The sequence below is a fragment of the Asparagus officinalis genome, chromosome 4 (assembly GCF_001876935.1).
Source record: "Asparagus officinalis chromosome 4, Aspof.V1, whole genome shotgun sequence".
NCBI classification, from domain to species: Eukaryota; Viridiplantae; Streptophyta; class Magnoliopsida; order Asparagales; family Asparagaceae; genus Asparagus; species Asparagus officinalis.
In genome coordinates this window covers 45,443,882-45,509,967 of record NC_033797.1, presented here as the reverse complement: position 1 = coordinate 45,509,967, position 66,086 = coordinate 45,443,882, and the positions used below count along the sequence as shown (strand labels likewise).

Sequence of the window (66,086 nt, the reverse complement as noted above, 5' to 3'; positions counted from 1 at the left end):
TTGAGTGCATTTGAGTTGTTGGTTATGAACTTAAAACAGCTAATTGAGGAAGATTGATTAGGGCAATCATATGGTCTTCACTTTTATCTTTCTTATGTATTGCCGCATATCGATTCATTCATGTGCTCCAAAAGCATGTGGCACCTTCTCTTCGAAGTATCATTCAGAGATAGGATACCTTTTAGAATACTATTAATTCTTTGGCTTTTATGACCACTAGTAAAAAAGAGGGCATTGACGATAGGGAAATCAGTCACCAATGCCCCAAAAACCGTCATCAATACACATTGGTGACAGTACAGGATTCGTCGCTAATAAATCCAAAAGTTATCTAGCAGTTCTCCCTCCTCATCCATTACTTCCTTCCTTCCCGGATAACTTGGTCATCGTTTTTTATTAACAAGCGAGACAAAAAGAGTCTTCAATGATGGCCCAGCATGCCGAGATATTGAGAGAACTATTTTTTTGATGGAAGGGGTTTTACGCATGCCTTCAATCTTGCTTATATCGCGTGGGCTAAGAATAAAGATGTCGTCATCCACTTCCATTGAATCCAAGTCCACTTGATCATTACCCATCCTCACCATTATCTTTATCTACATTCAATGTATCAACATCTTCACCAACCTCTGTTAGACCCTAGGGGGGAGGGGGTGATTAGGGTCTTATGCTAATCTAATCCGATTTTATACCATTTAAAACTAATTAACAAGTTATTCTAGCAATTATAAAATACAATAAGATATATGAGTTAGGATAATTGATATACATAAGGGTAAACAAAATAAACAAGATAGTGGATGATATAAATAATGAGCAATGGACAATGACGATAAGAAATATAAACATAAGAGAAGTGCGCCAAAGCAAACTCAAATACTCGATATGATCACGGAGTTCGGATCTTCCGTCCTACGTCTCTGCTCCCCACTCTCGGGAAAAAATCCACTATCATAACCTGGTTTTTTACGCTCACCCGAATAACATTTACACCTCACAATGTCGGTTTTCAACGTTCACCGATCAACGTTCACAATTACTCACAATGTCGGTTTTCAACGCTTACCGATCAGCGTTCACACCCCACACTCGCTTTTCTAGTTCACCGAAAACTTCACAATTCACACTCTCACAATGTCGGTTTTTAACGCTCACCGATCAACATCTACACCTCACACTCGGTTGTCTAGCTCACCAAAAACTTTATAATCTCACAATATAACAAATGATTATTCTCAAACATGGATGAGAACACAATGAAGCTCACTCTCAATTGTTACCACTCCCCACAACCCAATTATACAATGTATGCAAATACAATAAACTCAATGGTTGTGTGCGTAAGCAAAGAGATAAACAAATCTAAACTCAATATAAAACTAACTTTAATAAAATGATAATCAAACAAATAGATATAAAGCTAGAAAAGGAGTTTAGAAAACTTCTCAATAGATCAAGAGATCGAGGGAGAATAGTTGGATGCTCAAACACCAATTGACGATCTCCTCAAGCTCTTGTGAAATTGATTTCACAAACTCAAGCTCTTAAATGCTTAAAAGCTTCTTAAATAAACTTAAACAATACTTAAACCCTTGTTAAAACTTTGTTAAAACATTTCTTTGATTGTTTTTGGTAGAAGGGATTTGAGGGGTTTATATAGGAAGAGAAACCAATAGCAAAAACCCCAAACAAAAGATCAAAAAACCCCAAAAATCAGAAATCTGATTCTGTACCCAATATAGTCGTTGGGTAATCGGCGGTCGACCATGGCAAACTCGTGGTCGACCGCGAGCCAAACACATACGGTCGATCGTGACGGTCGACCGTGAAATTCTTTGGACTGCATACGGTTGACCGCGAGCAAAAAAAAATATTCTAAGTCACTTGACTCAAGGCAGTCGATCGTGGCGGTTGACCGCAAACTGATATAAGAAATTCCAGGTTTGAAAACAGTTTTCTGATTTTAAAATCCTGTTTAAAAATATCAAATAAATTTCAAAAAATATAAAAGTTTGGAAAATGATTGTAGACATGATAATACATATACTACAAAAATTGATTTTTAGAAAAGACCTCCCAAATAAAAAATATCATCATTTTTTAAAATAGTCCAAAACATAAAAATGTAAACATATGAGTTTTGACATTTTAGCTTAACCATGTTTTAAAATATTACAAAATGATTATATTGACTTAATAAAAGATGTACATAATTGTTATTAAGTCTATAAACCAAGAAAATAATATTTTCACAAAATTACATATTTTGCAAACATTTTAAAAGTAAACATGATTTCATTGAACTAAATAAAATTAATATTGATGAAATCATATATATGCATGTAAGTATGAAAATATATATATATATAACCAAAACGTGTATGCGTGTATATGATTGAGCTTAAAGTACTAACACACATAATATAAAATCTAAAGTAAATTACCCAAACATTCTTGATCTTCAATAAGCTTGACTTGGTACACTTTGCATATGAAGCTTGAACTTGGATCTTCAACTTGAATTGCAAGGCTTCATACCATAATTCCGCTAATCTCCATTGGATATGATCGTAAATGCGCAATTCCATCCAATCTCTAACATATTGTTTGTCTAGAATAAATATAAAACATAAACACTAGACAAATAATATTAGGTATAAATTGTTTGTAAGTCAACATCAAAACAAGAAGGCCAACAACATCCTCTTCCCCGCTGACATCCTCATTTATATCTCCACCATTCCCTTCCTCATCCTCCTCATTCCCGCCATCAACTCTCCCCTCATCTTCCTCATTCCCCTCATCAGCCCCCTCCACATCCTCCTCATCCTCCTCGTCCCCCTCATTATTTCCCTCCTCATCCTCCTCATTCCCCCCATCATCCCCCTCCTCGTTCCCCTCATCCTCATCACCGCCATCACTATCATCCTCATCATCCTCATCTCCTCCATCACTATCAACAACTTCTTCTTCCTCACCAGATTTTTCCCTCCTTATCTTCAAGAGAAGGTCTAATTCTACCTTTTTTCATGTTTGAGCTGATCCAACTCAGCTTTGGTGATTACCTAAACATAAATAACCCAAGTAACTCTAATTCAGGGATGAACATTAAACAAAAATCATTCCGTAAAAGGATGGGGAGAAATTAACTAATATGGAATAAAAATAAAAATATATACACCTCTCTGTCTCTCTTCAATCTTGTAGGGGCAGCTTTTCTCTTTTCAAATTCGAAGCCCTCGAGTCAATCACATGCTTCCTAAAATTATTCGGGTCTCAAATCAAATCTTACATTACACTCTCCGTAGAGACCCTGGACCCTTGTAGAAGCTTAGGATGGGTGGTAGAGATTCTGCTCCTACGCGAAGGCGTAATTTTCCCACGAACTCATAAAACCAAATCTGTGAGAAAATAAAAATTTTAGCTCAACAATAAACATGACTAAATAAAATAAATATATACAATGGAGAATGACATAAAAATATAGTAAAGGTTAACTTACCACCAGAACCGAGGCAAAACCCCCCATATAACCGCCTCTAGGTTGATTTCCCTCAACCCTCTTAATGATGGTTTTCTTAGCCTTATCCATCTCGGTACGCAACACATTATATACTAATTCAGCCCAATTATACTCCTTAAGAGTGTCCAACTTTTCAGCATATCTAAATACAAACAAGAGATAACTCATACTAGCTTGAGGGTATAATATAAAGCCTATAATGAAAGCCACGAGTATCTGTGGGAAAAGAGGATCTCTACGCTCGGCCATTTGCTTGATAAGTTCACTCATCCTATCTCTTCTAGCACACACAATCTTCTTTTTACCTTCGTCACTTTTATTCTTTCCGCTTCTAGTCCTACGCTTCATATCTTCTTCAATTTCAGCCATAGTACTATATGAAAGCACAAGCTTGTAGATTATACTGTGGTCACTTCTATGAAACCACGTGTCTACTATTGATCCTCCCATCGGAAGACCCGTTATTCTCCCCACTTCTTCAACACCGAAGGAGGTCAATTTTCCTTCAATTTTGAAACCACTTTTTTCAACATTGAATACTCCCAACAAACAATCCACAATAACTGGATGCATTGGAAAATCTGGAATATCTAAATACCCATATAAAGGAGTACCACGTAGGGCAGTTCGTTGATCTTCCGATAAATAAACAGAAATTTGATTTAGAAGGTCCCGAAAGTACCCAATGTTCGATGGAATTCGCACTAAAGCCATGATATATAATTTTCTGCAACCATAAAACATAAGGTTATGAAATTAATCTACAACAACATTTTCATGCAGTCAATTTCCATGTAGTCAATTTCCATGCAGTCAATTTTAAATTAATCTATAGTAACATTTTCTTCATTTTATTTCCTTTTGACATCATAAAGTCATGAGATTGAGTCAGTCCAATACTATAGCTAACAATGTCCATTTCTCAATCTATAAAATTTATAAATTTCTAAAAAACGTTTGAAAACCAATTTCATTCCTCAATTATAATAGCCTTGAATTCAAAAAAAAAAGATTCAACTAATCAGTACCTCAAACGGGGAAGTCGACGGCAACGATGACTAGGGCGTCGATGATTGGGGCTTCGACGATTGATGATTGACGATTGGGGGAGTCGACGATTACAGCAACAACGATTGGGGCATCGATGATTGGGGGCGTCGACGACTGGGACGACGACGGCTAGAAACAATAGAAACGCGGCGACATGATTGGGGCAGGTGACGATTGGGACGAAAACACCGCAGTGATAGGTGTCAACCTGGAGACATGCGACAGTTGAGAGGGCGTCGACGTGGATCCGCGCGGCTAGGCAGGATCGGTGGCTGGAGCGAGTGACGGCTAGCAAGCGGGTATGGCTGGAGCGACGGCTAGAGACGGTGCGGCTGGAGTGGCGTCACGCTGGAGATGGCACAGATAGAGAGGGGCGTCACGTTGGAGATGGGTGATTGCTACGAGCAGGACGTCGACGGCTGGAGCGGATGACGGCTTGGAGCGATGCTGGAACGGCGCGTCGACCGGCTGGAGACTTGTCGCGGTGAAATGGGGATCTCGTTTTTTCAATTTAGGGCTGAGGTGAAATGAGGAAGATGAGAGAGAGATATTGGGTTTTATGTGGCCAATCAAAGGGGTATTTTAGGGTTTTTACATTTATTTTGTAAAAATACAAGTAGTAAAAGTTTTGTATTTTAGAATTGGGTTTAAAGGCAAATACCAAAAGTGAATTGGGCTTAAAGATAAAACTAATAATACTTGGGTTTAAAGATAAAGCTCGATAAACAAATGGGCCTAAAGATAAAAACCCCTAATAAAAAAACTAAAAACTAGAAATAAGTGAAGACTAAAAACCTTTTAAGGAGGTGAAAGATGTCGACGATGGTTGGAGTTGAGGATGGAGGCGTTCAAATAATTAATCTGCAATTTAGTATAATCAAAGTCTAAAAATTTTAATTAGTTAGGTAAAGAATAAAAATTATCTTAAAACTATAAATTGAAAAAAATAAAAAAGTTTACTGCAAGGACAGACAATGATGGTCGTCGGTCGCTGGTGGGACGAAGAGCGAGTAGGGGCGACGTACGACGATCAGGCACAGAAGTAAGGGGGCGTGGGCTAATGGCTGTTTGCGACGTGGACGGGTGGACGCACAGGCGGCTGGTTGCGGGCGGGCGCGTAGGCTGCCGATGGGTCGAGGTAAGCGAGCGGGCGAGTTAGGGCTTGGAGAATGAGGGGAAAGAGAGAGAGAGAGAGACTGAGAATGAGAAATGGGTGGAGGCTAGGGTTTGGTTTGAGATAAGGTTTGGGATATTTTAATTTTAGCCCCTCAAAGCTTTAATATTTTGAAATTAGGACCCTAAATCATAGAAATTGCTATTGCAACCCTCAAATCTGACTATTATTACTGATTTTCCTTTTACATCATTGAGTTCAGAGTTAATTTTTGAATTATTTCAATATTAGTCCCTCAAATCTTCAATATTTCAAAGTTAGTCCTTCAAATCTTCAATATTTTAAAATTGCTCACTCAAATCATGGAAATTTCTATTACATCCCTCAAATCATCGCAATATTTACAATTAGGTCCCCTAGTTAACACCGGTTAGATTTAAAGAAATATTCCTTTAAATCTAACTATTATTACCATTTTCCCTTGACTTTTAATTATAAGAAACTGTACCCATTAAAAATCCAACCCGTTTGGACCTAGTTGACCCGTTAAAACGTAAAAACTCAAATCCATTAAAAACCTTTTTTCTCCAACAGATATCATCTTCGCTCTAACTTAATTTCGACGGCTCCTTCTCCTCTTAACGTTATAAAAACTCCAAGTGAACTTTATCTAAACTATTTTCATCCTTTTCTTTAGTGATTAAATCTCATTTAACTCATCTCAAATTCATTAATGATGTTTGTAGTCTCAAGTTCATCCGTAAATGAAGCCAATTGGAGGTCATCGAATCTACTAGCATAAAGAATAAAAGAAAAATAAATTTTAAATTAACATAGAATTCCTAATTAATTGAATATGACTATGATAATGTAAAACCCCGAAAATTTTGAAAATATTATTATAAATGATAATAAATAAGTTTTATTATGATTTATGATCATTCTGGAATGAACTGATCAGATTGGAATCGATTTGAGATCGATTCGCAGTTTCAGCCTCGGTATTGCGAGTCTACTGAAAACTGATACTGTTTTATTTTTAGAAATTTTTCTATTGATCAGATGGGCACGAGATTTACGCCATTGATCTTAGAATATCAATAACGTGTTGTGGGTAAAGTTTTATTGAGTATTGACGACAGAGACTGAAACACTATTTTGAGACAGTATCGCGTCTACTGTCATCCATTATATTTGTATTTTTAATAATTTTTATATTGATCATATGGATATGAGGTTTACACCATTGATTTTAGAATGACGAGACGGTGCTATGGGTAAATTTTCATTTCTTTCTGAGAATGAAGTCTGAAATCCTATTTTTAAAATAATATAAAATATTATATATATATATATATATATTTTTTCTCTCTCTTTCCTATTTCACCTACCCTGCCTAACTTCTCACCTACCCCTCTCCTCTCATCTCCTATAAAAGCATCTCCCCTCCCTCTCTTCTGAGCACGCAGAAAAGAGAAAGAAGAGAGAGAAAGAGAAGGGGAGAGAGAGGGAGAGAGAGAGAGAAAGAAGGAGAGAGAGAGAGAGAAGGAAAAGACAGAGAGGAAGAAAAGAGGGGAAAAGATAGAGGGGCCTTTGGCTATTCGGAGAAAAGGAACGGATAGGGAGTCCAATTTCAGAGATCAATAAAGGCAAGTTCATCTCTTTCCAAACCCATCCCCAGTAAATTTTGATCTTGATGAATATACATGATATTGATGAATATACATGATATTGATGAAAAGACATGATATTGATGAATATACATGATATTGATGAAAAGACATGATATTGATGAATATACATGATATTGATGAAAAGACATGATATTGATAAAAATTGATGAATATACATGATATTGAAGAAAAGACTTGATATTGATGAAAATTGATGAATAGAATATAAGACCAAATTTCTAAAGACATGATATTGCTAGCTAGAACTATACGTACATGTCTACCGCTAGAAACACTGTTACTATTTTATACGTATGGTACTATTCATAAATACGATACTATTCATATGTACGGCACTATTCATGGTTACTATTCATATGTACGGTACTATTCATAAATACCGTACTGTTCATACGTACGCCACTATTCATGGGTACTCTTCATATGTACGGTACTATTCATAAATACCTTACTGTTCATACGTACGACACTATTCATGGGTACTATTCATAAATACTATGGTACTATTTACAAATAACGTACTGTTCATACGTACGATACTATTCATAAGTACTATTACTATTCATGCATACTGGGGGTACTATTCATATGTACTGTTATTGTTCATACATACGACACTATTCATAAGTACTGATACTATTCATACATATGGGTACTATTTATACATACCGTTACTATTCATGCATACGGTACTATTCATATGTACTGTTACTATTCATGAGTACGGATACTAGTCGTAAAGTACTGTTGCTATTATTAAGTACTGATACTATTCACAATTAGTTAATACCACAGATAGTCGGGGTTGGAAATCCTGATCATTTACTGGACAGTTTGGCCTAGTTTTATTTTCTGGAGTTTGTTTGCGCCATTTTTAACGCGATCACGGAGTTTGAGCCGCTTGATGTTATACTTACAGTCATGAATATGACGAAATACGCATTTGAGTATCCCACGGGGATTATGACGAATTGAGATCTATTTACTTATGAGTTAGTACACCGCAAATGAGACTGCGATGATACCTATTTGTCGATCCGCACGGGGATGCGATGATACCTATTTGTCGATCCGCACTATGATGCGATGATACCTATTTATCGATCCGCACTATGATGCGATGATACCTATTTATCGATCCGCACTATGATGCGATGATACCTATTTATCGATCCGCACTATGATGCGATGATACCTATTTATCGATCCGCACTATGATGCGATGATACATACGGTATATACATGAGGGTTTCCTTGTTTGGATTATTTCGCTCGACGTACTACGTCTCAAGTTGTAAGTTTCTAAATATTAATTCCATTAGATACAGGGAAAATGATCTAGGTAGACTATGCTTAATAGATAGAGCCTCCACTTCATCATCTAGTAGCTCTTCCCCTGGGGGCGGATGGAGGTGAACTTGCTGTAGCGCTCTGACGCTCTTGTTGTTGTTCTTTTTCTTTTATTTTATTTCTCATTTCAGGTGGCTCAGAGCATCGGAGAGTCGCAAGGTGACAGAGTTCTTGCATAGTCGCCGTCGCGTAGTTTTACTAGTATGGACTCCACAGTGATCTTATGTTTCCATTTAGTCATTTGAGTTTGTACTCATATTGTTAAGGCAATATGCCTTAGTACGATTTCTAATCGATTCATGTTGAGACATATCATGTTATTTTAGACTCCAGATGTATATCAGTTGTATTCCAGTTTAGTTTATTTGGGACATGATTTCATTTATGAGATATATCTTTCTGTATCATGTCTATAGTATTTATTTCCCTTATTTGCCTGTTTTGTACCTTCATTTATATTGGTTTCCACTAGAGGATATTACTGTGATTGGTGAAACATGTTGTTGCACAGTGGAGGTGCATGACATGTTTGACATCTCTGGGTTCACCTTGGATTGCAGCCAAGTGTGAAAACAGGGGCGTCACAGTTGGTATCAGAGCTCTAGTTCCAGTATCCTTAGGATCATCTTGTGTTGAGTCGTGGAGGTAGAATAGAGTTTCCTAGGATTCATGTATAGAGTCCGATAAGAATTTCTTAGAATGAGTGAGGACGATATATGCGTATATCTCAAAATTTTGGAATTTTTTTTACTACCTTACTTTGATTTAAAAGTATTTTCATGAATAATTTATTACTAAATATGTTTTCGCCTGAGATCTCAATACTGTGTCTTATAAACCATCTGCCTGAACTTTAGATGGCGGGACAAGGACGCGGACGTGGTATACTGTGTCTTATAAACCATCTGCCTGAACTTTAGATGGCGGGACAAGGACGCGGACGTGGTAGGCCTCATACAAGGAGAGATGAGCAAGAGGAGCCAGAGCCGCAGCAGGCTCCAACCGCGCAGCAGCAGGCCCCGCTAGAGCCGCAGTAGGCTCCGCAGTACCTTATAGACCTCATGGCACCTATAACAACCATGTTAACAGCACTTAAGGAGCAGATGACGAATCATGTTCAGCCAGTTACACCACCACCGGTGATTCCAGTCATTCCCATCTCGGAGGAGACCCCAGAGATCACACCAGGGATTACACCACTAGCAGTTGTAGGGCAAGCAGCAGAGCAGGAGGCTTGGCTCCGTTTAGTAGAGCGGTATCAGAAGATGAGGGTACCAGAGTTTCAGGGGTCATCAGATTCACTTGCAGCTCATAAATGGAAGGAGGATGTAAGTAACATACTAGACTTACTTGGTGTAAATTCAGTGCAAAGGCAAAGGCTAGCAGCTTACAGTCTTAAGGGTGATGCCGGAGGATGGTATCGACTTCAGTTTACCCCAGAGCACCGGATGACTCTCACTTGGGAGGATTTTGTATACTTCTTTGATGAGCAATACATCTCTTTCGCAGCACGGGCCGGGAAGGAACTTGAGCTGTCCAGATTAACGCAGGGAGACATGACCGTAGCTGATTACGAAAGCAAGTTTATGAGTCTGCTTCACTTTACGGGCATGTGGCAGACGGGAGAACGCCAAGCACAGATGTTTCTAGCGGGGCTACATCCTAGCCTTCATCGCTACCTCGTTTCCAGGAGGTTTCACTCAGTTCGAGAGGTAGCTAATGCCGCCATTTCTCAGGAGACCGAGACGACTATGTTCCAGAAAGACAAGGAAGGAAATGCTAAAGCAGAACAGACCAGGGATAAGGGCAAGGGTAAGAGACCTTTTGCCGGACCTGGAGGACCCCAGCAACATGGTAAGGATTTTCAGCATCAGCAGCAAGGACAGTTCAAGGGAAGACCACCGCAGGATCAGAGGAGGCAGCAGCAACACAAATTTCAGGGGACATGCCACAACTGTCAGAAATTTGGACACAGAGCAGCAGAGTGCCGTAGCGCACCAAGAGGAGGCCAGCAGCAAAGTCGAGGACACGGTCAGCAGCAGAATAATGGTCAGGCCCAGCAACAGCAGCAGGGCCGCGCCTACGGTCAGCAGCAGGGAAGGATCGAGGCACCACCTGTCATTCCGAGGATTGAGGGGCCAACAGGCCAAATACGTGCTATCCAAGAGATTCCCGAGGCACAGATGGCCCCGTATGCTCCACCACCACCAGTTCAACAGTTACCAGCCACCGGCAGGGTTTATGCAGTCATACCACATGATCAGGGTGCGAGCGGAGCCATAGTGGAAGGTATCTTTCTTGTGAATTCCTTTCCGAGCCATAGTGGAAGGTATCTTTCTTGTGAATTCCTTTCCGGCTCGGATCTTATTCGATTCTGGAGCTTCACATCCTTTTATTTCTCATACCTTCATGGATAGGCTTCAGTTAGTTGCACATCCTTTAAACGTACCACTATCCATCTCTACTCCTCTAGGGGAGATATCCATATTAGAGAGTATCTGCAGGAGTTGTGTCATCAGTTTAGATGAGTCCGAGTTTCTCATAGATATGATCGTGTTGCGGATGTCGAAGTTCGAGGTCATTCTCGGTATGGATTGGCTTTCATCCTACCATGTTAGTATCGACTGTTTCGCTAAGACAGTCAACTAATCTCTAAGATACGATTGTGGAATTTCGAGGACGAAATTCTTTTAAGGAGGGAAGAATGTAAAACCCCAAAAATTTTGAAAATATTATTATAAATAATAATAAATGAGTTTTATTATGATTTATGATCATTCTGGAATGAATTGATCAGATTGGAATCGATTTGAGTACCATGTTAGTATCGACTGTTTCGCTAAGACAGTCAACTTGCGAGCGTCCGATGGGTCTGAGTTGATCATAGCGACTTCACAGGGCAACCAGTTTGCGGAGTCTCTTCTGGCATACATCGAGGAGGTAATGCTGAGGGACCAGAGTGCTGATTTGTGTAAGACTAGAGTTGTCTCTGATTATCAGGATGTCTTTCAGGATATACCCGGATTACCTCCTATGAGAGAGGTTGAGTTCTGCATCGAGTTGCAGCCGGGCACAGCACCGATATCCCGAGCACCCTATCGTATGACACCTGCTGAGATGAGGGAGCTACAGACCCAGTTGGATGAGTTGTTATCTCAGGGCTTTATTCGTCGGAGTCATTCTCCATGGGGAGCACCAGTCCTTTTCGTGAAGAAGAAGGACGGTAGTATGCGATTATGTATCGATTATCGTGAGTTGAACAAGGTCACCATCCGGAATAGGTACCCATTACCGAGGATTGATGACTTGTTCGACCAGCTACAAGGAGCGCATTATTTCTCTAAGATTGATCTTCGTTCTGGCTATCACCAGTTACGAGTCCGGGAGATGGATATTCCCAAGACCGCCTTTCTGACTCGATATGGGTCCTTTGAATTTCTCGTCATGCCATTTGGGCTGACCAATGCACCCGCAGTATTCATGGATTTGATGAACCGGGTTTTCCGTCCATACTTGGACCAGTTTGTGATTGTATTTATCGACGATATCCTTATCTATTCGAGATCGGAGGCAGAGCACGAGCAGCATCTACGATTGACATTACAGACCTTGCAGGAGCATCAGTTATACGCCAAGTTCAGCAAGTGCGAATTCTGGCTATCGGATGTTAGATTTTTAGGCCACGTCATCAGTAGAGAGGGCATTGCAGTAGATCCGGTGAAGGTTGAGGCAGTACTAGAATGGGAGCCGCCAAAGACCGTCACAGAGATTCGTAGCTTCTTGGGTTTAGCCGGCTATTACAGGAAATTCATTCAGGACTTCTCGAAGATTGCGACGCCACTTACACGCCTTACGAAAAAGGGTGTACAGTTCATTTGGGACACAGAGTGCCAGAAGGCTTTTAAGACATTAAAGACAAAGTTAACTACAGCACCAGTTTTGACTATTCCGAGCAGTGATAGGACATTTGTTGTCTACACAGATACGTCATTAGCAGGCCTAGGAGCCGTACATGTTGCGGGCTTGCATTTTAGACTTCCAGGGCAGCTGGGAGGACCACATACCTTTGATCGAGTTCGATTATAATAACAGTTATCAAGTGACGATTGGTATGGCTCCGTATGAGGCATTGTACGGGAGGCCCTGTAGATCCCCGATTTGTTGGGCAGAGCCGAGGTCAAAGAAAGGGAACGATTCCGTTTGGGTGATAGTTGATCGGTTGACAAAGTCAGCACATTTTTATACCAGTGAGAACTACCTACACCGCCGAGACTTATGCGAGAATCTTCATTTGGGAGATAGTTCGACTACATGGAGTTCCAGAGATGATCGTGTCGGATCGAGGCTCGGTTTTCACTTCGCATTTTTGGAGGAGCTTTCAGGATTCGTTTGGCAGCAGATTATCATACAGCAGTGTATTTCACCCGCAGACAGATGGGCAGACGGAGAGAGTAAACCAAGTCTTGGAAGACATGTTGCGGGCTTGCATTTTAGACTTCCAGGGCAGGTGATAGGACCACATACCCTTGATCCAGTTCACTTATAACAATAGTTATCAAGCAATAGATCCCCGATTTGTTGGGCAGAGCCGGAGGATAGCTTATTGCTTGGGCCAGAGCTTGTGAGGCAGACTGCTGAGAAGGTAGCATTGATTAGAGAGCGTATTCTTGCCGCTCAGAGTCGGCAGAAGAGCTACGCAGATCAAAGACGACGACCTTTGGAGTTTCAGGTTGGAGATTTTGTTATGTTAAAAGTATCACCAATGAAGGGCGTTAAGCGATTTGGAAGACGAGGTAAACTTGCCCCGAGATATGTTGGACCATTTCGGATTACCAAGCGTGTTGGAGCGGTTTCATATAGACTAGATCTTCCAGCATCGATGTCAAGTGTGCACGATGTATTTCATGTGTCGATGCTTAAGAAGTACCTACGCGATGAGGAGCAGCAGAGGGTGATTGATACATCTGAGATCGAGATTCAGACAGATTTGTCCACCATTGAGGTGCCAGTTTGCATCCTTGCTAGAGAGGACAAGAGACTAAGAAATAAGGTGATTCCTTTAGTTAAAGTTCAATGGAACTGGAAAGGAGCTGAGGAGGCTTCTTGGGAGCGCGAAGAGGATATGCATCGCGACTACCCACACCTGTTTGAGCAGGTAAAATTAATTGATTATGACTTGTTTGTGTTTATGATTATTTATATGGTCATATTTATATTTAATGCTAGAATAAGGGTATTAACACTTAGCTCCTAATCATTCGGAACACATGGTATATATATGGGGGGTTCCTTGTTTGGATTTTTCACCCGACGTACTAGTTTCGCTTAATTAGGGGTTAAGTGAGAGTATTTGCATTCTAGATTGTTAAGTGTAGAAATTTTTTGTTTCATATCTAGAGATTAATGGTACGAGATGTATATGTGAGGGTTTCCTTGTCTGGATTATTCCCTCAATGTACTTTTCTCATATTATTAATCTCTAAGATGCGATTGCGGAATTTCGAGGACGAAATTCTTTTAAGGGGGGAAGAATGTAAAACCCCAAAAATTTTGAAAATATTATTATAAATGATAATAAATGAGTTTTATTATAAGTTGTGATCATTCTGGGATGAATGGATTAGATTGGAATCATTTGAGATCGATTCGCAGTTTCAGCCTCGGTATCACGAGTCTACTGAAACCTGATACTATTTTATTTTTAGTAATTTTTCTATTAATCAGATGAGCACAAAATTTGCGCCATTGATTTTAAAATGTCAAGGCCGTGTTGTGATTAAAGTTTCGTTGTGTTTTGACAACGGAGACTGAAATACTATTTTGAGACGGTATCAGAAATTTGCGCCATTGATCTTAGAATGTCAAGACCATGTTGTGGGTAAAGTTTCATTGAGTTCTGACGACGGAGACTGAAACACTATTTTGAGACAGTATCGCGTCTACTGACATCTATCGTATTTGTATTTTTAATAATTTTTATATTGATCATATGGACATGAGGTTTACACCATTGATCTTAGAATGATGAGACGGTGCTATGGGTAAATTTTTGATGATTTCTGAGAATAGAGTCTGAAATCCTATTTTTAAAAATAATATAAAATATTATATATATATTTTTTCTCTCTTTTTCCTGTGCCACCAACTCCTCACACTGTGCCACCTACCCCCTACCCTCATCTCTCTATAAAAAGGGACAGAGCCCCCTCACTCTCTGCACACACTCAACGAGAGAGAAAGAAGAGAGAGAGAGAGAGAGAGAGAGAGAGAGGAAGAAAAGAAAGGGAAAGAAGAAGGGGATTTTGGCAATTCGAAAAGTAGGAACGGATAGGGATTTCAATTTCAGAGTTCAATAAAGGCAAGTTCATCTCTTTCCAAACCCATCCCCAGTAAATTTTGATCTTGATGAATATACATGATATTGATGAATATACATGATATTGATGAAAAGACATGATATTGATGAATATACATGATATTGATGAAAAGACATGATATTGATAAAAATTGATGAATATACATGATATTGAAGAAAAGACTTGATATTGATGAAAATTGATGAATAGAATATAAGACCAAATTCCTAAAGACATGATATTGCCAGCTAGAACTATACGTACATGTCTACCGCTGGAAATACTGTTACTATTTTTTTATACGTATGGTACTATTCATATATACGGTACTATTCATACGTACGACACTATTCATAACATGGGTACTATTCATATGTACGGTACTATTCATAAATACCGTATTGTTTATACGTACGACACTATTCATGGGTACTATTCATAAATACTGTGGTACTATTTATAAATACCGTACTGTTCATACGTACGATACTATTCATGGGTACTATTCATAAATACTATGGTACTATTTATAAATACCGTACTGTTCATACGTACGGCACTAGTCATGGGTACTATTCATACATACTGTGGTACTATTTATAAATACCGTACTGTTCATACGTACGGCACTATTCATAAGTACTATTACTATTCATGCATACTGGGGGTACTATTCATACGTACTGTTATTGTTCATACATACGACACTATTCATAAGTACTGACATTATTCATACGTATGGGTACTATTTATACATACCGTTACTATTCATGCATACGGTACTATTCATATGTACTGTTACTATTCATGAGTACGGATACTAGTCGTAAAGTACTGTTGCTATTATTAAGTACTGATACTATTCACAATTAGTTAATACCGCAGATAGTCGGGGTTGGAAATCCTGATCATTTACTAGACAGTTTGGCCTAGTTTTATTTTCTGGAGTTTGTTTGCGCCGTTTGTGACGCGATCGCGGAGTTTGAGCCGCTTGATGTTATACTTACAGTCATGAATATGACGAAATACGCATTTGAGTATCCCACGGGGATTATGACGAATTGAGATCTATTTACTTGTGAGTTAGTACACCGCAAATGAGACTGCGATGATACCTATTTGTCGATCCGCACGGTGATGCGATGATACATATATGTCGATCCGCACTATGATGCGATGATACATATTTGTCGATCCGCACTATGATGCGATGATACCTATTTGTCGATCTGCACTATGATGCGATGATACCTATTTGTCGATCCGCGTGATGATGCGATGAGTTGGAAGAAGTTCATAATAATAATATTATAAACTATTTACATGAGTATTTGGCGGATGCCAAAAGTGTTTCTACTCATTGTTGAGATACTTTGCTATACGAGTACACGAGATACATATGCTGATGTCTATTATGATGCTTTACTTTCCAATTATATTTTGATTGCTTAGTTCAGGGTTAATATTTAGTTATTTACTATCTGAGACATACGGTATATACATGAGGGTTTCCTTGTTTGGATTATTTCGCTCGACGTACTACGTCTCAAGTTGTAAGTTTCTAAATATTAATTTCATTAGATACAGAGAAAATGATCTAGGTAGACTATGCTTAATAGATAGAGCCTCCACTTCATCATCTAGCAGCCCTTCCCCTGGGGGCGGATGGAGGTGAACTTGCTGTAGCGCTCTGACGCTCTTGTTGTTGTTCTTTTTCTTTTATTTTATTTCTCATTTCAGGCGGCTCAGAGCATCGGAGAGTCGCAGGGTGACAGAGTTTTTGCATAGTCGTCGTCGCGTATTTTTACTAGTATGGACTCCACAGTGATCTTATGTTTCCATTTAGTCATTTGAGTTTGTACTCATATTGTTAAGGCAATATGCCTTAGTACTATTTCTAATCGATTCATGTTGAGACATATCATGTTATTTTAGACTCCAGATGTATATCAGTTGTATTCCAGTTTAGTTTATTTGAGACATGATTTCATTTATGAGATATATCTTTCCGTATCATGTCTATAGTATTTATTTCCCTTATTTGCCTGTTTTGTACCTTCATTTATATTGGTTTCCACTAGAGGATATTACTGTGATTGGTGAAACATGTTGTTGCACAGTGGAGGTGCATGACAGGTTTGACATCTCTGGGTTCACCTTGGACTGCAGCCAAGTGTGAAAACAGGGGCGTCACAGATAAGTTCTGGTATATCATTAGCAAGATCAATATGGTTACATGCTCATAACACGTGTAACTAAAAATGATATCCTCATTAGTCTCTCACCATATTCCCATCTTTTTATTTTTCTCATCATTTTCTCTAAACTAATTGAAGTCGAAGCTAAAAACTCATGAATACTTATCGATCGAATATCAAAGTATATTTATTCCGCTAAAGAATTAATTTTCAAGTAGTATTAAAATTTATAAATAAAAATTATTCCTTTATGATATATGATGTGTATATATTTAAATCAAAATTTAATTAGAAAATAGATTTAAGATTATTTAATTCTTAAAACCAGTATATAAAACTTAAGTAGAAATGATAAGTGATTAAAAGTACGACATCATATATGCAATAATACAAATAGTAACTTGTGATCAATTTAAATGAATATTTAATAGACAAATGAATTGATTATACATCTGGTCAAATTCTAATCGTTAGCAAACTCGAATACTAAAAAATATTTGTTTATGTTAAATGGACTATTGAATCGAATATGATTGAATAGTTATTTGATAATTATCGAACTATTTGTTAATTATTTGGTTCATTTCCACCTCTAGATGTGTTAACAATTTCCATAATTTGGGGGATTACTTTTGAAATATTGAAGATTTGAGGGACTAATATTAAAATAACCCTTAATTTTTGTAGGGGTCACTCATTGGCAACGGGATAACCAGTCACTAATACGCATTGGCGACGGCCAACACCTGTCTCCAATGCAAACATTGGCGACGAGGTATTGGCGGCGGGACTGTTTCCGTCGCCAATGTTCTTATTGACGACGGATTTGATATCCCCTGCTAATACCTCGTCGCCAATTTCCTTATTTTTGCTAGTGTGGACTTTGGAGATAAGAAAAGCTAGATAATAAACAATAGATAGGGGGTGGGGGGTGCGGGGCTAGCGAGGGACTTTTTCTCATTTTCCCTTGTCTTCTAAAAAGTCAAGGCCCAAAAACCCCTTAGACCATAAATTTTTCGTTCCGAGCTCGATCTCTACAAAAAAAATTTGTGAATTTTTCTTTTTTTTGTGTGCATAATCAATATTTCCTAACAAAATTTGGTTCGGACGAGATGGATTTAAAAGGCCTGGTCAGAAAATACTGGTGAATGGCTAGTTACTATTGTACACTAGAATGGGGAAAATCCATTTCACTGGGCCATAAGGCCCAAAAGGAACCAAAATTACATGGCCCGAACTACCCAAACCTAATTGTAGTTAAGTACATAAAAAGGGATATAATGACGGAAAACTCCCCTGACCTTTCGGCTTGTTGCATTAAACCCCCTAACTTTTTAATTACAGTAAACTCCCTCGACTTAGAGGCTATTGCATATAAATCCCCTGAACTTTTATAGTTCATTTAATTTCACCAAAAGATTATCATTTAATCCAACAAATTATCCAATCTAGCACTGTCAACACTAGCATGTCAAGTCGCAGAACGTGACAAAAAAGAAATAAATAATCCTTATTAGACACAAAAAATAATCTTTTAGTAAAAAGACAAAATGTTTTTTTTCTGGCGGGGCAGTGGCGGGATTTCTGTGTGTGGGTGGGGTGAGTCTGATGGGTCGTGCGTGGGTGGATGGGTGGGTGGCGGGTGAGGTAATCTCCGTCTTTTAGCGTGCTCTCCTTATGACTTGTTCAAAATGACGGTGCTAATTTTTGGAATTAGATGAGAAGTTTCCAAGTAGAATATATTGGTGTAATAAAGAAGTCTAGGGGGGGGGTCACATGCAACAACCCCTAAAGTTTAAGGGTTTTAGTGGAATAACAACTGTTCAAGGGAATTCTGGTTTCTGCTTCCTCACGATTAGTGATCGGAGATGCGATGCTACCAAACATCTAACGTACAAGTGACGACAAGGTTCTCCATTGTTCACAAATATGGATTGATTGTTGTTGTCGTACCTATTTTATGTTTAACAACAACAGAAGTTCAAGAGGGTTTTAGTGCAACACCCCCAAAGTTAAAGGGGTTTTCTGAAATTAACCCAATAGGATGGCACTCTGGTTGTGGGAGCGCGTGGTGGAAAATATTTACAAAATGCACAATACTTAACTTTATGCTGAACAAATAACACTATTAAAGATTATTACACCGAACAAAATTTTCGGAATACATACGTTGAATTTGTGATTTTCTTTTTGGCTGAGATATCTTTGCTATGGGGTAGCAACCTGTGCGGATGGGAGGAGGATTATCTCTTAATTTGCGGTTTAATTTAATTTTGTGCACCAAGCCTTATAATTAGCGATGTTTACGTTAGAATACTTGGACCGGCTTAGTCAAAGCCCAATCTTTTTTAATTATAGGATTATTTATTAGTAAGGAGCACTATCCTCCTTTTTCTGTCCCTTTTATTATTAGTTAGTTTTTCCTTAGATTGAAGACAGACACAAATTAAAAAATGGTTCGTCATCCACCTACCTTTTTTTTTTAAATTTTGCCTTTCACAATAGTTTTTGTAAGGTTTTACTCTTCTACTTCAATGTGGTAATAGTTCATTCATTTTGAATGCCTATGTAATTAGTGGATCCATGAAGCTTTTAACCGGTAGTTTCTTCATTAATTTTTTATAGCATATATATGTACTCTTAATTTCTCATGAGAATATCGTTGTTCCCTGCAAACTTTGGGATCGATATCTCCTATATTTATATATTTATTATTTTACTTTGTTTTCTCATTGTTTCAGATTCATTTCATACTTCTAATTAATCGACAAGGCAAAGTGAGATTGACAAAATGGTACTCTTCATATTCACAGAAGGAAAGGTCCAAAGTATGCAGTTGACTTTTTTTTTTACCGCCTTATCTTACTTGGGTTTTTAACTTTTTACCACGTTGTACATCTTTTATGATTCGTTGTACGTTGTATACATTTTAAATTCAATTTCTATCCTTCGGAAGGTCATTCGCGAACTAAGCAATGATATTCTTCGACGAGCTCCAAAGCTCTGCAATTTCGTCGAGTGGAGAGGTTTCAAAGTAGTATACAGGAGGTAATGCAGATGTGCATGGTATTGTGCGAGTGTACATAATCTTGCTTGGATTGCAAATATCTCAAATTCTCGTAAAATTGTTCTTATTTGCAGATATGCTTCCCTATATTTCTGTATGTGTATCGATGCGGATGACAATGAGTTGGAGGTCCTCGAACTCATTCATCATTTTCTTGTGATCTTGGACGAGTACTTTGGCAATGTGATCATACAGTATTCCAATTATCATCTACAGTTTATTATAGATATCATTTTTATAGGAATACGATAGAATCTAACTTTATCTTGTATTATTGAGTTTCAGGTGTGCGAGCTGGATTTGATCTTTAACTTCCACAAGGTATTTATTTTCTGTGGTTTTTCGCAATGCATTTTTTATCCCTTTTTTTTACCTCTAGCATTCAAAAAATAAATAAATACTTTGAATTTTGCAGGCTTATTATATACTGGATGAAGTTTTGCTTGCTGGTAACCTTCAGGAGACAAGCAGGAGAGTTGTTAGAAGGCTTATATATGCACAGGTAGTTTTATGCCATTATTGACCAACTTTTGGATGGAATTGTCAATTAGCGATGATAGTTTGCTTTTCTTTTGACAATAACTGAAAGGATTCATTCTAAGGACAAACTAAAATTGTACAAAATGTCAGTTCAGAAAGACTTTATCCTAAAACCTTCTTAAGTTCCGTTAAAACAACATTTTTTTGCCAAGTTAGCCACGGTTGTATCCTTAGTTCTATTAGACACGTACCCTCTATTATTATTTTTAATTCTTTTTTTTTCACCAATTATAATCTTAATACTTTGCTTGAATTGAGACACACATTAGCCTCTATCTAAACCCATCTCAATTAATCCCCTCCATTTTACAGGAGCTACCTTGCTCACGATAATTTTTTTTTATCATATTCTCTACTTTATTTTCACTATTCCATTCCAGCTTTCTAATTTATACTAAATACAGTTTTTACATGTGGAAAGAAACCAGACATTGTATGATCAAAAGATGTATTTTCCTTTTTCAGGATTCCTTGGTGGAGAGTGCAAAAGAGGAGGCCAACTCCATAAGAAATGTTATTGGACTAGGTCACAGGTAGATTTTGCATGTCCTCTGCTGGTTTCAATGATTATTGCTTGAGAGCCGCCCGTCCACGCGGTGGGCATAGTGCGGGCATGGCGGCGAGAAATACAGGCAGGAACCTTCCTCCCGTTCTCACCCATAGGAAACACCATGTGCATGCGCCATTTTCTACGCAGAGTGCGCCCCTATTGCGTCCGGTGCGGGTGTCGGGTCCTGTCCCCCCCCCCCCCCCACCCCACCCTTTTTCTTTTTCAGATCTTGTATGGGCAATGACCAGCTATTCTTCCTCTCTATGATACTAGTGTTGTCATTGATTCAAATGCGCTCATATATTCATGAATACATTTCTGTATTTTTCTTCAATTTTGGTTTGGGATCTCCAAGATTCATCAAATTGGATGTACTAGCCCAAAAGTTGGTTTTTAACAATAAGGGATCATCCCTGCTGGCAAAACCAGATGCGGGTGCATTGGTCAATCTCCAAGTGTCCACAAACAAGGGTGGAAACAAACCAAATATCTAACAAATAGTTCAATATTCATTCGGTCATATTTGATTCATTAGTGTATTTAATAATAAACGAATATCTTTTATTATTCAGTTAATAAACGAATAGAATTTAACGATAGATATATTTAATTCGTTTGTTTAATGAACTATTAGTTTATACAGTTTATTCCTTAAAATATGGATAAATAGTTTTTATTTGTGAATGTTACTTATCATTAGGTTGCATATTCATCAAGTATATCATGTTTCGCTCTTTTACGAGACTAGGATAACAAATGGCCGAATATCTACTGAATAATTTACAAAGACTACCCAAACACTCTTAATGAATGTTCACGAATAATTATTGAATAGTCGGATACTACCCGAATCGAATTCGAATGCTAGTTTGCTATTCGAAAGAATGCTAGTTTGCTATTTGTTTCGAATTCGAATTGTCACATACAAACCTAATATGAATCATAGCCACATTCGAACCAAATATTAATCCTAGCATATTCAAATCGAATTTGGTTCGCTTCCACCCCCATCCACAAGTGATGTACTGTGACAGTGTACTGTTGTTGTTACAGTGTAATTCAAGTGATGTACTGTCAGTGTACTACTGCTGTTACATCGTAATTCACTCCATGGAACATTTCAGGCTTATTTATCACATAGTGATGCAAGAAGTTTATGTGAACTCGAAAAGAGTTTGCGAAATTTGACACGAACACTTGCACCCTGCTGCAAAAAATCCTCATGCCTCGAATAACCTTTAAGATAGGCATGGCTTTTCAGATACATAGTTCAAACTCTGCCTATTTAAACTCCTTTTTAAACCACTTGGCAATAACGACGAACAATATCAAAAAGTTATTAGTTGGAAGTAGCAAGATACAGCAACAAGTTCAGGATGGCATAGAGCGTAATAATCTACGTAAGGCATCTTCAAAGGAGATCAGCTGTTAGATCCTCACAAGGTCGTGACCTCCTTCACAGGGTTCAGCATGTTCTACAACAGGAGTAAGCCTCTTGATATTTTTGACCGTCTCTCTCCTTGAGGTTTCTATGCTTTCTGGAACATTAATCAACAAGCATAGATGAGATATATAAATTGACAGATACAGAGAAAATAATTAAGCAACTGAAGAAGTTACCTGTGTAGGAAGATAGAGCTTAAATTCTGGTGGAAGCTCTTCTTCAGAGTAAAGGCGGTCAGAGAAGTAAATCCTCCTCAGTCTGCAATTTGCGTGGACTTGGACTCGAAGGGTCTCCACATAATTTGTGCCATATGCTCTCCTTGTGAAATCAGCAAGATTTAACTGAATATTATTCCACCCATCGTCCAATTTTAGGGGCATGGTGCAGATAAATGGCTTCACCCTCGTTACAGCCTGCAAACAGAGAAGTATAAGCTTTTCCTCATCCAAATCGATTATTGTATGTGAAGGCCTGTTTGAACCTTATCAGATTTACTTTAAGTGACGTGTGTTACAAGCTCTAAGAAAAACTATTTAATATGTAGTATCAGTCCAGATTACCAGAAAGCATGACAATTTAAAGTGAACATTATGGTTTCTGCTGATAAATAATTCGTAAGTCAAGTTAATGCATTTATCATTACGTGATGTTCATCTTTAACAGAATGTCAGTATAAGTGTATAACACTGCAAGGATCAGAGAGAAGAATCTGAATATAAACCTCAGGCGTTAGAATACAATAATTCATCTACCAAGTGTATAACACTGCAAGGATCAGAGAGAAGAATCTGAATATAAACCTCAGGCGTTAGAATACAATAATTCATCTACCTGTCCAGTTTCTACCAAAAAAAAAGGCTAGTATTTCTACCACAGAAGCAATGATTAGCTATGCAAAAGGCAAGTACTAAAGTCAATGTCATGACTAGCGATTGCAACCAACCATTAGTTACTACTAGTACACAGTAGTATACAGAACCAAAAGTATGTTCCATTTTGTGACTTGAGCATGCAACAAAGATGTTTTATTAGAGGTATGGTCAACATAAAACAAATTACAACGCATAGAAGGGAAAGCATTAGTGATGTAGGACAACTTTTCTTCTAGGAAATCACAAATGGAAAGATCAAATACGGAAACAAAGAACTGAATTGTTTTAATATTACACTTTTGAATTTACTAGAACTTTTCTTGTAGACTAGCCTTATCTATAAATGGCAAAATATTAGATAGTGATTCTAATTGACATCAGAAAATCTTTTATTTCAGTATGATTGAAAATCCTCCTCGTTAGGAATCAGTTTCTTAGTGATTAAGTTTTATAAGTATATAAAAGTCTATAATATACTATCACTGATTTTCTTCAGTAAAATATGTCGCAAATGTTGAGAAAAAATTATTGGTACAGGTTGTGTGATGCAGTCTTTAGTATGAGGCACTAGTCAGGAACAACTCTAGGATTGTTTGGTTGGGGAGGCTCAGTTTAATGGATGACGACATAAACTCAAGCATGTTATCAATTAAATCCTCCTCCTTTTTGTCGATTTCAAATAGCTTGCCCTGAATAAATTTGATGACACAAAGGTAGGGGTGCTAAATATCCAAGGCAATATCCGTAAACGTATCTATTAGGCTATAGATATGGTTACACAAATCTATAACTGATAGGATATGGTTAGGGATATGGTTTTGCAGTGAAAAGTCCGGATCTATATCCGAAATATACGAATACATATTAATCATATTATTACAATAGTTTTAATTCTTAGATTATGGATTTGATGTTAATTTTGATGATCAAAATAAGTAATCTTAGCTTTTCAAATATAATGAACATATTAATGAACTCGTTTATATCACATGAACTATATTTTTTTTTAAGATTATCTAGTTTTCTCACATCGGTTTTGTATCCGTATATTCGCATGTATATCTATATCTGTATCCAAATTTAGCGGATATGGATATAAATTTTCCTCACCGAGGTATCCATATCTGTGATGGGTAAGCGAATATGGGTATGGTATCATATATGAGCCGTATCTGGATCAGATACACCCCCTACACAATGGTGCCAGTGTAACTCAATTCAATTATCCTAACAAGTCAAAGAACATTTGTCCTTCACACTTAGAAACTAGAACAATAACTTAATATACACTCTGAAATTACAAATAGAATAGTACAACATGCTTAATAATCATCGATACATGTCCAAACTTGGAAGAAATTAAAGAAAATGTGATTGCAAAAGCTAAACCTAACTTATAGCAAAGACGACGAGATTAAGAATATGCAATGATAAAGGTCGCCTTTTAGGATCCCATTTCACAATAAATAGGCCTCTATGCTAAAACATTTTCAGTTATCATTGACTTTCTATCTTTAAAAAATGTGAAAATGGGGTAGAGATTGGGATTTCCATCAGGAATATAGGGTACTTTTCTTTTTTATTTTCCTTTATTCCTAAAGCTCCACCCCCATATGACGTGAATAAACAATTACTGAATGTTACACTATTTTATCTTTATATTTGCTTGTAAGGAATGCAGCCGCCTTGTTCCTTTACACAACAGCCATGTACTTCACTCATTGTTTATATCTTGAACTCTCTTCTATATATATTAAATTAAAAATTAAGAGGGGCCACCGCCCGTGCCGGCCCCACCACTCTTGAGCTCGTCTCTGACACTAGTGTGCCTAGGTGTGCAACCGTAATTGGTTTCATTCAAGTGCGAGTGAGGCCATTTATCAAGGTGGGAGGCTATAATTTTTTTTTCTTCACTTTCATGTTTTTTCCCCTCTGTTCCCCATCAATGACACTGTTGACTACTGTCAACATTAGAGTGATCTATATTACCAACTATATAATACTGGATCACTGCATAAAGTTTCTTACTTCTATGCATACTTGTCTATTCAAATGAAATGCTCTTAGCCTTTTCCCACTAAATGAATTGGCCATGGACAACAACTCAACGTCAAGCATCTCCACAAAAAAATTGGCAGGCCCATAATGAAAGATGCAACAAACAAAAAAAGTATAAAGTCACCAACACACCCAAAACATCATCTACACTTCGTACTGAATCATTGAAAGAAACTAACACCCTGTATGAATCATCACTTTTCAAACAAAATACAATATTGATTGATGTGACACAGATAATTCACAAAAATGACTTAAATTTCTTTATATTTAATTCATATATGCATGTAGAACTCAATGACTATAGAGGCGGTCTTAAAAATTCAACCATACATAATAATCAAATAAGAACCTGCGCATTTTGAAAATTTGACATGTTCAGCAATCGATACATGCATCATACTATCATGATAACTTGTTGAAATACTTTGTGAAATGCAAATTACCGCTATTTATGCAAGTGTAGATTCCACTCGTTATGTTATAGTGCAAAAAAAAAGCACGCAAATAGAGTTCAATAACAATAAAACAACTGGGAAAAGTTACGCACTTGAAAATTTGATGCCCTGAAGCGCCGGCGGACATTCTTATCATCCAGAATTTGGATCTCAAAGGTGAAGTATTTCTTTAAGTTCTTCACAACCATGATGAAAAATGGAAGCTTTATGCCAAGTGTTGCAGCAGGATCAGCAGGGCATGTAATGTATGTAGACTGCACATTTGATCCAACGATTTCAAGTACGTTAGAATGGATATCTTCATCCTGCGGACGTTTAATTTGCCCATTGACAACTGCAGGTATACCAAGTTGTTGCGTGTTTAGTTGAAAATACTCCACAAGCAAACAGATATACAAGTCACTGCCACAAACTCACAAAGAAGAATAACGAACTGGAAAAGGTTATAAATAACGAACTGGAAAAGGTTATATCTACAAGATTAGGAGAGCATGAATGCTACATCAAAATTTCAAAGGACATGAACGGTTTAGAACTTCACAAACAGATATCATATGAAATAGTATGTTTTTTTAACATTCTAAAATAGAAATTTGGGTTTTACAATCTTGCAATCATACTTGGGGAGAGCTCTAGCACATAAAAAGCTATACGAGACGTGCTGCTCCCAATTTAATTGCATAGAAAGATGTGGTGAATGAAATCTTTGCGCAGTTCACCAGTTCCAACAGAGGTCCCCTATCGATCACAACTAATTCAAAAGTCGTTACCAAAGGAGAAAATAAGTACACAAACCTTCTTTGTCCCATATTTGCAATGGTTTACTCCTGTTGAAAGAACAAATAAAGATTAAAATCCATAAGAAAATTCCCAAATCAAAAGTAACGCTCAACCATATAAAAAAAAGGCAAAAAACCCTAAAATAAAAACACATACCCAAGGCTATATAAAATAGATAAGAAACCCGATTGAAATGTGTTCTTGAACATTATTCCAAACAATTTGCCTGCAACCACAGCCACAAAAGAAATAATCGCAGAAAATTCAAATCTTTCATGTTCACTATAAGTAATTAAATGCCCAAAAAAAATTGAAATACAATTGGATCAAATAATATCAAAGTTGAGCATTAATTCTTCACATATTGTTCAAAATTGCTTGTCTATTGAACAACCACGCAAATTCCTAGGATTTGGTACCCAGGGGCTTTGGGTTTTGCAATGAATTTGAATTTTTGTCATCGAATCCCCTAACCTAAATTTGATTATAGCCCCTTTATATTTAAAGCCGAAAATCAAATGAAAGGGGAGAGCCCAAACCTGAAAGGGAACCGGCGATCAGAGCAAAATCTTCGGTCGAAGCAGAGGAACGAAATGGGGATGAGCTTTGAGATTCGTGCGCCCCCTGACGAAGACCATGGTTCTGATCATTGGGGTCGTATAAATGGGCCTCCTTTGGATGTTTCCACTTTGGCTTAATTGCACTTAAATACCCTATGGTCCCCTACTTTGCACATCTGTACCGTTATTTGTTTTCGGCAGCGCTTATGTATCCTAAACTTTCTGAACTTTGCATTTAAATACTCCCGTGTTTGTCAAGCAGAAATTAAATAGAAAATTTTAAAAAAAAAGAGAGTACTTTATCAAAAAGGCACTTTCTTATTTCTTTATATTTCTCAAAATTTTGTTTGGATGATAGAAGAGTAAAAAGAGAGAAATCTAAGGTGGCGAATGATATTGCATCTACTTTCTTTTTATTCTGTTTGGTTATTACGGAAAATGATAGCGGAAAGTAAACAAGTAAAACTTAAATGATATGTGAAAAATCTAAAAATATATATGAAAAATATAAAAATGTATTTTCCCCCTCCTCTTTCTTCACTTTCCATCCAGTTTCTCCAACTTTTAGAGAAAATGAAAGAGGCTAAAATGTTAAAGTGACACCTATTTCGGGTATTTTATATTACAATTAGCTCATATTACTATAAATAGAATACAATTAAAATTAAGGAAATTTTATATTTCCTGAGAGTTCTTTTCCGCGTGCCGATGAATCGTCGATCTTATACTCCGTTAACAGTCCGACAAAGACGATGGATCTCTTGCTGTTAGTCTCCGATTTGGCTACTTGGAAGATAGCTCAGTCTTCTCTTAGAACCAAATGTAAGCTTCTAAAAATACCTATAGGTTACCGCACACAGCTCGAGATGAAGAGGAGACGATGAACGTCATTATCCGAGTCAAAGAGGATTATCTGACGTCGACAAGCGCATAAAGTGAGTCGACAAACCGTATAAAACAATAGAACAACAAAATAACGAAGAAACGATCCGATCGGGAGTTACGTTTTGCTTACAAATGACGAAACGTCCCTCGTGTCTAGTTCACCCTATGTATGATTCACCCATGGGAGATTGTAGAGCTCTTCGTCGGATTTCCTACGCACTTTGAATCACGTAATTCTAAAATCGGACGAGGAAAATACAGCGAAAATGACCGATGCGCGCCTGACCTGGGCCTTAGCGGAGACACTTCAAGTGTCTAGGCCATGACCGAGACACTCCAAGTGTCTCGGCCAAGGACTAGTCTAAAAATACTGTTTCGAAGCTGTTTCGCCCATTAACCGTTTGGATTTTGCTCCAACTGATCTGAAGCTATCCTAGAATGTGGTAAAGTGGTTATAACTAAAGATAAGAATGAACCGTCCGTTCTTATCCGAAAATAGAGCTCTCGAAGCCTATAAATACAGTTCTAGGGCCTTCATTTGAACAGATCTAGAATTCTCGAGTCTTGGTGAAGTCCTGCTAAATTGGAGACTGAAGAGCCACGAATTTCAGAGAGGAGGAGGAGATCTCAGCGAATTCTTCGGCATAAAGAAGGAGAGTTCGACAGATATGCAGCTCAGTTCTTCCCTTGAGATCGCACCATTGCTGCGATCTCGAGAAGAGTGATTATCTCGTAGTTGCCAAGATAATTGCTTTGGTTTCTTGACTCCTTCACGAGTCAACGAAATCTACACTTTGAGCTGATCGTTTGGTAGTCCTCGGATAAACCCTGACACATGCTAAGATCCCACGCAAACAGCCGGTGATAAACGTCTGTTGTGTTTGTTTTGACGAGAGTTATAATTTTTCATTTTCATTGTGTAAGAGTCTTATAAAAAGACTATCCTTTTGTTTTCATTGTAACGATTGAAGTTGTAATGAATACCTCAATGAAGATGTCGACTTTCACACCAAACACAAAAATAGAGGAAAATCGTGCGTGTATGAGGTGTTTAATCGTATATCCTCTTTCTTTTTATATGTATCTCTGTGGGAGTGTAGGTCCATCTCTCGAATGAACAATCTCCATCACATTTTATTTATAAGCTAAAAGAGACAGTTAATGGTAGTTAATTGTAGATTAATTGGCCATTAAAATAGGAGATGGTGGAGAAGCAGTTATCCCCTTAAGAATAGCTTTCAAACGGTTGATTGTTGAAGTTTGCTGATTACTTGGTTGGCGAACTTTGCTAAGGTATTTGGGTGAAGCCATGCGGACATGGGTGAGACATCTCCTAAATCGTGGATGATGTGGCCCAAGTGGGTAGTGTTAGGGATTCGAAATAATCAAATTAAATCCGTACCCTTCCAGATCTTGTGTTTGAGAGTTGAGCAAGAAAGAAATTCACCACAAATCAAAGATAACCCTTCCAGATCTTGTGTTTGAGAGTTGAGCAAGAAAGAAATTCACCACAAATCAAAGATAAAAACTTGTAGGAAAGTTGAGCAAGAAAGAAATTCACCACAAATCAAAGATAAAAACTTGTAGGAAAGTAAACAAGAAAGAGCACATAAGATTTAACGAGGTTCAATAACGTGCCTACGTCCTCGGGAGCCACACCACACAATTCTTTAATTAATTGAAGAATATTACAATGCTTGCAATTGACCTCTCTCTCTCTCTCTAAGATTTCTGATCTCAAAGAGCCCTCAAAATCCTCTTTTTTCGTGCTCTTTTTCTCTCCTAAACCCTTAATGGACGTGTTTCTATTTATAATAAACACAATTCTAAACAGATTAGAATTCTAAAATGAGTCTGACACACTCTAGTGTGGCAGACATCACACCCATGACAGACAGGGCAGATTCTACCATACCAGGTAATGACAGACACCATACCCATAACAGACAGGGCAGATTCTACCACACCAGGGTGTGACAGACACCACACTCATGGCCTGTCTTGAATTTTCATGCGATTGTTGATTTTGATTCTAGGTTTGGGTCTCCACTCTCAAGACCAACAGGTAGCTACGGGCAAAGTTCGCTTATTAATTCGTTGGCGAACTTCACTGGCGAGTTCGAATTTAACAAAGAATTTGACTCATAACTTGGTCGATTTAATGACACATTTCGACTCGGGCTTAAGTCAAAATTGGGAGTCGACCCACTCTTGACTAGGTCGGATCGAGATGAACTGCATGGCAGAGTTCCCATTTTCTTCTAGGCGAGCTTCGCTACATGTTGTTGTGGGCTCGACTTTCGGCCCATTTGAAGTGTTTACGCCATGCATGGGCGTTCACTTTTTAGTTCCAAGCTGAGTCTTTGGCCTAGATGGATTATGTTTTAACCATCTACAACAAACTTCACTTTCCAAATGCCAAATGAGAAAAAAATTATAAAGTGGAGCCACTTTCAAAATTTAGGTTCACTTGCCGTTTACTTTCCGGTTGCCAAACACGTCCAAACGCGAGCGGTTTCCCCAAAATCCCATGCGAGTATGCGACATTCACGTGCATAGTTTTAAAACTTTTAGGACTCAATTATTATTAAATTTACTATTAGAATTGCTATAATTTCATTTTAGACCTACCTTAATCATCCTCTTCCGCTGCAATTTCTCTTCCTCATTTCCGCCTCTTCCTTCTTCTCTTTAGGGCCCGTTTGTTTGCACTGAAGTAACTGTGAAATAGCGAAAGTAGAGGAAGTAAAAGCTACTTCTCCTACTTCTAGGTAAAAATATATGTTTGTTTCTCTTGAAAATCTACTTCCGCTACTTCCTTAACTGATGACGTGGAATCTACGTGGCATCTTCACTTCCTTGAAAATTTCCGTCTTCAAAGACTCTGAAAAACCACCGAAGTTGATAAAAGTGGGGTCCACCGGAAAAAAATGCTACTCAAAACTATAATTAGAATTTCACCCGACTTCACCCTTATCTGTATCCTCAAAACCCACCGACCATCTCCTTTCCCTTCTATCAAAATCACAACCGACTTTGCCATCTCCTTTCCCTTCTATCAAAATCCAACCGACTTCGCCCAACGACTTCGCCATCTTTGTCTGCTCCTCCTCAAACTCGCGGTTCTATTCCCCGCCGTCTTCGCGGCAAAAAACCCCCTTCCTTCTTCATTGTTCTTCATCTTGGCTTCACATAAAAGGTATGTAAAAGTTAAGAATTTGATCTTTATTATAATTAAATTCATGAAATATTTCCATATTACTTGTACAAATCTTTCATAAAGCTTGATTTTTTAGTAATGGTTCAATTTCTGAAGTCTTTTAGAACACAGGGGTTTCTATCAAGGTCAATTATTTCGATTCTCCATTAATACGCATTTAACCATATTTCTGTTCAACATATTGGCTTGCTAAGAGAGTTGTTGTCCAACATGCTATTGCTATTTTAAGTCCAAAGGGTGAGGTTGTCTCTAAGGAGCTGCATTATGAGGGTGCTATCCTTGTAGGATTCTTCTCCAAGAGTGTCTAGCTCCTCAATTGCTTCATCAAATGCCTGATAATATTGTTTGGCTCCAGTTTTTTTTGGTTTTGTTCAGGAGCTTTATGTTCATAGCTCAATAGTCTTTTGTAATAGGGTTTTTTTTGGTTTTGTTCAGGAGCTTTATGTTCATAGCTCAATAGTCTTTTGTAATAGGTTCTTATGTGTTTTTGTAACCTTTTGTTACAAGTGAGTGATGCCTTACTTGATAATGTGGTTGCTTCAAAGTTCATGGAAACATTATGTAACTTTTAAATATATCAATGAAAAATTTCTCTTTGCAAAAAAACATGGTCATGTGCACAACTTGTATTTGCTCGAAAATTTCTTTCTCATGTTCTGTGGGTGGCATGTGACGTACAGGGAGATATCGAGATACTTGGTGGCATGTGATTTGCAAGGGACTTTGAGAGTCTGTGTCACGCCCCGCTTCCCAAAATACCAGGGAACCGGAACGTGAACAAGCCCGCGACGTATTAGACTGAGGAGAGATAAGTGCTAGACCCCGTCTTCTCAATCTAATACGCTAAGCGTCTGGAAATAAAAACAATACGAAGTCACAGGTCCCCGATCACACATAGCAAGAATACAATGAACAACTCAGAATGGAAAAGATACATATCACAAATGAATACCATCCAAGACATAATATTAGGGTCAAACATGCCCTTATACAAATCTGAACAAATGAATACTAAAGAGATACAAAATACACTGATCAAATAGAAATGGAATGTTGTACAAAAGAAACTGAGGACCAATAACTAAACTTTAGCTTCTTCTTCTGCTCCATCCGCTAGGCACTCCTTCTGAGAATCCTCTGGCTCCTGATAATCTCCTAGCTGAACATGTTCTCCTCCTAAGTCTGACGTACACCAGAGAAAACAGGTGTACGTCAGGTGCATGGCGCACGGCAAGACCCGACCCCACAAAGAAAAATAGAACGAACGAAAATCAAATGCGAAAAACGAAACGATAACAGAAACAACAAAAGAACGTACAACTGAAATCCACAAATCAACATGAAAATACTACTAAATCATGATAACATAAAGCATCCAAAATCGATCAGGTAACGGGATCATGTAGCTAGCGATCAGTCTAATCATCCAAGCAACAAGATCATACAATAGATGAAATTAATACTTAAAAATCTACAACAAGAGACGTAGTACGTCGAGCGAAATAATCCAAACAAGGAAACCCTCATGTATATACCATATGTCTCGAATTGTAAATAATTAAATAGTAACCCCGATCTATGTATGGAAAGAAACACAACTAGCCTATATCTCACAAGAATCAAACTTAGCCAAGAATCGAGGTCATGTAACTAACTATCCCATCACTCATCTCAAACAACCACAATCACAATATCTCAGCCCCTCAGACCCACCCCGGTGACTACACAAACTTCACCGGTGCGAGCCTGGAATATACGTCAACAATCACATATCACAACTCCTCGGACCCACCCCGGTGACTACACAAACTTCACCAGCGCGAGCCCGGAATATACATCAACAATCACATATCACAACTCCTCGGACCCACCCCGGTGACTACACAAACTTCACCAGCGCGAGCCCGGAATATACATCAGCAATCCCAACCACTCACATGGACCAAGACTTCTCATCCTAATTCTCGTAATTCCAGGTCAACTACACACGAGATTCTAGATTCTAACTGTGTCATACATGTCACTATAGTCATATACTTCTCATGATTCTCAACATGGAATAATAAATATAATTACGCTAAGTGTCAAAGTCATGAAGTGTGAACAGAGGTCGTGATCTCATGCAAGAACATACAGAAGTAAAGCTACTATTAACAATGCAACGTGAAACTACGATTAACAGATATTTTGCACACGAAAATCGAAATCTCAGTTATTAATTCTAACAATAATTTTCTTTAAAATTATTTCTCCTTATTAATCTAAAATAATTCCTTTTCTCAAAACAAAATCTTTTTAATTATTATAAATTCTCTAAAATAAATCCATTACTAAATTAAATTCTTTTAATTTATTATAATTATTCCGAAAATACTATTTATCACATATCTATTATTCAGATCAATGTTATTCAGCAACCAACCCACGTAGATAAATACGTCACAAATATACTATGCAAATAATTTATAATAGATATAAAATTCAGATCTGAGCAAGAGGGATCTTGCCTCGGGGTTCGTCGAACAAATCGACGTCGACGTCGCGGGTCTGATCTGAGCAAGGGCAGCGGGGTCAGCGGACTGTCCGACGACGGCTTGAAGGCGGCGACAACGCTGGATCTCAGCGAGGGCTCGGTACGACGACGGGGGTAGCGACTGGAGGTTGACGAGGAGGAGGTCGGGGCGGCGAGGGGGTCACGACGAGGGCGAGGGCAAGGCTAAGGAAGGAGCTCAAGCGCGTGGAACGGCTGGGGCGCTGCGGAGGCGCTCAGGCGAGGCGCGGCGCGATCTGGGTTGGAGGCGACGCGGGTCGAGGGGCTGACGGGGGTGATCCGGAGGCGGTCAGCGATGGCGCGGTTCGGAGTTTCTCGGACGAGGCGCCGCGGCCAGGGGCGGGAACGGCGTTTCGAGGAGCGGAGCGGGTATGGTGCGTTGTTCGGTTTGAGGAGAAGAAGAAGAAGAAAAAGAGGGGTTTTCTTTTGGGGTGTACTGATGGAGAGAGGGAGAGGGGTACGGTGAAGAGATAAAGAAAGAATTATTTTATGGAAGGGGAGAGAAATATGGGAATAAAAATAAAGGAAGGTGTATTATGTGATATGATTTGAATTGATTGGGGAAAAATTGGAAGGAATTCAAATTCAAATTAGAGGAAATTAAGAGAGGGAAATTCGAAATTTCCACATAATATTTTGAATTATATTAATAATTAATAATCAACCAAAAATCTTTTTATTAATATTTATATACTACTGTACTATACTCAAGTTTACATCAATAATAACAAGGTCATTAATAATATTAATCACCAAATGATTATATATAAAAATCATTAAACCGTAAATTAGTATTTAGCAGAATTAAAAATACAAGACTATATATTTTATTATTTATTTATTTTGAAAACTCAGAAAATTCCAGAAATTAGAAAAAGTATTAATAAAATATAATATATTATTTTAAATACTAGAAAAATTATTTTAAATACGTATCAAAATTCACGGTTGTTACAGTCTGTTCTTTAGGTAGAGCAAGCCTAAGGACTTGTTTGAACTCAAAAAAACGTGGTCATGTGCACAACTTGTATTTGCTCTTATAGATTAGTCTTTTGCTTATGATGCTCCCTTGCTATCCTCAGTGTTCCGTATCATACCCTTTGATGCGAAAATGGTAAGAATGACTTTATTATATATAAAGCAAATCAACTATGAATATTGGTCTTCAATTGATGGCAACAACAACTTTATTTCTATTTCAATGATAATCCAAATAAGAATAAAATGGAAGCAACAAGTATTAATTACTTCCTAGTAATATTTTTAAATATTATCCAAACAAAAAAAGTAAATGAAGAGGAAGAAGTTTTACTTTCATTACTTTTAAAAATATACGAAACAAACAAAAAAAATGTTTTTTCCGCTACTTCCTATTTCATAGTTTTGAAAGTTACTTCCAAAACCTACTTCTTACTTCCAATACTTCCATTATCCAAACGGGCCCTTAGTCTAGCAACCTCTTCTCCTTCTCGTCTACCTCCTCTCCTTTTTCTCCTTCCCCAACTCTCTTCCTTCTTCTCCGTCATCTATCATTCTCCTTCTACGTGGCCTCTCCTCCTGCGCCTCTTTTCTTCCCTATGTTACATCTTCTTCCTTATCCGTCGTTTTTCTTTCTCCGCCACCTCCTTACCCCTAACTTAAAAATATCCTCCCTCCCTCCCTATTTATCGTTGCCTCACTCACCAAAAAGTTAAAACATATATATACTAAAAAAAGGGACAATTTTTTCAATAAAAGCGACGTTTTATTGCATAGTACGCACTAAAGAAAAAAAGGTAACCTCTTATAAAGAACAACTTTAATGATATTACAAACAGAATAGTTTATAAACAAAGTTCATGTTATGTATAAAAGATAATAGATTTATGAAAATGTAACAAAGATAAACAAAAATGATATTTCATAACAAAAATGACATTCTCATTTTCCTCCTATTGGATCCCCTCTCGATCTTTCTCACATGTGTTGTGAATCAACGTCGCTGTTTCGCTCAGAAGCCTGCTCAATCAGTCATGTTCTTCTCTCACAGTGCACTACCAAGAACACAAAGGGGGGAAGCTACTGTCTCTCTCAGATCTCACAAGGGGTTGAAAGCACTGAGCCTTCGAAGGAGCACAGAGCTCAGTTAGGGAAGATGATCACACAAAAGGGGTAAAGCATAGAGCTCAAGATCTCGACACCCATGCTCTTTCCCACACCGAGCTACTACCAACCCTTCGCCATATATAGGGAAGGGGGCAGCCGACACGGGTGAGAGGCTAGCGGAGAAAAACGAAGGAGGGAGCCGACCTACGGATGGGACTCACAGCGGCGGCCATCAGATCACAGAGATCGGAGGGGATTTAGAACCATCGGGTAAGAGAGGAAGAGAGGGGCTAGGGCACATCAGATAATTGAGTGAAATAGGCCTTTTGGTAACGGGCCAAAGTTTTGGGCCAACAAAATAGCAACAATCTCCACCTTTGGCCCAAGGTAGTGCACAGAGAAAAAACACGGAACTGCAGGACTCATCATCGCCAAATCATTACCTGTATGATCACAAAGAAGATACAAGCAATAGAAGAGAATACACGAAGTAAACTCAGATCACAAAGATCGGGGTAAGATCATCAAGCATACCAAGTCCACAAAGGACCGAACTCTACCAAACGGTCATCGAGTTCAAATGGGAAAAATCACAAAGCTACTAACAAGCACAAAGCAAGTTAATAGGCCACAAAGGCAACACACAAAGCAAAGTCAAAATTACCCAAAATCAAAATTCAAGATTCTTTGACACGATATAAATTTTTCAGCAGGCAAACACTTAGTACCCATGTCAGCAGGATTAAATTCTGAGGGAATTTTCTCTAACTTGACAATACCCTTTTCAACTATATCCCGAATGTAATGAAATCTAACATCAATATGTTTAGTTCCATCATGAAAAATAGGATTTTTACAAAGTTGAATAGCAGATTGACTATTAGAAAATACAACCACATTTTTATCAAGAAAACCAATTTCAGATATAAGGCCCCTAAACCAAATAGCTTCTTTAAAAGCTTCAGTGGCAGCAACATACTTAGATTCAGTAGTAGATAAAGCAACAATAGGTTGTAATTGGGATTTCCAACTTATGCAAGAGCCACATAAAGTAAACACATAGGAAGTGGTAGATTTTCTATTATCCCTATCATTTGCATAATTGGAATCTACATAGCCAGCAAGTTTGACACCTTCAGAACACTTAGAAAAGGTTAATCCTACATCCATAGAGGATTTCAAATATCTTAAAAGCCACTTCAAGGCATTCCAATGAGACATACCAGGGTTTGACATATATCTACTCAAGCAACTAACTGCATATGCAATGTCAGGCCTAGTACTAACCATGAGATACATGACCGATCCTATAGCATTCGAATATGGCACCTTCTTCATATCATTTATTTCAGTTTCAGTATTGGGAGATTGATCATTACTTAACACAAAATGGGAAGTAAGAGGCACATTCACAGATTTGGCATTAGACATAGCAAATTTACTCAAAATTTTTTCAACATATGAACTTTGGTTTAAAACTAGAGTAGATTTGTTTTTGTCCCTAATAATATTCATGCCTAGGATTCTTTTAGCATCACCTAAGTCTTTCATGTCAAAATTTTCACAAAGACATTTTTGAACATGCTCAATAGACTTCAAACAAGGACTAACAATCAACATGTCATCCACATAAATTACAAGAAATACAGACACATAGTCTATATTCTTATAATACAGGCAATGATCAGCAGAACTCCTTTTAAACTTTAAAAATTGCATGCATTTATCAAATCTAATATTCCATTGCCTAGGTGATTGTTTTAAACCATACAAAGCCTTTTTTAACAAACACACATGATCAGGCAATTTAGGGTCCACAAAGCCCTCAGGTTGGTGCATATAAATATTTTTATCAAGATCACCATGCAAGAAAGTAGTAGTTACATCTATTTGTTTTAATTCCCAATTAAAATGAGCAACTAAAGCAAGCATAATTCTAACAGTAGTGAATTTGACAACATGAGCAAAAATTTCAGCATAATAAATTCCCTCTTTTTGAGTAAATCCCTTAGCTACTAACCTAGCCTTAAACCTAACACTTTCAGATTCTTGTTTCACCTTAAACAGCCACTTACAGTTCACTACAGAACAACTAGCAGGTTTAGGAACAAGTTTCCATGTTTGGTTAATTTTTAGGGATTCCATCTCACTCTTCATAGCACTAATCCATTCTTCAGAATATTTTGACCTTAATGCTTCTTTATAAGTCTTAGGTTCATTGCACTCAAGGGATTCAAACACATTAAAGGCAAACTCAGACATATTACAATCAATCAAATTGCAATCTCTATATCTTTCAGGTTTCCTAATGGTTCTTTTATTTCTATCCCTAGTGAGTTGATAATCATTCAAATCATGCATGTTATCTATTTCCTGCATATCATGCTCCACCTCATTTGGAATAATCTCATCTTGATTTTCAATAATTATATCATTCAATTTTTCTTCTCTTCAGAAAGTGATTTGGGTTGATTAATAATAGGCATTTGCTCCACCTCATTTTGAGCATCATTTTCAGGAATAGGAACATGTAAAGGTAAACAAGGAAATTCATTTTCATTAAAAACAACATCTCTGTTTATCACTACCTTAAACCATGGTTTACTCTTATTCCAAAGCCTATAACCTTTTACTCCTTCAGGATATCCTAAGAAAACACATTTCTTAGATCTAGGTTCTAACTTATCAATCTTTTGATGCACATAGCCATCACTCCCGAAAATTCTCAAATTATTTAAATCAAGAGGTTTGCCCGTGAACACAAATTCAGGGCATTTCCCTCCTAAGGGAACAGAAGGAGACCTATTAATCAAATAGGCCGCAGTACAAACAGCTTCTCCCCAGAACTTCTTGGAGAGCCCAGATGTGGCCAACATAGCCCTCACCCTCTCTAAGAGAGTTCTATTCATCCTTTCAGCAACCGTAGGGAACAGATTTATGCCTTTTAATACCCTAAGTAGTACACAAATCATTCAATTGTTTGTTACAAAACTCAAGACCATTGTCTGTCCTAAGAGTTTTAATTTTCTTTCCCGTTTGGTTTTCAATCATAATTTTCTAGTTTTTAACTTTATCAAAAACTTCAGATTTTTGTTTCATGAGTAAAACCCAAACTTTCCTAGAATGATCATCAATTATGGAAAGAAAATATTAGTTCCCTCCATGCGTAGGCACACTAGAGGGACCCCACACATCAGCATGCAAATATTCAAGTACACTAGTGCACTTAGACTGATTAGGAAAAAAAGAAGTAGGAAAAGTAACCATATGTTGTTTTCCTAGCACACAAGATTCACAGAAAGGGATGTGGGATATTTTATCACTACCAAAGTGACCTCCTTTATGCAAAATTTCTAATCCTTTATTACTCATGTGACCTAATCTATTATGCCATAAAACAGATTTATCACCTATCACAGAGTTAACAGAATCAAGCACAGGTTCAGCATGACAAACATACAAATTATTTTGTTTTTCAGCAGTAAAAAACAACAAGAGACCCTTTCAAAATTTTCATAACCCCTTTACCCCATTTTTCCTCCAAACCATCATTTTCTAGAGATGCACAAGAAATCAAGTTATAACGTAAATCAGGAACATGCCTAACATCCTTCAAAGTAAGCACAGAACTAGAGGAAAACCTTAGGCATACATCACCAGTTCCTAAAACATTGCATTTCTTTTCATTTGCCATTGACACAAAGCCATTCTCTATTTTCTTGTAGTTTGAAAACAAGTTTTTAAAAGGAGACATATGAAAAATACAACCAAAGTCTACCAACCAATCTGATTTACACAAAGGATCAGATAACATAGAGTTTAAATATGCATAATCACACAGATTATTAATCATAAAAATCTCGCCCATTTTGCCCTCACAGACAACCATATTAGCATGTTCATTTTGCTGATTTTTCTTAGGCTTAGGACAATCTCTAATAAAGTGACCAGTTTCATTACAATTATAGCATTTTTTAGCTTTAAACCTGGACTTAGATCTACCCCTTCCATTTTCAAATTTTTTCTTACTTGATTCCCCATTACTAGGATTCTTTTGGTTATTAAACCTATTATGAGGCCTACCCCTTACATGCATAACCTCACCAGAATTTTTATTTCCCCTAGAATGTTTTAAATCTAATTCCTTACTCTTAAGACCATTAATCACAATGTCAAGGGTAATATCATCTCTACCATATTTAATAGCAGATTTTACATCACTATATGAGTCAGGAATAGCATTTAGAAGGGCAATAGGAGTATAGTTGTCTATATGTTTATCACCAGTTAACTTAATATCTGAAATAAGTTTTGTGAAAACATCTAGGTTCTCCTCAATGTCCTTAGACATATCCAATCTAAATTTAAAATTTTTTTTAAGCAAAAACATTTTACTGGGCAAAGAGGTTTCAGTATAGAGTTCTTCAAGTTTATCTCAAAGGGTTTTAGCACATTCTAAAATTCTAACTTTTCTAATCACAGAGTCAGATAAGTTCAAATAAATTGTGGAACAAGCATTTTCATTCATTTCCGCCCGTTTATTTTCAGTGTCAGAAGTTAAATAAGTCTGACCAACATCCCTAAAGGACTTCTGTTGAATTAAGATGCATTTTATTTTTTGTTTCCAAATGCTAAAATCAGATTTTTCGTTGAACGGAGCCATACCATATTGAATCATACTATATTGATTAGCAGCGGACATTTTTCACACAGGAAAAACAAACAGCAAATAGCACGATTTCGGTAATTATCCGGCTCGAAACGTGTGAAGCAACTAGCACGAACAAATGAGAAGAACGATGAACACAAAGTTCTTGTTTCAATCTCTTTGATCTTTCACACGAGCACACCCAAAAAACAGTATTTTAATTTCTAAAAAAAAATTTAATAGACCCAAAGATTTACTGTAATTTTTTCAACAAAGCCAGAGATTAATCTGTAATTGATACCATTGATTGAACTATAATTATTCAATCAGATTGAATGCAGAGGAACAGCAAAAAAAAGGCGATGCAGACAAGATCAAGCTAAGAACTACAGAAACAGATTTCTGTCACCTCACCTGAGCGAAACCCTAGGGGAGGGTTTCGACCTTACCCACGCGGCGGCGGTCCGGCGAGGTCCAGGGGCGGCGACCAGCGGTGGTCCAGTGGCGATCCAGCGGCGATCGGCGACGGTTTTGAAACACAACGACACTAACCTCGCTCTGATACCACTGTTGTGAATCAACGTCGCTGTTTGGCTCAGAAGCCTGCTGAATCAGTCCTGTTCTTCTCTCACAGTGCACCACCAAGAACACAAAGGGGGAGAAGCTACTGTCTCTCTCAGATCTCACAAGGAGTTGAAAGCACAGAGCCTTCGAAGGAGCACATAGCTCAGTTAGGGAAGAGGATCGCACAAAGGGGGTAAAGCACAGAGCTCAAGATCTCGACACCCACGCTCTTTCCCACACCGAGCTACTACCAACCCTTCGCCATATATAGGGAAGGGGGCAGCTGACACGGGTGAGAGGCTAGAGGAGAAAAACGAAGGAGGGAGCCGACCTACGGATGAGACTCACAGCGGCGGCCATCAGATCACAGAGATCGGAGGGGATTTAGAACCATCGGGTAAGAGAGGAAGAGAGGGGCTAGGGCACATCAGATAAGTGAGTGAAATGGGCCTTTTGGTAATGGGCCAAAGTTTTGGGCCAACAAAATAGCAACAACATGAGTTAAGATTGTTATGAGTCAAAAAGGCAATGACTACAAAGGTTATTAACAGCTTCAATAACAATAATCGCGAATTGTAATCATCATCATCTTACACGTAACATACATAAGGCGACTGGTCGCGCAGTTGATAGATCTAAATATTCATGGTGTCTTCCGTGAGAAAGATGCAAATTAACCCCGATGAGTGGTTGTATTTTCTCAAAATGGTATATACTTTACGCATTAATTGTTAAGTTAGTATTGTGCATTTACATGGTTATTATTAGAATATAAAATTAGAGCCCTCAATCCTTTCCTTAAATTAGGGTTTTCATATAGTATTAGAGTACTTTCATGTAGTATCGGAGAAACGCAAGTTAAATTCCCACTGGCTGCATATTCAAAGTGGATTAAAACAGGAAAAAAAAAAGTATCATCACATGAGTTCTAATTTTAGCTCATAAAAAGGACAAAACATATATAGGAAGTCATATTATAAAATAAAATTATAATCATCATCAAAGCTCTGAAGTTTTAGTACTATAGTGGCACGTTCCTTCAGTTACATTGCGTCTATCTAGGGTTAGAACCACGCTTACCCATATCGACGATATCAAGCTTCGCTCATTGCAAACAAGGAAGAGATGTAGGCCTAGCATGACAAATAAGAGCCACTTAAACTAGCCAAGATGACTGCCTATGAGCCCGTATTGAGGCTCTTGGTCAGGCTCAAGGACCTCCAATAGCAAGCAACATAGGCAAGTCATCCTTGGCTATCAAAGATGGGCTCTTTATCTTCATGTAAGGCCTCTCTTCCAGTTCACGTGCTAGCTTCACTACTCTTTGTGATGAGATGCTATCTTCTGCTTGGTTTCCTTTTGCTATACTTATAGGCTGGATGAGGGCATTCATCTGTCTCAACTCACCCCATTCATTGCTTTTCCCGAGAGAGATCGGACTCAATCTTCCACCCATCTCTATAACGAATATATTCACATGATCCTTGGTACCCTTGTCCACAGACAACAACTTTAGTGATAAGATGACGGAATGTATGGAAAAACAATCATGCAAGTTACCTGGCGTTAGTGATATAGGTGCCCATGCCATAGAACTTTTGAAACGCATGCATTGGTACGTTGAGGCAGGGGTATTAATTTATTTATAAATCCAAAGTTTTACCCTTATTTACTTTACAACCCACAACGTTCTATATGTTCTCATACAGCCAAAATACAAAATTTACTTACCTTTAAACTCAAGGCATAGAATACAAAATGTATAGCTACATGCAATACGGTATGTAGCTACACACTCTCAAGCATGTAACTATACTATGTAGTTACACACTCTACAAAATATATCTATAAACTATATATTATGTACCTATGCATTCTATTGTTTGTAGCCATAAGCGTTATATTCTATGTACTTTTGGTTTAAAGCTAAATAAACTTTATGCTTTGAGTCCATGAGAACATATGGAACTACATAGATATTAAAGTAAATGAGAGTAAGATTTTGGGTTTATAAGCAAAAGCCTTTTTGAGGAACTTGAGATAACATGCCTAGTCTTTCTATGCTTTCTTTCCACAAAAAGACATAGAAGTGGAACTTTGTACTCAAATTAAAATTACACTCAATGGCGAACAATTACAAGAAATTGTCAACATCGAAAAGGAAATAAAGGAACAAAAAATCATTTATTAGCCACAATATTTTCCCTAAAAATTTGATATCCTCTTTCATTAGAGTTATCTTTTTAGGGGATAAAATAATATCATGATTGAGCAATAGCTAAGATATTGTTATCAGGTGTTCTTTGTATTCTTCCTTAGTTTTTAAGAACACAAGGATGTCGTCTATGTAGACAACAACAAATAGTAAATAACAAAAAATACTATTCATCCATTTCGAAATTTTGAGGAGCATTTTTGAGACCAAATAGCATAACGTTCCATTCATAATGCCCTTCATTAGGACAATTGAATGACGTTAGTCTTTTGTTTTCTTCATACTTTATTTTGATCTGCCAAAAGGCTGATTTAGCATCAACTTTACTGAACCATCTGGCATCTCGAATTTTGTGCAATAACAATTCACTGTTGGGGATGAAGAACCCATTAAATTTGGTGACTTAATTAACATTTTTATAGAGAATAACCATCCTTGCATTTTCTCTATTTTTCTCAGCATGGTTTCTTAACAAGAAAGTAGGAGAAGAATTGTTTGGTTGTAGTTTTTTGAATCAAATTGAGTTTGAAGAGCTTCACTATTTGAGTTTTAAACTCCTTTTGTATTCAAGGTTAGCCGCTATAGGACTAACCCTGATATATTTCCCTTTATACTCATTCTTTAATTTGATTGTACAATATCTAAGGCTTTTTTTTAAATGTAGCAAGGGGTTATCACTACATAATGGTGATAAACTTGTATGAATAGTTTTTCAAAATCATTGGTAATTGAAATGTTATAATTAAGCTGCTTGAATCTCAAATAGACTGATTACTTCTCTAGACATTTTGCTAAAGAAGGTACATGTTTGACTGAGTGCTACTGTAGATTCCCACTGTATTCCTAGCACTTGACTTTCTTATTTTATTTCAATCTCTTTGAGATTGATAATTAATTTTATCACATCACATATGTGAGGGTCATTAAGTGCAACAGAATAGTCTAGGTGTATATTAACACTAAAAATTCTATTGGCAAGATGAGACTTATATCCTCCTACTAAGACATCTAATGGATTTGAAATTATTCTTTCATCCATACAGAGTACTATAGTAGTTGTATCGGTACCAAACTTGAATTGTCCAGTAATCTTTACTTGGATGAGTCTGAGATGAAGATATTTCATATCTTTATATATTTTTTAATTTATTTATTTTTATTTGATTGAGGAGTGGAATGCTTTTAAAGCTATTTTCCCCATGTAGTTCGATGTTCCCATCGACCAAGATCAAATATATAATGATGTTTATTAAGCAATTTGGTATTAAAAAATGCCTATTTTCCTTTAAAACATCACTTCAATGAGGTATGGGAATGGCTAATTTTAGCTGTTATGTATCCTCATCTGAAATAGAAAATATCTCCCCTTAGAGATCATGTATATTATTTTCAGAAGACTCTATATCTTCTTTTAATATACTGCTAGATTCTTTAGTCATCATAAAAATTTGAGGATACTCATAATCCCTTTCACTACCTATGTCATATTTCGTTACTAATTCATAATACGAATTGTCAGAATCAATTTAGAGTTGGTTTATCTCTATCAAATCCAACCCAAATTCAGATATGTCCGCTATAATTATTTCATCGCTATTTTTCTTTTTACGACATTCACTTGCATAGTGGTTAACTTCTTGGCATATGAAACATTTACAATCATTTTTTTAAGTCTCGGGGTTTTATTGTTAATTTTTTCTTTTCTTGTGTTTTCCCCATTTTTGTTGTTTAGAAAACTTTCGTTTTCTAAACTTATACGGTTTTTGATATTTTCTTTGGTAAGGCTTCCTTTTTTTGGTATGACTTAAAACAACCATATTCCAAAGGATATCCTTGGATCTTGTCACAACAAGATTGACCAATACCGTTATCTTTAAGTTGACTCTTTCTTTGTTTAAAGGTCTTTGGTAGCTGACAGTATTGTTCTATTTTTCTTATTATAAGAGTTGAACAACACCACTAGACCTTGTTCAGGGACCTTTTTTAGATATGATTCTTCTAAAAGAGTATTCATGTTTTGTCCACCAGTCCATTCGTTGCTTGTTTTTAAGACGATAGACTAATTTGAGGTAATCTATTAAACATTCTTCTATGTAACAAATCTGACATAGTCTCATTTATAGGAGTTTTCTTTCTATATCAGGGTCTGGTTTCTCTAATAGTTAACCATAAATATCTTTACATAGTTGATTCATGACTATAGTCAGAGCCATTTCTGGTGTTATATTTTTTCTTTATTATCATCTGTTTTAAGTTCTACTAACTTATATCCAATCAGCGGTCATACCGTCAAATAGGGAAGTTATATATTCTATGAATTTAATTTGTTGTGCTCCAATCGTAGGAATGCATGATCCCAATAATATGTTGGGTCCATCTATTTACATAATTTGTTTGTTCTCTAATCGAGAAGTTATCTATATTAAAGTAGAGTCCTCTCGTACTTTCATGTTTATGTATTGCGGCCTCATCATACATGTATTTGTACTTAGTCTGCATATGAGACGGGAGAACCCCTCACGTTCTTTGCAAAGAGGATGTCATAGACTTAGATCTGGTTAGTTCTGGTATACCAAACATGTAATTTCACTGGTTAGTTTGGGATATTCGCTCCCAGTGGCTAGTTCTACCCCTAGTTTGCCTTCGTTGCGGAGGTGGGTTTTACTCAGGCTGTGGTAGTGGCCTGATAACTGAAGATCCCCATCTACCATTTGGACATCTGTCATATTTATGATGAGAGTAACTTCATACTCACTTATTTCTAACGATGAATCATTCTGACTATTATTAGAATAGCAGTTTATATAAAAAAGTACTATTATCTAACAATTGATTTGCTTGCTGTAAAGTAGCAAACTTTATCCGAGGATCCTTTACTTATTGTGATAAGGCTTGTATTTGTTGTCTTAACACAACCCTATCTGAAGGATTAAATATTTTTGGTTGAAGAATATTTGTTAAACCCTTCATTTTTCATCATCATATTTAAATTATTTGTCCAATCCCATTTGTGAGGAGTCCTCTCGCTATGATTTGGACTTTTATTTTTTCTTTGAATATTATTTATATACAAAGATATGATTTTTTTTTTCAATTTATTTTTGAACATTTAAGATATTTGTATTCATATCCTCTAATGGATATACCATATCTATTACAAAATTTAGCATAGAAGCCAAATTTCATTTGTTGGTGACTTGGTAAGAGTCTTTGGGTAAATGGAGTAAGTGCTTGTAACTCTTAGCAGTTAGCCTACAAGTTTCTTGAATTAATCTAGACATATTTATCATTTGAATTTTTTTAATATTTATCTTTTTTCTTTCTCTATCTCTTCTTATGTTTGTTAAATTCTACTATATATGTTTATTCTTTACTTTACTCATCAACCATTTAACTCTTTTCTCTCTAATTAAACACACACTGTCTGAATGTGGCTTTCTCTTTAGACTAAGGACTTGAACCCGACAGCACCGATGCCGTGTCACAACCACGCCCACAATTCTAGCATGCTGCTTCATAGAGAGAGTACAGCCTAGTTTCGTTTCCTACCTCTAGATGTAACTTGATAAGCAAAGTAGATTTAAACAGAATAGCAAAAAATTAAACTACATAATTAAGATAGAGATTGGAGAAAGAAAGAAACTTAGAACTTCATATTATTACTAAGAAGACAACTTAAAAAGCTACATTACAAGACTTCAGGCTAACAGAATATTGGTGCAAGCTCTGATACCACTCTGATACACACTCTCCCTAATTACAAGAAGGCTCTCCTATTACCATCGATAAATATGTTATTAAATTTAAATTTCTTCCATTGGGAAAGATACTAATTCATTGTATAAATTGTTAGAAGAAATTTGGAGTTGGTTTTATCTCTATGAGACCCATATTCAAATATGTCCTCTATAATTATTTCATTTCTATTTTTCTTTTAAAGTATACGTGAGATAACATGCCTAGTCTTTCTATGTTTTCTTTCCACCAAAAGATATAGAAGTGGAACTTTGTGCTCCTTCACTCTCTCAAATCATAATAAATAATAAAGTCAAATGCCCACTAACCACAGCCAATAATTAGGTTATTTGCACATTGAGTATGACTTGTTTTTATTAACCAAAAAAAAGTATGACTTGTTTGTACAATATATGATCTGTTTTGGTCATGGCTTCTTCAATAAGAATGGAACAGAAGTAATTCATTATAACGTGCACACCTGCATTTCTTAGGTGGTCCTGAATATGGCGGTCAAATGCGTAAATGTACGTGTTGATGTAACCATTATGCTATGTATTGATTAAAAGGCGATCAAATTTTACAATATATAATTAAATTTGACATATGTAGGTAGGTGAAAAAGAAATTTGAACTTAATAGAATTGAAAGAACATTGTTTCGTAATTTCATCACAAACTGTAAAACCACATTAAAATATAACTCCTATTTCATAGCAGTTATACTCATACACAAATCTTGAAAAAAGATTCACTGGGACACTGAATTTGAGTCTTGACTTTGCTAGATTTTGATGTTGATTACCACTACCCAGCCGTAGTAAACAATCCAAAATGGTAACAAATTTTTTTTTTCTAACGTTTCAAAGATTTGGTGGACTAGTTGTAAGATATGAATATATAGGAGACTATATTTTTTTAATATGAAATATTTAGGGATTTCGAATATACAAGTTTTGGGAACTAATTTCAAATAAAAGTTTTGAGGACCTACTATGAAAAAACTCATATACCTAAGTTTATTTGTAAAAAGCCGGAGGGGCCCATAGCCACCCTAGCTCTGCCAAGTAGATCATGTATTGTATCATAGATTAGAATTCTATTATTTCGAAGGGAGGGCCGTTCACATTCTCTCAATCAATAGTTTCATGGATTTGGTTCCCCTAAAGTTTGATTTGATATTCTAAGGTTCTTGATTCTTGTAATTTCCTCTCTTTTGTAAGCCGTTGATGTTCTAAGCTCTTCTCATAGGAATTATGTCAATGCAAATATTATCTCTTCACAAATGCCTTTGAATTGTTCCGCAACTTTAATCGTTTGAAATTAGTCCCGAGCAAAATGATAGGTGTACTACAAAAATTGTACCATTCTTGTGCTCCTTGACGCAAAGAAGTAGGGTCCATAAGAATCGATAATTTTTATTTTCAATGTAAAAAAAAAAATCTCACTTTTATGTGTGTAAGAGTACAAAAACAACATAATTGTTGCGCATAGTTGTCAATACTCTCAAAAGTAATATAATTATTGTGCACTTGTGCATAGTTGTCAATACTCTGTTCCCAATGGGAACCCCAGCAATCAAGAAAATATGTGGTACTCAATTAGAAAGCTAACTTCATTAGCTAGGGAGAGTCGATCGCCACGAATTCAATTGGTCAGTGATCCATATATATCCCAATATATGAGGCTTGCCATCGAGAAGAAGCGAGAAAAGTAGACTCCACGCTCAATAGACATCAAGCCTATCAAAGGAGCTATATGTTTGGTTCTCAATTATTTACACTAATCCCATTCAATTATTCCATCAAATAACCGCAAGTCTCATGTCCGGCACTACCAAATCTGGCACTTTCAAATGTTCGGTTAGTTGGAAGATGGTGGTGTCCACTGTCCAAGTAAGAGAGAACGAGGATTGGATGTCAAAGATCTATAAGCTTTCAACACATCTCCCATCTATATATAAGTGGTTATGAAAGTGTTTGAATAAAGATTCACTATCTGGATCTTGGTCACATCATTTATACAGTAACAGGGGAATTGAAATTCAATGTAGAAGTAGAAATGAAGCTAACCCTGTTTTTCGAAATGATGCTACAAGGATGTCTTCTTCAATCATATTACATGGTAGCTAAGCTTAGGAGCAAGTTTCAGGCTTTGGGAAGACAAATCATAGTTGGGTAAGAACATCCTAGCCAGTCTTTTTCCATCACTACATGATCCCTCCTTGGATCTCCAAATGTATCTGTCAGGAGTCAGGGATGAAAAATCTAAGCTGCTAGAGTTAATTGAGGCTTTTTCTCCAACTAATCAATTCGTGGGGTCTTAACTCTCTTACGGTAACTTCTCTGTCAACCTCCATATAAGTTTCTAAACTTTGGAGGAGTCCAATCTCCTACTTTAAAAGTAGCATAGAATCCTATCTTACCTAGCAAAGCGAATTTCTTCACATGGATGTTAGCTAAGGCTAGGTTACATACTCAGGACAATCTTCTTAAAAAAGGATGGGAAGGAGATACTTCATGTCCCATCTTTGACGAACAAGTTGACACCAAAAAGCACTAGCTTTTTGACAGTCATACGGCTTGACAAATCTAGATTCATTTCTTAAACTATCACACTCCTTTTTCAATGGCCTCCTATTATTGATATTGTTGATGATGATGATATTGGAAAGCTTTAAAGTGTCAGATCCAAGGGATTCTCTATGAAAATCTATCTTCTCTTTAGTATGTTTGAGCATTGGGAAAGCCAGAAACGGATGCATTTTTGACAATGTTAATGTCTCAAAAGCATACATTACTAATTCTGCTATCTCATGCATTTCTGAATGGTCAGGTATGGCTGATGGATCAATAGGAGGGAAAATTGAATCAGCTAGTTTTGCTCTTCCAATTCCTCTGGTAGTGGAGACAAATCAACCTAGCCTATTAAAGAATTACATGAAAACAGCAAAGAAATCAGCCAGGCAGACTGGCGGTCGACCGCCGCGGTCGACCGCGAACGTGCACGAAACCATGTAGGTGATTTTTGGTCTCGGGATGAGATTCGGTCGACCGCCGCGGTCGACCGCGAGACCTGTGCGGTCGACCGCCGCGGTCGACCGTCGATGTTCTGGGCTGGGCTTTCTGGATTTTGACCCGTTTCGTTTCTGAGTTGTATATAACTCAAAACCTGATTGTTTAGGGTGAAGCAATGATGAATTTGAGCAGTCTTTGAGAGAGAATTGTTGCATCCAGTTGTGGGAGAGTTGTGAGAGATCAAGAGTTTTGTTTTAGGGTTTGATCTGAGAGATTTGTAACTCTACTTGTATTCTCTAATTTCTAATAGTAAGAACTCCCCCCTCATTGCCCCATGGACGTAGGCAACTTGCCGAACCACGTAAATTGTTTGTTCTTGATGTGGTTGTGTTTTCATATTATTGGTGGTTTAGTTTGAGTTATTGTTCGTGTTGCACAAGAAAAGCTTCCGCCGCGCACAACAATTGGTATTAGAGCTAGATCGATAACATGGGAGATGCAAGCACATCAGGTTCGTCTCTAACAAAGGTGATACAGAGTCTGAGCATCAATAATACAAAGATTAATGTTCCTAAGTTCGATGACAAGATCAATTTTGGATTGTGGAGGTGTCAGGTGATGGATGCCTTAGATGCACAGAATTTGGAGGGGACTCTTGAGTTAAAAGAGAAACCCACATAGTTAGAGGATAAGGTTTGGAGAAAGATGAACAATAGAGCTTGTGGTGTTATTAGGTCATGCTTGACGCCGGATCGGTTTGGAGAAAGATGAACAATAGAGCTTGTGGTGTTATTAGGTCATGCTTGACGCCGGATCTTATTTACGATGTTATGAACGAGACGTCGTGGTGTTATTAGGTCATGCTTGACGCCGGATCTTATTTACGATGTTATGAACGAGACGTCGGCGAAGAAAATGTGGGAAACACTCAATGAGAAATATCTTACGAAGAACATTGAGAATCGGCTTTACTTGAAGAAGAGATTTTATCAGTTCAAGATGAAGAGAGGAGTTTCCATCAGGGAGCATGTCAACAACTTCACTAAGCTACTTTCAGTTATGGTCAATGTTGATATTATATTTGAGGATGAAGACAAGGCGATGCTACTTCTGTGTTCGTTGTCCGAAGATGATTATGGTACGTTCGTTCTCACTATGATCAATGGAAGAACTACAGTCAGCTACAAGGAGGTGATCTCAGCTTTGGTGAACTATGAGTTGAGGAAGAATGATGGTGAACCCTCCGAGAAGGCATCGGGAGATGCATTAGCAGTTCGAGGCCGAGATCCAAACCGTCTCCAGTTCAACCGCTCAAAATCAAAGAATAGGAGTGCCTATAAGAGTGTTGGTAGAAATCAATGTCGGTATTGTAAAGAAGAAGGACATTGGAAGATTGACTGCCCAAAGTGGAAAGAAAAAACCGGGAAGAATAAGGGGAAAGCTGCACAAGCTTCAGAAGTGAATGTTGCAAAAGCTATTGGTGAGCATTCAGATTCAGATTCTTCAGGCTATTCATGCCCTACGTTACCGTTAGTTTGCTATGCGGATTCCACGGAGTGGATGATGGATTCGGGAGCTACATATCACATCTGCCCTAAAAGGGAGTGGTTTTCTAGCTTTGAGGAGCTGGAAAGAGGGGATATCATGTTTATGGGTAATAACCACGTATGCCATATTGGTGGTATTGGTTCAGTCCGGATTAGGATGCATGATGGTGTAGTGAGGGAATTGAAGGAAGTGAGGTTCGTGACGTAATTGACGAAGAACATCATTTCTCTTAGGACTTTGGAGGTAGCAGGATATCGAGTGATCTTAGAGGATGCTACAGTGAAGGTCACGAAGGGTTCTATGGTGGTGATGCGAGGTGTCAGAGAAAACAACCTATACTACTTGAAGGGCAAGACAGTTACAGGGGGTCTGGCAGGTTCTATTACTACAGAGGAGGACACTACCACCTTATGACACATGAGACTTGGACACACAGGTGATAAGTCCCTACAGTCATTGGCAAAACAGGGGCTATTGAAAGGTGCTAAGCCCTGCAAGATGGAGCTGTGTGAGCACTGTGTACTTGGGAAGAAGACTAGAGTGAAGTTTGACACCGCTGTTCATAACACCCGAGGTACTTTGGATTACATTCACACAGATGTTTGGGGTCCTTCCAAGAACACATCTCTTGGGGGGGCAACTATTTTGTTACTTTTATTGATGACTATTCCAGGAGGAATTAGGTATACCTGATGAAGCATAAACATCATGTCCAAGATATTTTTGTGGAGTGGAAGAAGAAAGTGGAGCTGCAGACAGGTATAAAGGTGAAGACTCTACATTCAGATAACAGTGGAGAGTACAAGAGTGATCCGTTTCTGCAGTTTTACCGGGATCACAGCATTAGAAGACACTTCACAGTTCGAGAGACACCGCAACAGAACGGGGTGGCTGAGAGATTAAACCGTACCTTGCTGGAGAAGGTGTGGTGTATGATGACACAGAGTGGATTGCCTAGATCCTTTTGGGCCGAGGCGGTAGTTTATGCGAGCCATCTCGTGAACAGGTTGCCGTGCACTGCGATAGACGGGAAGACTCCTTTGGAGCGTTGGTTTGGTTCAGTGGCTAGTGACTATGAGTCGCTTCGGATATTAGGGTGTCCAGCTTATTATCATGTCAGTGATGGTAAATTAAATCCGAGAGTGAGGAAAGCAGTCTTTGTGGGATTTAGAGATGGAGTCAAAGGTTTTAAGGTATGGGATCCACAGGACAGGAAGATAGTTATTAGCAGAGATGTCACATTTGACGAGGCGTACATGATGAGGCCTCGAGCCCCTCAGCAGGTGGAGGGAGACCAGACATGAGAGATATCACAGCAGGTGGAGGATGATGTGACTCCACTTACTCCAAAGAGCACTGTATCCATCGAGGCTCCTACAGAGGTGACACTGGGAGGAGATGAGATGATAGACGGGCAGATACAGGATATATTGGATCAAGGGACTCATGAACAGGGTCATGTTCAGAGGTCCATTACAGCAGATAGACCGAGGAGAGAGATTCGTCGGCCAGCTAGGTATAATGATGTTATGGTCGCATATGCATTATCAGTGGAGGTCGTTGATGATATGGTTCCAGCCACATTCAGGGAGGCAGAGTCTAGCCCCGATTTGATCAGGTGGAGGAAAGCTATGGAGGAGGAGATGCGGTCTCTTCAGAAGAACGATACTTGGACACTTGCATATCTACCTAAGGGTAAGAAGGCTATAGGTTGCAAGTGGGTATATGCGAAGAAGGAGGGATCTTCTATTGGGGACATAAGGTTCAAAGTCAGATTGGTTGCCAAGGGATATGCATAGCTTGAGGGCATTGATTACAACGAGGTATTTTCACCCGTTGTGAAGCATTCGTCTATACAGATTTTATTGGTGTTGGTGGCACAGTTGGATTTAGATTTGGTCCAGATGGATTTGAAGACAGCCTTTCTACATGGTGATTTAGATGAGGAGATCTACATAACACAACCCCAGGGTTTCAATGCTGCAGGAAAGGAAGATTTGGTTTGTAAGCTGAAGAAGTCTCTTTATGGTTTGAAGCAGTCACCAAGACAGTGGTATAAGAGATTCGACGACTTTATGATTGGCCGAGGGTACACGAGGAGCCCATATGACCCATGTGTTTATATGCACAAGCTACATGATGGTGAGCACATATATTTACTTTTATACGTTGACGATATGCTTATTGCTTCCAGGAATTCTTCGGCTATCCGAAAGTTGAAAGATGAGCTGTCATCCGAGTTTGAGATGAAGGATCTTGGAGAGGCAAATAAGATATTGGGTATGGAGATCGAGAGAGACAGGGTGAAAGAGAGTTTGAAACTTACACAGAAGAGCTACTTACAGAAGATTGATAATCATATTTTATTATAATTTTATACCCTCATTATCTATTTTATCTAATACTATTCTAAAAGTGGTTTGGTATGTTAAAACATTTCTCCCGAAAATACCCTTTAAAACACATACATACATACATAAAATCCATAAAACACGTACATATAACCATAACCACATACATATATATGCATGCATTCTTAATAATGTCATAACTCTCCTATTAATTTTCCACTAATATTTAACTTCTATTTTTTGTAACCCCTCCGCTAATCCAATATTAATGTCATCAAACCATTCATTATATTTTTTTAAAATGTACTAGAGCTTGCAATGCACGTGCAATTTTATAAAAACCGTCATTCATTATATATTTTTTAGCATGCCAATCCAAAAAAATGATACGTCAACTATAAAAACATATAAATTTTTTAATAAGGAAAAATATTTTAAAAAAATTTAATTTAATTTTATAAACACGAGAGGAGTTGAGGATTAGCCGTCAAAGATTTTAGCTTATTATTAGGTGCTTTCATTACAACTATAATGAATTATTTCATAAGTGGTGATTATAATTCATTACCTATAACCATTTAAATTCTCTAACGTCAACATTAAACAACCATCCATTAATCAATCCTATTAATCCATTAAGAGTTACCATTAAATCACCATTATAACTCCATTAGTTAGATACTAATCCCCCAACCTTTAGGCTTCTGTTATCAGTAACAACTCATCCTTCTTTCCTTTATATGTTCAGCCTAAAGACAAAGCCAACAACACTAACGTTAAAACCCCTAACCAATATCTCTTAAAGGTCACCCACGCCCACATTAGAGATGCCATCAACTGATCAACCATCCTCTATGCCGCCACCGAGGAACGTCGTCTTCGATTATGCAGTCCGGGACCTCAAAGATGTCATTGACCATGTTTGAAACTATCAGCTCAATGACCAAGACAGAGCCGTGTACGACCTCAAGAACTAACTCAATAGTGCCAACACATGTCAAGAAACCTATGCAGGCAAGTTCAGTAATAAAATGGGTGACCTAAGATGCGCATTGAACCGGTCTATATCGTGTATTAGGTTGGATCGATGATGTTGGAATTTAAGCTTTCATCTATTAGGAGGAACGGTTGCAACAATAAGAGTACGAGATTGATATCGAGATTCTTTATTGTAAAGAAAGTTGGAACAAATATATATACCATAGGGTATGCGTTGGATCTAACAAATCTCTGGTGCAAAGTGAGAAATCTGGTGATGGTGTTGTACTGTCGACGGTGGGTATTATTATATGAATTTGAAAGTTTTGATGTTATGAATTCAATAGGTACTTTTAATTTTACGCGTTCTTATGTATTTTATTTGTGCCCACAATCCTACTTTTTGTTTGATTGATTGATTACTTCCATGAAATATATGAATCAATTATGGAATTATTTGTCGCTTTGTAAGATCTATTATTGTTATAAAAAATTTCTTATCTAATCCATTTTTTATAAATGATGAAATACATCATATAAATATTACAGGTATTAATATAATTACTTATCATAATTAATGATTTAATATAATTCAATATTATAATTTAGTTTAATTCCTTACAATATCATAATATTATATAATTATATTATAATTATTTATCATATATGATATTTATTACTCATACATATTGACGCAGCGGGGAAGTAGTAACCTCGGAATCCACAACGGACAATCTTCGAATCCACGAACAAGTTTGAATGCACGAATAAAATATTAGTATGATACTCAAGATATTTATTAAAATGATAATTTTTTAAGAAGAATATTACACTAGAGAAAAACATAAATACATTATATTATTAGTACATTCATTTAATATCTATATATTATTCTTTTAGTTATTTTGATATAGCCATATACCACGTGCAACACACGTGCACTATACTAGTATGAATAAATATGTCATTAATAATTGTTTTTATCTTTAATTGTAGGTTAGTGAAGAATAAAGTCTAAGATCTCTTATCTCAATAAAAACCCATGAATTAAATGAAGAACACAAGCAAGAGTCAAAAAGCCCAAGCCCAGAATCAAGTCGAGTAGCCTGTAGAAGCCGGAGAAAATAAAAAAATTAAATATGAAAAAAATGTATTCAAAATAGTTGGCCGTAAAGAAACGACGATATCTCCCAATCCGGGAGGCGGAATTTAACATATAATATATAAAAATCACCTATCTCGACGAGACGAAGCCAATCGTAAAGTCAGAATTCTTATTAGAGCATTGATGTAGGCATCGATGCGGGCATCGATGCTTGTATCGATGCGAAGTCATCCAGATTTCATCTACGGCCGAAATTGCATTCTTGGGGCTCAAGTTTGATCCAAGGGCTCTCATTCACTGATGTTTACTATAAATAGGGGTTGAGAGTAAGGGATTAGAGGTGTGAAAATTTTTGTAACTCCTTTTGGAGAGGAGGGCTACTCTTAATTGAGAATGCATTCCAAATTTGTAACTTTTTATTACAATTAATAATAATATTTTTTTCACCACTTTAAATATTTCTTCTCTTTGTTGGATAATGAAGATGGAGATAAAGAATTATTTAGAGGTTTGCATTTCTTTTCTTTTTCTCTTTTATTTTTTTATTACTTATTAGTTTAGATTTATTTATATGCTTATAATTAGATTTTATTTTCTTGTTAAATAGCCAAGAGGCTAGAACCTTCTTGCCTTAGATTTATTTCATGCTTATATAGTAGATTTATTTTCTTGCATTTAATTCTTGTAATTTATTCTGTAGTTTAAATTTTATAATTTATTTTGTAATAGATTTTAATTTCTTGCACTATTCACCTTGAGGCTAGAACCCTCTTGGGTTTAGTTTTCTTTTTGTTTATTTCCATTTTGTTTGATTCGCCTTTAGGCTAGAACCCTCTTGGGAATCACCCTTTTCTAAGAAGTGGGTTTAATTTTAGATTACCCATATCTATAATTGAATCCACTATCTTTAATTTCTTGTATTTTCTTTTATTCTTGAATTTTACTTTTGATTTGTTTCTCAATTTTATTCATTCTTCTTTCTTGCTTTATTGATCACATTTATTCTCAAATACATTGATCTACACATTATCACTCTCATTATCTCTCCACAATCACATTCACTCATCACTCCTATTTGTCATGCACACAACATAAGAACCGATTTTATATTTTCTTCTACAAAAACACCTTCCTCGTGGGATCGATATCTTTATACTATAACTTGACACGGTTGTGCACTTGCAACCTTTTTGGTATATGTTTATGCCGCATCAAAGATGTTGAAAAAATTCAGCTTTGATGGCAATGCAAAAGCAGTTAGCACACCATTGGCTTCCCACTTCAAGCTTTCAGCGTTGATGTCACCTGTTTCAGTTGAAGACAGAGATTATATGTCAAATGTCCCATATGCCAGTGTAGTAGGTAGCTTGATGTATGCGATGGTGTGTACGATGCCAGATTTGTCACAGGCCGTGAGCATAGTATCGAGATACATGCACGATCCCGGGAAGGGTCATTGGGAGGCCGTGAAGTGGATTCTATGGTATGTTCGACGCACCGTGGATGTTGGTTTAGTATTCCAGAAGGATGAGAAGGATGGGCAGGATTGTATTGGATATGTGGATTCTGATTATGCTGGAGATCTTGACAAACGCTGGTCTACTTCAGGTTATGCTTTTACATTAGCAGGTGCACCTGTATATTGGCGATGCACGCTTCAGTTAACAGTGGCTCTCTCTACTACAGAGGCAGAGTATATGGCAGTTACTGAAGCTATTAAGGAGGCTTTATGGTTGCGTGGATTATTAGAAGACTTGGGGATCTCTCAGGAGACTATTCAGGTATATTGTGATAGCATGTCGGCTATCTATTTAGCGAAGAACCAGGTTTATCATGCGCGCACGAAGCACATAGACGTTAAATTTCACTTTGTACGTGACGTGTTGGATGATGGAGACGTCATACTAGAGAAGGTCCACACTAATGACAAACTTTGTACGTGACGTGTTGGATGATGGAGACGTCATACTAGAGAAGGTCCACACTAATGACAACCCTGTAGATATGTTGACCAAAGTTGTTTCAGGAGTAAAATTTGGTCATTGTTTAAAGCTTTTGAACATCCTTCAGTGCTGAGGCCTTTGGAGGCCATTTGGGTGAACTATGTTCGGCTTGATTCCTTGGACAAGAGGATACGTAGGCAGTCTTTCAGATGCAGCCGGTTTGATCAGTTGATTCAGATGGGGGGGAGAGATCGCGTTTCAGCTCTAGATTGGTTCCCTGACTTGTTGAGGGACTATTGGATGATTTGGTGTCGGCTCAGTTTTAGTGGAAACATTCGCCAAGGTGGAGAATTGAAGAATTACAGAAAAAATAGCAAAGAAATCTGCCAGGCAGACTGGCAGTCGACCGCCGCGGTCGACCGTCGCGATCGACCATTCGGAGCAGGTGTCGGTCGACCGTCGCAGTCGACCGCGGATGACTGTAAGCGATTCTTGCTCTCGAGACTGAGATTCGGTCGACCGCCGCGGTCGACCATGAGACCTGCGCGATCGACCGTCGATGTTCTGGGCTGGGCTTTCTGGATTTTGACCCGTTTCGTTTCTGAGTTGTATATAACTCAAAACCTGATTGTTTAGGGTGAAGCAAGGACGTATTTGAGCAGTCTTTGAGAGAGAATTATTGCATCCAGTTGTGCGAGAGTTGTGAGAGATCAAGAGCTTTGTTTTAGGGTTTGATCTGAGAGATTTGTAACTCTACTTGTATTCTCTGATTTCTAATAGTAAGAACTCCCCCCTCCTTGCTCCGTGGACGTAGACAACTTGCTGAACCACGTAAATTGTTTGTTCTTGCTGTGGTTGTGTTTGCATATTATTTGTGGTTTAGTTCGGGTTATTGTTCGTGTTGCACAAGAAAAGCTTTCGCTGCGCACAACACCTATAGTTGTGGAGAATACAAGGCGGGAAGTAGAGACTGGTGATGGTGGAGGTGTTAGATCTGAATATTTAAGATCTAAATCTTAAAGCCATGATTAATTCAAAGAGATTAACAAGAATAAAAAGGTACGGAAGCATATACCTGAATCCATTGAGAAAAACCTGATTAGGGTTTTGATGATCTTCTAACCTTAGGGTTTCTCCATTATGGATCTCTTTAGATGGGGATAAGAGAATGAGAGTGGCTAACCCTAGATTAGGGACCACAACCCTATATATATAGGTGTTGTACATTTGTAATTTGGCCCCTCATCAAATTACAATTACAACCTGGTATCTGCACATATAACCCCATGATTTATTTAAATACTCATTAACCTAATTTAATTGATCACTTTAGTGAGTTATCTTGAAAGATAGCAATACACACAGATTAATCATATGTGCCCACAAATAAATTTAATTAGATTTAAATCCAACAATCTCCCACTTGGGCACCATATGACTCCTTAAGGTGTGTATAACCTTATGAGCTCAAAATTGATATCACTGAAAATGTATTTCCGAACAATCTCGTCCATTGACTATATCAATATAGGATCAAAGCGGCCTTCGTCACATTTATCGTGACTCGATCCATCAATGGTCACATATACCAATACAATCAAACGACATAGATCAATCATGGATGTGTAGTATGAAAATTACATGCAATGTGATCAGTACATGTCTATTTTCAACTGGTCCTACTTTAGTGAGGTCAAAACCAAACATAATGTAACAGAATGTCTTAACTGAATACTTTATTCTGATCAGATAATACAACCAAACACAAAGCACCAAAAATTATAAACTCCCACTAAATCATGATATCCTCGAATAACACCACATACATATGAGCAGTGTGCTCATGAAAGACCTTGGGTGTCAATCCCTTAGTAAGATGATCAGCTATCGTGGAGTTTGTCCCAATGTGCTCTATGGATATCTATCCACTCTGTACCCTTTCTTTCACAACCAGGAACTTAATGTCAATATGTTTTGACTTAGTTGAGCTCCTGTTGTTATTGGAATACATTACTGCAGATTTATTATCACAATATAACCTTAGTGGTCTTTCCATATTTTTCAAAATGTGTAGTCCAGTGACAAAATTGCGCAACCATATTCCATGATTTGATGCCTCATAGCAAGCTACAAACTCTGCTACCATAGTGGAGGAAGATACGAGTGTCTGTTTAACGTTTTTTCATGATATAGCTCCTCCCGCTAACATATAAATATAGCCTGATGTAGACTTTCTGCTATCTTGGCATCCAGCAAAATCAGAATCAGAGTACCCAATGACCTCCAGCTGTTCTGATTTTCTGTATGTGAGCATATAATCTTTTGTTTTCTGAAGATACCTCATAACCCTTTTGACTGCTATCCAATGTTCTATACCAGAGTTGCTTAAGTATTTACCTAACATCCCAACAATGTACGCAATATCTGGATGCGTACATACCTGAGCATACATTAGACTTCCTATAGCCGAAGCATAAGGAATCTTCTGCATTTCCTGAATTTCAAGGTTGCCTTTAGGGCACTGATTAAGACTAAACTTGTCTCCTTTAGCCACATGGGTGTCTCTTGGTCTGCAGTCTTGCATGCCAAACCTTTTAAGTACTTTATCGATATAGCTCTTTTGTGATAATCCAAGAATACCCTGAGAGCGATCTCGATGTATTTGGATTCCTAATATAAAAGAGGCGTCCCCAAGATCTTTCATCTCAAAATTCTTTAATAGAAATCTTTTGGTTTCGTGTAACATGCCTATATCATTAGTGGCAAGTAATATGTCATCGACATACAAAACCAGAAAAATATACTTACTCCCACTGAACTTGTGATATACACAATCATCAACAATGTTCATCTCAAAACCGAACGAGATAATTATTTGTTGAAACTTATAATACCATTGACGAGGAGCTTGCTTGAGTCCATAGATGGATTTTCTTAATTTGCAAACCATATTCTTTGGGTCTCCTGACAAAAAGTTTTCTGGTTGTACCATATAAATCATCTCATCAATGTCGCCATTGAGAAATACAGTCTTAACATCCATCTGATGTAACTCAAGATCATAATAAGCAACAAGTGTCATGATTGTTCTGAAAGAGTCTTTCGATGAAATCGGAGAGAAAGTCTCTGTATAATCAATGCCTTCTTTTTGAGTGAAGCTTTTAGCTGCAAGACATGCATTATACCTCTCCACATTACCATTTGCATCCCGCTTGGTTTTAAAAATCCATTTATAACCAATTGGTTTTGCACCTTCTGGCAATGGGACAATTTCCCAAGCCTTATTGTCTTGCATAGACTTGTACTCTTCATTTATGGCATCAATCCATTGTTGAGAGTTGGAACTTTTTATGGCTTGAAGGAAGTTGATTGGATCATCTTCCAACATTTTATTAGTTTCCTCATGTTCTTGGAGAAATACAATATAATCATCCGAAATAGCATTTCTCCTTTCTCTCGTAGATCTCCTTAATGGCACTGGTTCTTGGGGTTGTTGAGTTTGTTCTTCTAGAACATGGAGTTGTTCAACATTGTCATCTTGAGGTTCCGGATTACTTCTTGAGCAACAACAGGTATAGTAACTTGAATATTGTCAAAAGTAACTGTATGGATTGGATCTAAAGTCAATTCCTCCTCAAAAGCAATGTCTCTGATCTTATTTCTCCCCCCAAACTCAACATCCTCAAAGAATGTTGTTGTTCTCATCTCAAAAATATTCCTTAGTGTGGGATCATAGAACTTATAGCCCCTAGAGCATTCAAAGTACCCAATAAAGTAGCTGCTAACTGTTTAGGAGTATAATTTCTTTTTATTTGGCCTATAAGGCCTTGCCTCAGCTGGATATCCCCAAATATGTAAGTGTTTTAAACTGGGATTTCGACCAGTCCAAAGCTCATAAGGTGTTTTAGCAACTGCTTTACTTGGTACTCTATTCAGAATGTAAGCTGCTGTCTTAAGTGCTTCTCCCCAGAGTGACTCTGGTAAAGAAGAGTTAGAGATCATACTTCTTACCATATCCTTAAGAGTCATATTTCATCTTTTAGCTATACCATTCATGCTAGGTGAACCCGACATGGTATACTGTGGGATGACACCGCATTCCTCTAGGTATCTAGAAAATGGTCCTGAACGTTGTTCACCTGAACCATCATATTTGCCATAGTACTCACCACCACGGCCAGATCTAATGGTTTTAATTCTTCTGTTGAGTTGATTCTCAACTTCATCTTTATAGGCTTTGAACATGTCCAGAGACTCAGATTTTTCATGAATGAGATATAGGTACTCATAACGTGAGTAATCGTCTATGAATGATATAAAATATTGTTGACCATTCCAAGATGCCGTAGGGAATGGTCCACAAATATCTGTATGTATCAATTCTAAGACTTTTGAAGATCTGTTGGCACCTAATCTATTAACTTTGGTCTGTTTTCCCTTGATACATTCAACACATACGTTGAAATATGAAAAGTCGAGGGAATCCAAAATGTCATTAGACACAAGACGCTCAACTCTACCTTTTGAGATATGACTCAAGCGCTTATGCCATAATATCGCCGAATTTTCCTTATTTAATTTACGCTTAGTACCACGTGATTCTATATGTAAGGATTCATTATAAGAAGCAATTGTATCAAGCAAATATAGGTTGTCATAAGTACTCATGTAACCGATTCCCACAACATTTGAATTAAAGGATAAACTGAATTGACTATTTCCAAATGAACAATAATAACCTAATTTGTCCAATACAGAAACAGAAACCAAATTCCATCTAAAAGACGGTACTACAAAAGTATCTTTTAAGTCCAAATAAGAACCAGTTCCTAATAGCAACCTAAAATATCCAATTGCTTCCACATCTTTTGATTGACCACCGCCCACAAAGATGTGTCTTTCAATATCACTTGGCTTTCGGTAGCTCAGGTAATCCTGCATAGAAACACTTATGTGCGTAGTAGCACCAGAGTCTAACCACCAAGTATTTCTAGGTACTGAAGCTAAATTAACCTCAGAACAGACCAAAGTAAGGAATGTACTCTTATTAGCACGTCAGGCGTGATATTTGGTACAATCCTTCTTTATGTGTCCAGGCTTATTACAGAAGAAACAACCCTGATTATCCTTATGTTGTTTCGTCTGAACTGGACCCTTAGCAGCTTTATTATCATTCTTTTTTTTCTTACATTTATCCTTAGAGGCGTAGGCCAAATGAGCACTTTTAGTCTTATCTTGCTTCAACCTGTCTTCTTCTTGTACACAGTATGAAATGAGCTCATTTAGAGTCCATTTCTCTTGCTTCAACCTGTCTTCTTCTTGTACACAGTATGAAATGAGCTCATTTAGAGTCCATTTCTCCTTTTAGCAGTTATAACTGACCTTAAACTGATGAGTCCATTTCTCCTTTTAGCAGTTATAACTGACCTTAAACTGATTGAATTGTGCAGGAAGAGACAACAGAATCAGATGCACCAATAACTCATCACAAAGATCGAGTTTAAGTGCCTTAAGCTTTGAAGCAATATGTGACATTTCCATAATGTACTCCTTGATGTTTCCTTTGCCCTTATACTTCATTGAAATCAAGCGAGCTAAAAGTGTGCTTGTTTCTACCTTATCATTTTTCACAAAACGTTTCTCAATTTCGGTAAGAAAATCTTTAGCCTTAGTAATCCCTTCGGATTCTATACCCCTGAAGGCTTCCGGAACGCCGCGCTTAATGATCATAAGACTCATGCGATTTGAACGGTCCCACTTCTCATACTCCTTCTTTACATCAGGAGTGTTATTCGTATTAAGAGGTTGAGGTTGTTCAGTTCTTAATACAAGGTCTAGATCCATGCAGCCAAGAACAATTAATATGTTCTCTTTCGAAACCTTAACATTTATCCCATTAAGCATGGGAATTGAGTTGATGTTAGCAGAAATTATTACAGCAGATGCATTAGCTGAAATAAACAAAAGATAGTCACAATATTAACCGTAATTAGTAATCAATAAAATTCAAATAACGACAAATCTCATCTCAAGATATCTGGCACAACATTAATATCAAGTCTTTGGACAGTAATATTAACTTGTAATTGATACCTTGTTGCAATGATCTAACATTGATAATAACTCATGTCAAATAATGAAACTATCTTTGGATCGATTCATTATTCACATGTAAACCTTATAATTGTCACACGTTTATCATCACAGATGTGTATGTAGTCTAAATAAATATTAACCTTCCTTATAAATATTAACCTTCCTTTGGGCCGATTAAATATTTACACGAAAACATACACACAAACATCTCACATTCTTCATGAACAATCTACACAAGAGATGTTACTTTGACAACTTCTTGTTTCAATTAATCAATTGGAGTGAGAGACAACCTTAATACCTTAGTGTCATAATATTTGAGTTAAATAATTGATTAACTACCAAAATTAATTCAAATTAAATAACTTAATTTGAATTAGAAGAATTTTTTATAGCTTAATTAGGGCACATAACTTAATTGAATAAATTAAGTATACCAAAGTGGACCCATAATTTAATATGAAAAACCGAGGCTTAACCATAGTGAACACAAAGTTCTCTTAACTTCGAACGCGAGGTTCATTTGTATTAAGTACAAGACTCACCTAAGAACGAACGCGAGGTTCGTTTGAAAAATGAACGTGATGTTCAACTTGAGAACGAATGCAAGATTCGTTTTGAAAAATGAACGTGAAGTTCAACCTGAGAATGAACGCAAGGTTCGACTTGAATTGAGCATGAGGCACACCTGAGAACGAACGCGAGGTTCGACTTGAATTTAGCGCGAGGCTCACTTGAGAACAAACGTGAGGTTCGACTTGAATTTAGCGCGAGGCTCACTTGAGAACGAACAAGAGGTTCGACTTGAATTGAGCGCGAGGCTCACCTAAGAACGAACACGAAGTTTGTTTGAATTGAGCGCGATGCTCACCTTAGAACGAACGCGAAGTTCGTTTGAATTGAGTGCGAGGCTCACCTTAGAACGAACGTGAAGTTCGTTTGAAGCTTTCAAGCCTCGCCAAATGTAAGGACCATGAATTTTCGATACTAGTTAAAATAATTTTACAGTATTTCAAATATTTAATTATTATTCTTAAAAAGAGTATTTGTATTTTCTCGATTTTGTATAATTTTCTATGAATTAAAAATCTGATTATATATTTATTTAAATGATTTTGATATTTATATATTTATTTTGTGTGATAAAAATTTCTGAAATTAATTTATTATGTTATCAATACTATTATGTAATATTTTAAAATTAATTTATTATGTTATCAATACTATTATGTAATATTTTAAATAATATATTGTGTTATTAATATTATTACAAATTATTTTATATAATACATGGTATTATTAATTACGTGTTTTTGGTATTATTATTAATTACGTGTTTTTGGTATAATTTATTGTATTATTTCTATTGTTACATATTATCTATCGTATTAGTATAACTAGTACGTTTTACTGTGTATATAATTATCCCATAATTATTAGATTTTAAATATAAGTAAATATATTTTATTTATTAATTATTCTCGTTTAATTGTATAATATGCGTATTTTTTGACTATTTCGTATCAACTGTT

At 37.2% G+C, this 66,086-nt stretch overlaps 2 protein-coding genes across 3 annotated transcripts; one reads left to right on the top strand and one right to left on the bottom strand.

The window, feature by feature from the left end:
- LOC109837359 (AP-1 complex subunit sigma-2-like) lies at positions 19,651-21,439 on the top strand. The gene is made up of 7 exons (XM_020405572.1): positions 19,651-19,741; positions 20,027-20,113; positions 20,242-20,333; positions 20,427-20,535; positions 20,638-20,673; positions 20,768-20,854; positions 21,358-21,439. The coding sequence occupies exons 1-7, from the start codon at positions 19,739-19,741 to the stop codon at positions 21,427-21,429; spliced, it is 486 nt and encodes a 161-aa protein (XP_020261161.1). The 5' UTR covers positions 19,651-19,738; the 3' UTR covers positions 21,430-21,439.
- LOC109837358 (cilia- and flagella-associated protein 20) lies at positions 22,484-42,852 on the bottom strand. 2 transcript variants are annotated; one of them, XM_020405571.1, is made up of 6 exons: positions 42,648-42,852; positions 27,211-27,280; positions 27,070-27,101; positions 26,367-26,608; positions 23,063-23,299; positions 22,484-22,980 (listed from the first exon to the last, which is right to left on the bottom strand). In XM_020405571.1, exons 1-6 carry the CDS (start codon positions 42,649-42,651, stop codon positions 22,972-22,974), a joined length of 594 nt encoding a protein of 197 aa, XP_020261160.1. In that variant the 5' UTR covers positions 42,652-42,852; the 3' UTR covers positions 22,484-22,971. The 2 variants fall into 2 exon arrangements, with proteins under 2 accessions (XP_020261160.1, XP_020261159.1); XM_020405570.1 differs by lacking the exon at positions 42,648-42,852 and adding an exon at positions 27,594-27,742.

What these genes read in the sequence shown, in the direction of transcription:
- LOC109837359 (XM_020405572.1), top strand. An exon ending in CACAGAAGGAAAGGTCCAAA is followed by an intron (nt 20,114 to 20,241) that starts GTATGCAGTTGA and finishes ATCCTTCGGAAG; the next exon opens with GTCATTCGCGAACTAAGCAA. An exon ending in TGGACGAGTACTTTGGCAAT is followed by an intron (nt 20,536 to 20,637) that starts GTGATCATACAG and finishes ATTGAGTTTCAG; the next exon opens with GTGTGCGAGCTGGATTTGAT.
- LOC109837358 (XM_020405571.1), bottom strand. An exon ending in TCTATTTTATATAGCCTTGG is followed by an intron (nt 27,102 to 27,210) that starts GTATGTGTTTTT and finishes TTCTTTCAACAG; the next exon opens with GAGTAAACCATTGCAAATAT. An exon ending in TCAGGGCATCAAATTTTCAA is followed by an intron (nt 23,300 to 26,366) that starts GTGCGTAACTTT and finishes CTCTGTTTGCAG; the next exon opens with GCTGTAACGAGGGTGAAGCC.